This window comes from Gavia stellata, chromosome 24 (genome assembly GCF_030936135.1).
Source record: "Gavia stellata isolate bGavSte3 chromosome 24, bGavSte3.hap2, whole genome shotgun sequence".
Lineage (NCBI taxonomy): Eukaryota > Metazoa > Chordata > Aves > Gaviiformes > Gaviidae > Gavia > Gavia stellata.
This window is the reverse complement of record NC_082617.1, coordinates 1583388-1652599: the sequence shown is the minus strand read 5'-3', so window position 1 is coordinate 1652599 and position 69212 is coordinate 1583388. Positions and strand designations below refer to the sequence as shown.

Sequence of the window (69212 nt, the reverse complement as noted above, 5' to 3'; positions counted from 1 at the left end):
TGGGGGGTAATTGGGCTCTGGTCTCATGATACCAACCACAGACTTGTTAATGTGTAAAATAAGAACAGGCAATGCTCTTCCGGAGAGGCATCAGCAGGGACTGAGAGCAGGTACAGACTCCTTGGAGCATGGGTAGGCAGATGTGGAGAGGAGCATGGGAAGCATGAGAAGGGGCAGCTCAGGAGAGATCTTCTGGCTGTACACAGCTGCCTCACACAGGGTGTAGAAAAGGCAGGACCAGGCTCTTTTCAGAGGTGCAAAGTGATGGGAACAAGAGGCAACGGGCACAAGCTGGAACATGCGAGTTCAACCAGATGCAGGGGAAAAGTATTTCCCAATAAGAACGCTAAAATATTGGAATAGGACACAGAAATGCTGTGGAGTTGCCACCCTTGGAGATACTCAGAACTTGATGGGACAGGCTCTGAGCAACCTGGTCTAGTTGGTCATGCTTTAAGGAGGGGGTTGTCACAGGGACCCTATAGCTCCCCCTGAACCTCAGCTACTCTGGTGACTGCATGGACCTGAGAAAAGTGAACCAGAGGTCTTTCTCAGGCCATTTTCTCGGAAGGTCAGAGGGGAAGAGGGTCTTCATGGAGCTGCACCTTGCCGGGAGAAGCAGCCTTGGTGAGCCAGAAGGGTTTGCTCATGCTGCATAGCCAGGAAGGTCCCAGGTGGTGTCCCTGGCTGGGGCTGGAGCTAGAGACAGAGCTAGAGCTGGGGTGGAGAGGGCTTTGCATGCCCCAAATCATGATCCTGCTGGCCAGCGGAGAGACATGCTGAGTGCCTGAAATTGGTCTGCCTCCGTGGGAGAGGGAATGAGACAAAGCAGAGCGAGTATTGGTATTGAGCTCAGGCTGGGACTGCAGACGGACAACAAGACCAGGGTTAAACAGCAGGATGGTCTTTCCCTGCTGAGGAGGTGGGAGATGCCTGTCCCATGGCTCTGGGGGGACCACTGGGTGAACTCTGCTGCTTGGCATGCCGGCCAAGAGGGTTTGGAGGAGGCTGCAGCCTGCAATTTTGCTATTCCCAGGAGTCGTCCTCCAGCACGCGAGTCGATCACCCTTGCTACCCAAAAGACTACAATGAGACCGTCTTGCTGTCTTCCTTCCGCACCAGCCCCTGCACGAACCAGAGTGACCCACACCTGATCCTTGACGACAGGAACGTGACCCTGGAGGGCAGGGGCAATGCCAGTGGGTGCCTGGCTGCTGTCAAGAAGCTGTTCAACTTCTCGGCATGCGGCCAGAGACAGGACTGCACCTTCGACAACATCTACCAGCCCCCGGTCAGAGGGCAGTTCATTGTAAGGCAAATCCCCTCCTCCCACCTCTGTGGCAGAGCATGTCACTGGGTGCTGTGGTGTCCCATGGCACTGTCACCTCCCCGCAGCAGAAGGGGGGCAAGAAGCTCCCAAATTACCACTGTCCCTGGGCACACCAGGGATTGCTGCTGTCTGGTTTTTCAGCCGGCTCTCCAAATGGGACCATGTTAATAAAACAGGTGCTTAGTCAAGAAACAAGTTTTCAGTTAAAAAAACCAGCTTAGCCAAGCAGCCTTCAGGCAAGGCTCTGCCTGCGCTCGATGTGCTGCTGTATCAAGCACGTGCCTACGTCCCCAGCCCATCTTCTCTGTTGGGACATGAACAATGATGCCCCGGGAGTATACAAGGGTGGGACAAACCCGGTGAAGGACAAAGCCCACCTCCTGCTTCAAGGGAGACCGCGGCAGCTGCCTGGGGGGTTTCCCCACTGTAGCTCAACGGCATTTCTGCCTCTTGCCTTTCAGGCCTTCTCTGCCTTTTACTATAACTTCAAGTTTCTCAACCTGACCGAGGGGCAGTCGCTGGCCACTGTCAGGGAGACCATCGAGCATTTCTGCACGAGAAGCTGGGAAGACGTACGTACGTTCCCCACGATGGGAGGCTGTGGGGAAGCTTCACAAGCAAAGGGGTCCTGGGGTGGGGGAAGAGGAGCGGGAACCAGGACTGTCCTGCACCCACCCTTGGGGGCCCTCCTTGCAACACTGGGAAAGGGGCAGCCAGGGCAGGTGAAGGCAGCAAAATCTCCCCTCCAGCAAAGGAGCTGGGGATGGAGGTGAGTCTGTAGCACTGGAGGATGGTGAGAGGAGAGCCAGCTGCTGGCACCACTCTGGAGACGAGTCAAATGGGGATGGATAAGGCCAAGACATGTGCTAGGACCACCATGGGGCAGAGAGCAGGAACCCCTTGCATGAGGAGACTGAGATGGGAGAATCTGGGGCAGGCGGAGCTCCGATATGTCTCTCTGTTGCCATGTGGAGCATAAATCCTCCGCAAAGGAGTTGCTGTGTGTGGACAGGTCCAAAACACCTGCCTTGTCCAGAAGTCCTTTTCTGGATGCTGGTGACTGCAGAGCCACTGCCCCTCATGCAGCAGTCAACAGGGCATTGTCCCTGCACGGAAATTGCCTGCAAATAACTTCCTTCCTCCCCAAATATGTACCCACCCCAGCTGTCTTCTAGCTACCCTGAAGAGAATCCTGAGGAACTGCCTAAATACTGCGCCAGCACCATCTACATCCTCACGCTCCTCCTCGATGCCTACAAGTTCAACGAGGCCAGCTGGAACAACATCTCCTTCCAGATGAAGGTAGGCAGCAAACCCAGCCTGCGGGCAGGAGTAGAGGCCACACTGGGGAAAAGAGCCAGCTTCCCGTGTTGGGGTGCTGTGAGATCCACGGTCCAGAAAGCCCAGCCTGCCCCACATCCCAGTGTGGCACTGGGTGTGGGGCCAGCTGCTGCACACAGTTTGGGCCATGCAGGAGTAGGTGGCTCTGCGTCGTCAGTGTGGCTTTCCTGCAGGGCTAACTCATTGTCTGCTCTCTCCTCGGGCAGGTGGGGAACGCCGATGTTGGCTGGACACTGGGGTACATGCTGAACCTCACCAACATGATCCCGGAGGAGGCTCCAGTATGGGTGAAGGGGCACGTTCCTTCCCTCTGGGCTGCAGCCGTTGCCTTCATCGTCCTCACCCTTGTCTTGGGGCTTGCTGCCCTGCTCCTGCTCTTGTGGGTTTAGGAGCCCGACTGCATTTTGGAGCACGGCAGGAGCACGTCGGGGCTGGAGGGCTGTCTGCACTGCGGTGCCCCGCATGTCTGCTAGTAGGACTGGCAGCCTGAGGCTGGTTCAGTGACGCTGAGCACGTTAACCTCTGCAGCACTGAAGAACCGAGGCCTGGCCTCCCACAGGACTCCCCCAACATGCAGATAGGCACCACGTGAGGTTTCCAGAGGAGCTCCGCTCCTGTGGAGACCTGCTGGGATCAGCCTACACACCACAGGAACCCCAGCCATGCCTATCTGCCTCCTTACACCGCTCTGCCTGTTACAGATACGGCCTCCATCCCACCGGCTGGCACATGGGGCCGTGGAGAGCCAGCCCAGCCGTGGAAGAGCTCCCCGAGTGCCAGACTGTTGGTGCACGGCTGCAGGCACTTGGTGACAGGGTGCTTCATGCGATGCTGGGTCTGACCACAGACACCAACAGCCAGGCAGGTCCCTGTGGGGTCTGTCAGTGTGAGGGCATGCAAGGCTCTGCGGTACACCAGCTGGCTCTCCTGAGCGTGTATCGTTTGGGCTTATCTGATGGTCTTGGAGACAGAAGGCAAATTGAGCATCCAAAGTCAGAAGCATGGTCCATGACTCCCCAGAAAGTCCATCTCGTCTCGTCTCGTCTCGTCTCGTCTCATCTCATCTCATCTCATCTCATCTCATCTCATCTCATCTCATCTCATCTCATCTCATCTCATCTCATCTTCCTTTTCTTCTGCAATAAAGGGATCAATGCTCCTGAGTGTCTGGAGAAAACATTGTCCCACCAGCAGAAGGCATGGACACCATGGGTGTCAGGCTGAGACTCCAGCAAGCTGCGAGTCCTGCCCAGACCCTGCGCACGCGGCTGAGCTGGGTCCTGCCCACGGCTGCGCCCTTGCCTTTGCCTTTGGTTCTGCTCTTTGTTATCTGCCCCGTGGGTGACTCGTCTTGTTATTTGCCTCCCTGCAGCAAGGAGCTGACCTTTGGTGTCTGCAGAAAGGCAGCTGTCTCGCAGCTCTCGTCATCCAAATAAACATTGTAAAAGGCAGCAAATGGGGAAATGCCTTTTACTTTGCTCCTAAACAGTTACGTTTTTATTATTTCCATCCCCCAGGTAAGGGCTGGTGATGACAACGGGGACTCAGGGGAGCATCAACATAGCTCAGTGCTACGGAAGATGCCCCTGGAGACCTTGCAGTGTCTGACAGACCTCGGAGAGCAGCCAGCAGGGCATGAGGACAGGCGTTTTCCTTCTGAGAGCTGGGGTGTCTCACCTCAGCCATCCACTGGCTGCCAGCAGGCCTCCCCAAAAATGTAATGGGGGCCCTGGGAGCTGCCCCTGACATGTCCTGGCAACATTCCCAAATTGCTCTGTGCGCTGGAAAGGGAGGGTGAGATGTCTGCCAGGCACAGACAAGGGGTGCAGCTGGACTGGAGAAGAACCTCGTGCAGGAGAGCAGGGGGTTGCTGCCATCCCCACCTCACAGGGCTTCCCAGTCCTGGGCAGAGCCCAAGTCCCATCTACTGGGCCAGCTTCCCCCCATAGCCCCAGTGCCACTGACCCGCTGGCTGGCATAGACTAGACTAGACTGTTTCAGTTGGAAGGGACCTACGATGATCATCTAGTCCAACTGCCTGACCACTTCAGGGCTAACTAAAAGTTAAAGCATGTTATTAAGGGCATTGTCCAAATGTCTCTTAAACACTGACAGGCGTGGGGCATCGACCACCTCTCTAGGAAGCCTGTTCAGTGTTTGACCACCCTCTTGGTGGCCACAGGCCATGCAGGCTCTTGTCCCGGGATGGGGCAGGACACATCTGCCCCACATGGGGTATCTGCTGCAGGCTGTAACCAGCCCCATGATGATCCTGTTGCTGCCAGACACCCCTTCTCTCTTCCCTCACCCACCACCTCCAGCCACCCCACATCACTGCGGTCCCCACACACTCAGTGCTGAGACCCTTGCCCACATGGCTGTGCCCTCCCTCCTAGAGCATCTCCAACCAGCAGCAAGGGGAAAGGAAAACCAGACAGCACACAGCTACAGGTAGGATTTTTTAAAGCCTGTGCTGGTTCCAGCTCACCAGGCCAGGACACAGGTGCCCCACGTTACAAGTTCATAGCTCCTGGACATGTTGGGGCAATTCCCTGGTCTGCAGCTCCTCGCACAAGCATGGCAGAAGGATCAAGTGGCTTCAGGAGCCTCTGGAGCCAGTGCTGCTAGAGACTCTCATAACCGGAGGAGTTTTTCTGGCAGCATATGACTGTGAGCAGACAGAAGAAGAGGATGAGCATGATGGCCAATAAAACTGTGGCTGCTGTCCAGTGGCTTCTCTGGAGCCCTACAACTCTCTGGGGAGTCTCCGAGGGAATCATGTTGGTGAGATTGAGCATGTAGCCCAGAGTCCAGCCCACGTCTATGTTAGCAACCTGTACAGACAGAGAAGGAAGAGGGATGTGAAAGGCTGCAAAGTACCAGGCAAGCCAGAGAGCTAGAGAAGACCTTTGCTGTTGCATCCCCAGGTCCTGCTCCACAGCCACCGTATCTGTGCACACCTTGGGCTGCAGATACCCCCTTAGTGAGACAAGCTCGGGGAGAGCATAAATGGCCCATGCCAGATGTCCCAGAAGGTGCCTGTGAGCATAACTCAAGAGCCGCTTAATCAGTCCTTCTCACTGCCCTGGGCACGGGCAGTGGACCGTGCTGCCCCGATATCCCCTGATCCCCCACTCAGGCAGGGCAGGGGCAGGGGCAAAGTAGGCACAAGCCATTTTATGGCACAAAGTGTGGAAGCTGGGGGCTGCCGGGCACTTTCCTACCTGATGGACAAAATGGATGTTAAGCCACGTCGTATGGTTGAATTTGTAGCCTTGCAGGAGAAGGGTGAGGGCATAGGAGCTGGCTGCGCAGGCATCACGGAGGTGAGTCCTGTTCATGGTGGGGAACTCCTTCTGCACCTGCAGAGGTGGAAGAGTGGGGGGGCTGCCAGCACGGAGCAGTGCTGGGTGTACCCACACTGCGGGGAAGAGCCCCACAGTACAGCTGGGAGCAAAGACGGGAGTGCCTGGGCTTAGGGAGCCACGAGGACCCGGGAGGCTGCAGGTGGCTCTCCCATCTCTCTCCCTGTCCAGAGATCTTTGTGCTTCTCCCGCCTGCACAGCAGAGGATGGGCTGGAGGTGAGTCCTCAGGCTGCCCAGCGGCCAGACAAAACGTGGGCAGGGGCTGGCATCTCCTAAGCAGGATCTTACCTTTTCCCAGCTGCTGGTGCAGAATTGCCTGATGGTGGCATTGACTGAGCTCAGGGGCTGCCCTCCAGTCAGGTTCAGAAAGTGAAGGGTGTGATAAAGCCCCGAAAAGGCCTGTGGGTGTGTAAGACCAAGGGCGGCAGGTTAGTAAAGCACCCATACCCTTGCCACCCCGCTCCACCCTGTCCCTCCCTCTGGCTGCTCTGCAGGGGTCCCTAAGGCCCTCTCTGATCAGCACCACAGGGTGATGCCTGCAGACCCACTTGGAGTGAGCCCTGGGACTGTGACAGGAGAGGTCAGAGTCTGCCTGGCACACTGGTGAGCGCCCTGCATGTCTCCGTGCATCGGGCACATCCCAGCCTTCAGGGCATCCGTTGTCCCTGGCACCATTCAGACTTTTCTCCTACAGCAGCTTTTCTGGGGTCTTGGCCAGCCTCTGGTGCCCCAAAACCCCACACCCCCACCACAGCCGCGGGGACAGAGGCTCCTTACAAAGAACTGTCCCTGCACGGGCGGCTGATAAACCCCATTGAACCCGCATGTCCTGTTGGCCCCACAGCTGAAGTTGAAGAGTTTCTGGATGGCAGTGCTGCACGCCGTCGGATCCCCCGTCCCCATCACTGTGAGGACCGGTGTGGGGCTGGGGGTGCTCGGTGCACGGACACAGGGACTGTCGTAGAGGTCTGTCGTGGTGACGTTCTCCTGGTATCCCTTGGGATAGCAGGGGTGCGATATCTGCTGGGAAGATGGGCTGCCCTGGAGAGAGAAGGAGCCATTAGCATCACCCTGGCATTGAGGATGAAGATGAAAAGGAGAGAAAGAGCCCACAGACACAGCGCCTGTTCCCACACCGAGATGCAGAATGCTAGCATGCTGGCCCCACCACCCATGGGGATTTTGTCCATGGGGTGCAGGCACAGAATCGTGGGGACAAGCACAGCACAACCACGCTGTGGTCATGGATCATCTACAGTGACAGCCACATGCCCAAGGCCTTGGGGGTTTGCACCCTGTGCTGAGCGTGGACCCATTTTGTCCCCATTCTTCCTTTGTAGGGTCACCAGACTCAGGGGAGAACCAAGGCTGAGAAGCATTTAAGCGAAGACAAAATGGACACCAATTCCTCTCTGCAACATGCTCTGGATGTGGTGTTTTGCCCCTTCCAACCAGCACAAACCGGCATTGAGTCCCCCCCCAGCCAAGCTATGAACATGAGGGTCACCCTGTGCAGCGACGACACCTCCCTTCACTCTCGCATGCCCAGCGCCTGCTGCTGGAGACCAGCCTGTGCAGATTTCTTCCCACAAAACCAACTTACTTGTTACCAGACTGGTGCTAAAAAACCCTGCTGGGTCTCCCCCAACGCCCTCAGCACCCAGCAGGTTCCCTCCTCCAGGGCTGGGTCTTTCCAGCACCCTGTGACTGAGGCTGGAATAGGATGGAGATCTGGTGGGCAAGATGGCGCTGGGACAGGGGCCCCGGGCACCCACCATCCCGGCAGCGCCTGCAGTCAGGCATCCTGCTTTGGGGTGTCCAACTCCATCTCGGCTCAATCCTGCCCTGCTGTTGGGATACCCCTGGGATGGCTCCTGCCATGGTGGCCCTGTTGTATCCACCATCCTCACTGGGGTTTGCACAAAGGCACCGAGCCCAGCACCCATCACACCCCGCAGGTGCTGCCTGCCCAGCTCGGTGAAATCAGGGCTCAGGCGGTGCTGGAGGAGCACAAGGCTGGAGGTAGTTATTACCAGGTATAAGGATGCCATCAGCATCTTCAGGGCTTGCTTTTGCCCGTAGCAGAGGTAGCTGTGGGTGTAAATGGAGTAGTTGGTTCCGTACAGCCTGAGGAGGGCTCTTGTGCTGCTGTCCTCTATGGTGGTCCCAGGGAGGAACGTGATCTGGGTTGAAGCCCCGCCAAGGTCCAGAGCTCCGACCACATCTTCTGCCGGCGGGTGGGTCCACTTGCCTGTGAAGGAGAACTGCCCGGCACCAGGAGTTATCCACAGGGACCCAGAACAGGGTGACCACACGGGTATCAGCTTCCCAACCCAGAGTGCAGCACCGCGGGGAGGGAGGACCCCCTCCGCCCTGTCCCCCAGCCCACACCTTGACAAGGGTCTCCAGCAGGTAGTTGATGGTGATCCAGCCGAAGGAGCCCTCCTCGTTCCCCGTGAGGATCTGAGCTCCGCGGAAGTCCACAGGGTACTTGCCAATGGCCTTGGTGACCTCAGCGAAGACCTGCTCGGCCTTGGTGCTGTTCTGCTCCCTGCCCAGGGAAGGAGATCAATACCGTGTGGTGGAGGAGGCAATGGCTGGGGAGCTTTCAGCGCAGGGCTGACAGCAAGAGGCTGCTGTCTTCTGCCAAGGAGCGGGGCTGCTCGGAGACAGGGCGCATCCCCACCCATCGCTGCCCTGCCTGCGGGCTGGCTCCTGCGAGCTGCCAGATCCCTCAACTGGTGTGCTGGGAGTCTCCCTAAAAATGCTGCCTGTGGGCTCTGCTTGAGCGTGCAGAAAGGTTAATGCAACTCTGGCAAAGGAGGTTGATCCACCTCCGGGACCGCTGCCAGGCTGGTGCTGGAGTGGGGTGCGGGGTTCCCCGTGGGCATGGTGAGGGGCTCTTGTGGGTGCCCCGGCAGACTGCAGACAGGGATGCTCTGCCCATCACCATGGCATGACCAGGCAGCAGCTCCCCATGCCCCCAGCCCCCCATCCCGGCTCCCTGCACCGGCTACGATGCAGAAACACGTGGTAGGGAAGGGGCCGGAGGTGCGCAGCTGGGGGTGTCCCGGTACCTCAGCAGCCGCATGCCCGCTGTGGCCCCCAGGTAGGTGGGGGTCTCCCGCTGCTGCTCTGCTGGGATGATCTTCATGGCCTTGTCCAGGCAGGGCTTCAGGCTGGCTCCAGCCCCAGCGGGGTCGTCTGCGTAGCTGGAGATGCCGGGTCCTGCAAGAGGGCACCCCGTGATGGAGCGAGCTCAGTGCCACCCAGGAGGGACAGGAAAGCAGGGGACATGTCCTCTTCTTCCTCAGGCCCAGGGAGCCCTCCAGACCTCCTTGGCAATGCCCAGATATCCCAGTCACAGCCCAAAACCCTGCTGTGTTTGGTGCCGTACAAACAGATACCAAATAGACAACTGCTGACCCAAAGAGCAGTTAGGAACCACATACAAAAAAACAGCAGAAACACAGTAATGTTTAGGGACATCCGCAGAGGTTTTAGGAGACCCTGTGGGAACATGAAGCCACCCGTTATGAGAGAAGCTGTGAAGAGATCTTGTGGGAAGAAGAGCCAAGGAAGTGGTTGCACAGGAGAAGGAGCAAACTTTGCATGTCCAGTATCCCAGGCTGCGAGACGATGCTCAACCACTGGCTGCAAGAGTAGATTGGCTCCAGGAACCGTGCTAACTGGGAGCCAAATTCCTTACCCCCCCTCTGGATCCCCCGATTACTGTAGGGCTCCCTAAGGTGCAAACTATCTCCCCTAACATTTTGGTTCTTCCACCAGGCCATCTCCCTTTGGCCCAGCACAGGCTGAAATACTCAGATCACCGACGATGCTGTGCATCTGGGACAGTGATCCAGGAGGCTCGGAGAGGGGGACAGACACGTCCCAGCACACACTCACCAGACACGGTGCAGGCCTCCACCTGGGAGACGATGCCGGTGCCGTTCTCCTTGTCTGAGGGCCACCGGTAGATGTAGAGAGCTGTGTGCGTGGAGCCGGCATCAAACACCAGGCCGTACTGGGGGAGGCAGAGGGGACACAGGGTCACAGCATGCTCGGGGCTGCAAGGAGCCAGGACTGTGGTGGCCGATCTGCCCAGTGCTATCTTGATTAAGTTAAGCCCAGAAAAGCTCAGCTGGTTATGGGAAGACTTGCAAGTGGAGAGGAAGGCAGGGCTGATGGAAGGATGAGAGGTGGGAAGGGGCTGGTGGTCATTCCTGGGCTCCCCCAGGTCCCACTGGGCACCTACTTTGTTCCTCGTAGGAAGGGCAGCATCCTTCGCCGGGGTCAGGACCAGGAGGAAGACAGCCACCCCCAGCACTCCCAAGACGACCGCTGAGCTCCAGCCCACTGCCCTGAGCAGGCACGTCTGCATTCCCGTGGCGGGCTGTGGGGAAGGATGGTCTTTGCAAAGGCAGCTCCAACCCACCTGCCCCTGCCTCGTCTCTTCAGCTCTTCCTGGGATCCCCTTCTCCCAGCAGCTCGGGAAGTGCACATCCCCGAAATAAACCCCTGGGACACGGAGCTGCTGGGCGTGGAGACCATGAACCTGCCCCTTGGCCAGCAGCAGAGCAACACCCCGGGACGAGCGGGGCTGAACCTGGGTGCTTGCCCATGGCCAGCTCTTGTCCTGGGAAAGGGCAGGGGCGAAGGCTCCCTCCTGCCCGGCCCTCGGTGGCCGCGGTCCCGGTTAGCCCCCGCTATTACCTGTACCGGGAACACCACTCCTTCCTCGGGCGTAGGTGCATCGAGCTGGGCAGAGCCCACTGCTCCCTCTGCCTGTCCCCCCCTGAGCACGGCCTCAGGGCAGCCCTGCCCGCCCTGCCTGTGCAGCCCTGCCTGTCCCCAGCCCAGCGGAGCGATGCAAAGCGAAAGTGAGGCCTGTGCTGACCTCGGATGTCCGGGTTCCTTCCCCGGCCAGCCCGGGGCGGGAGCTCGGCGCTGCCTGCGGTGCAGCGGGGGGAGTGGGGCCGCTCAGTGGCAGCCACTGCCTGCATCGGGGCAGCACCCAGCCCACCTGCACCTCTGCCTGCACCGTTGCAGGAGGATGGGTCCCTGGCCATGGGGACGGGTCCCTGGCCATGGGGATAGGTCCCTGAGCTTGGGCACAGATGGGTCCCTGGCCGTAGGGACAGGTCCCTGGATGAGGGGATGTGGCCATGGGGTCAGACAGGACTCTGGTCATGAGGATGGGTCCCTGGCTGTGGGGACAGGTGGGCTCCAGGCTGTGGGGACGGGTCCCTGGCTGTGGGGACAGATAGGACCCTGGACATGGGGACAGGTGGATCCCTGGCTGTGAGGATGGGTCCCTGGCTGGGGGATCAGGTCCCTGACCAGGGGGACAGGTCCCTGGCCATGGAGATAGATGGCTCCCTGGCTGTGGGGACAAGTTCCTGGCCATGGAGATGGGTCCCCAGCCATGAGGAGGGGACCAGGTCCCTCCACCTGCCAGATCCCTCCTGTTTCTGTCCTGGCCCCTCTGTCAGCCTGGCTCTGCCTGCAATGGGGCGGCGTGGGGCACGGCAGAGCCGGGTGACAGCAGGGGTGCGGGGTGGGAGGCTTGGCCCACCTCGGCCCACCTCACAGTGTGTTTATACAGCAGGTCTGGGGCAGGGATGTCTGTGGGACTCCCAGACCTCAGCCGCTGCCTTCATCCCAGGGCCAGCCCGCTCGCAGGTTCCCCGAGGGGCAGAGGTTCAGGCCGGGCTTGTTGTGAGCTTCGTGGGGAGCTGCCCCCCTGCTGAACCCCCGCCGGGCAGCTCAGGCACCCACAGCACCCCACGGGTGGAGGTCTCCCAGGCAGACCCGCTCCTCCAGCAGCGAAGGGGTTAACACCGGCCGCTATTTCCACCCCGGCTCTCCAGCCTCAGCCCTGCTGCCTCCTGGACAAGCCTCTCCTGGGCAGGTTGCTGGTCTGGGGCCAAGGGGAGGGCCGTACCGGGGAGTCGGGGCAGCCTTTGTCCCAGGAGCGGGGCTCCGCGCTCCAGGTACGCGCTGACACCGGGACGAGTGCCGGGAGCAGCAGCCGGGAGCAGCCCGGGTGAGCGCGGGCAGGGTGGGGGGCCGGGGTGCCCCCGTGGAGCTGTGCTCGGAGGGGCGGCGTGGGGGGCTCCGGCCCGGGGGGGCCCTGGGCAGCAGCAGGGCCGGGGACTGGGGGTAAACACGCTGCGTGGGCTGGAGGGAGTGGGCTGGGGCGGCCGCTCGCTGCACGGGGCACCCATGGGGGACAGAGGGGCGAAGAGGGGACGTGGACATGGATGGGACATGGATGGGGTGTGGAGGGCCCTGCTGAGCCCAGCGCTGGTGGGAGAGATGGGAGGCAGGGGACTGCTCTGCCTGGCACAGATGCTCCCGGCATAAACTCTCACCCTCTTATAATCTTAAGAGCCCTTTTGACTTTCGAATACCAGTCGTGCATGGTGGGGAAGCCAGCTTCCCATTTTCCTGAGAAACAGGCAGCTTAGATCCAGCAATGCCTCTGAGCATTTCCTCCTGAACATTGAGCCCTCCGCACAAGGGACACTGCACGATGAGGGGTGTCCCGCGGGTGTCTGTAGAGCACTTCGGGGTTCCCAGGCGTACACAAACGCAGCGACAGCCCAAGCGCAGTGCACACACCGTGCAGCAATGTGCCTCTTCTTTAGCTCTGGAGGCATCACCACCACCTTCCCGTCTCTGCTGCTCGACTGAACCTGCCACATACGGTAGCGGGTGTCAGTGCCAGACAGCCCCAAGGTGTCGCTGAAAGGCTGGGCAGATCGATCGGCTTCTCACACACCTCTCACCTTGTTTTCCACCTGCTGGGCTCCCTCCCGGTGCCTTGCTCTCCTCCCTGGGCCTTGCTGGCTCTGTGCTGCCTTCAGATGTTGCCTCCAGCCCAGTCAAAATGGAAATTAGTCCCTACCAGAGCAGGTGGAGTTAATTTTCCACCCACTGCCATATGCAGGACAGTGCAATTTATCACCATTTCATATCTTCCCATCGCATGGTGCCTGGGACAGAATTTTCCAAGATGTGGGCTGGGCTGGGGACCTTCTCCACAGCTGTGTTACCTGGAGCAGGGGAACCGCATCCCAACGACACAGTTGTATCTGGGCAAACTCTAGCAGGGCTGATAGGACTGGAGATGTGATGGTACAGGAATTTGTAGACTGCTTCCATATGATCTCCTCTGGCCATAGCCACCATGCAGGGGTGGCTCCTGGCTGTAGCATAAGGTCTGATAAGGGTTTCCTGTAGTCCCATGTCCCATGGCGTGGGCCAGAAGAGAACAGCCGCTATCCGTCATTATACATCTCATGTCACGCGGGAGATTGGTTACCCTTGTTCGTCACCAGAGGTGCTGACTCCAAAACAGGAATCAGCATCTCCTCTGACCTTGCCAAAGGTCTTTCGTCTCCTCTTCAAGCCACTGACCTGGCCTGGCGAAAGGGCAAGGGAATCTCTGTGTGTTTATGCACTCCCAGGAGAATTACGTAGCCAAGTGACAGCCCCCAGGTGCCACCCCAAAGCACTGGTTGGGTTAAACTGCTTCTCTAGGCTGTGTCCAGGGCTCTTGGGGCATCCACCGCTCAGCTGGAGTCTGGCTTGCAGCCTAATGCCATGAACGGAGGTCAGCCTGGCTCCCCGCAGGCACGCTGCCAGTGCGGCCTGTGGCACAGAGCAGGGTGGTGCAGGAGGAGGAGGGAGAGCTGTGTGTGGAGAAAACCACATCTGGACCGGCCGTGGGGTGCTGAGCACATGGACATGTGTGCTGAGGCTGTCTCAGGGAACCAGACCCTTTGGCTTTGCTTCTCCACTGCAATTTCTTACTGATGCCTCAGGGCTGATTCTGCCAGGAGCTGAGCTCCGGCTGAACGAGCAGGAGGTGCAGGACTTACTCTGTTCCCCGCAGGCCTTGCCTGCCCATGCAACGCTATCGCTGTTGGCATGCCAGCTTGGCTACAGGTCTGTGTGTACCCAGATCAGTGGGAGCTTTCTGCCTGTGCCCTTCTGCCTGCCCTTGGGACTGCAGGAGAGGCTTGGAGATCTCCTGCAGGCAAGGACACCATCCCTGCATGTCTGCTTACCTGCTGTGGCATCACCAAGAGCTGAGGAGACCTGGGCCAGGCAGGAAACACGTGGCTGGAGATGCTGTTCCCTTGCCTGGAGCAGAGGGGACCCTCTCAAGGGCAGTTTGGGACTCTTGGGCAACAGATGTGACCTGGTGGTTCCAAGTCTCCTGGGATGGGTTTTGCAAGGGTGCAGGGTACGATGGCAGCATGTGGGTGCCAGAGGGATGCAGCTCTGCATCCATCCCTGGAGGGGATGGCCACACTGGGAATCTGCCAGGGCATGGTCCTGCTCCCAGTCTGGGACTCCTGTTAGCCACTGCCATGCTTGCCCCAGTGATGCTGCTGGGAAGGGAGATGCTGACCTGCCACCCAGCCAGTAGTTTGAGCAAGGCAGAGGGATGGGGTCCAGGCTGTGTGCAGACAGGGGCCTGAAGGGCTGCGCTTGAGAAGGTGGGGCTGAAAAAGCCAATCTGAAAATCCCCCAGGGAGGGAGTGCTCAGAAGGCGAGGGCGTCCCAGCCCTGAGACTGCTAGGAGCCTCCCCTAAGAGTAGCCATGCACTGGAGAATGGTTTCAAGACCTTGTTAGGGAAGGGTAAAGTCAAGTCCCATCTGGACAGGTCCCATATCCATTAGTGAGATTTGCATTTCAACACTGGCCTTGCAAATGCAGAGATGTGAGTTGCGGGTTGGGGCTGTTCTTGCAGGTTGGAGGAGGAATGGACTACAAAGCCAAGGCTGTTGCAGGTCTCCTGGCAGCAACCTGTGTCTTCAGCATCATTGCCCTCATTCTGAGCGTCGTGAACGTGAAGAACGTGTTTCTGCCTCCCAGCATCAAGGTAGGGTCCTTGGGAGAAGCACAGCTGTCTGCTCTCGCTTGGGTGCTGGCTGTTCTTGGTATAGGATTTACCCCAGGTTTCAGGGAGGCTGTGCTGTTTGTCACCGAGATGGGGACAAACTCCCGCACAGCCTGGCATGCCAGGTGGGTCTGGCAGAGTTTGGTCGCTGTGACTGGCCCTACAGCACATACAGCCTTTTCATTGCAGAGCGTTGCCAGCTCAAAGGGCTCGTGATGGAGCCCGTTCCCGACGCAGCTGGTGACTGCAATGCCACAGGGCTTTCCCTGCTCTGGTGACACTCTTTGTTTGGCCACTCGAGGTTCCCCTGCCCACCAGGAGCTCTGCTGGCTCTCCTGGAGCTCCGCTCGCTCTGTGGCGGGCGAAGCTGGTCTGCACCCTCTGACACGCCGTATCCCCTCTGCCTCCCCCAGTACGGCCTGGTGTTTGATGCCGGCTCCACGCACACAGCTCTCTACATCTACCGGTGGCCTGCGGACAAGGAGAATGGCACCGGCATCGTCTCCCAGGTGGAGGCTTGCACCGTGTCTGGTGAGTGTTGTGCCGGGATGTGTCCGTCCCTCTCCCCTGTCCCTGCTCAGCTGGGGGACACGGGCTGGCCGGCCCCAGTGCTTGCCAAGGTGGCTGTCCCGCAGCATCAAGGCGAGTTGGCTGGTTCTTGCCAGGCGTGGTAAACGGTGAATGCCCCAAAGGGCATTTATTTATTGGGCATTTATAAATACCAAAGGGGCATTTATTCCTATTGCAAAGGTGCTGTCAGGTTTTGGCACAAGGACTGGTCTCTCTGGAGGAAAGCACCAGGCTAGCGAGGGGACGTAGGGTCAGCTAAATGGGACATGGAGCTGGGCTGGGACCGGCAAAGGCCACCAGGTCAGGGCAGAGGTGCCTGGGCAGGGGGTGAGAGGGCTCAGAGCTCGCCTCGACCTCGAATCCAGGCTCTGTGGCGGTGGCATGGCAGTTACTGGTTAACTGCAAAGGTCTGGCAGAGGGCAAAGTGTACGGGAGAGTGTGTGTGGGCTAACGGCAATAATGGTGTGCAAAGCTAGGGGGAAGGTAAATAGTGATAGTTCCACCCCAGAGCCTGTCCGTACCCACCGCAGACCACGCTGGGTGCTCAGATCCAGCGCCAGCCTCTAAAAATAGGAACTCAAACAAGCTGTGCCGAGGGCACCTTTGCGTGTGCGTATCGACTCCGCGCACCCTCCCAGTGGGACAAAGGAGAGCCTGCCCCTTCCCCCGGGGAACTAAGGAACTGCTCTGTTTGTCGACCGAGTCCTGCAGGACTGGCTGGCCACGTTCGGGCAGTTCAGCCTCCCTGGGATTAAGCATGTGCTCAGCATCACAAGACGCACACCGCAGCCCTCCCCCTCTGTCCAGAGCCGTGGCCATGGTGTGCGTACTGCCTCCAGGCAGGCCAGCTCTGAGCACTGCCCTTCCAGGGACGCCCTTGGCAAGGGCACCACTAGTCTCCGTACGCAGGGAAAAACCCCTGGGGGCTTTCTGGGTGGACATGGGCGCCCCTGTCCTGTCCCTCCTGGGTGGCACTGAGCTCGCTCCATCACGGGGTGCCCTCTTGCAGGACCCGGCATCTCCAGCTACGCAGACGACCCCGCTGGGGCTGGAGCCAGCCTGAAGCCCTGCCTGGACAAGGCCATGAAGATCATCCCAGCAGAGCAGCAGCGGGAGACCCCCACCTACCTGGGGGCCACAGCGGGCATGCGGCTGCTGAGGTACCGGGACACCCCCAGCTGCGCACCTCCGGCCCCTTCCCTACCACGTGTTTCTGCATCGTAGCCGGTGCAGGGAGCCGGGATGGGGGGCTGGGGGCATGGGGAGCTGCTGCCTGGTCATGCCATGGTGATGGGCAGAGCATCCCTGTCTGCAGTCTGCCGGGGCACCCACAAGAGCCCCTCACCATGCCCACGGGGAACCCCGCAGCCCACTCCAGCACCAGCCTGGCAGCGGCCCCAGAGGTGGATCAACCTCCTTTGCCAGAGTTGCATTAACTTTCCCGCACGCTCAAGCAGAGCCCACAGGCAGCATTTTTAGGGAGACTCCCAGCACACCAGTTGGGGGATCTGGCAGCTCACAGGAGCCAGCCCACAGGCAGGGCAGCGATGGGTGGGGATGCGCCCTGTCTCCGAGCAGCCCCACTCCTTGGCAGAAGACAGCAGCCTCTTGCTGTCAGCCCTGCGCTGAAAGCTCCCCAGCCATTGCCTCCTCCACCACACGGTATTGATCTCCTTCCCTGGGCAGGGAGCAGAACAGCACCAAGGCCGAGCAGGTCTTCGCCGAGGTCACCAAGGCCATTGGCAAGTACCCTGTGGACTTCCGCGGAGCTCAGATCCTCACGGGGAACGAGGAGGGCTCCTTCGGCTGGATCACCATCAATTACCTGCTGGAGACCCTTGTCAAGGTGTGGGCTGGGGGACAGGGCGGAGGAGGGGTAAGCAGTGTATATATCCCTGTCTGAGCTACACCCAGGTTTCTCTATTCCCAGAGGAGAGAAAAATGTAGTTTTAGGGCACTAGTAACCCAAATAAATGTAGTCTGTGGCTGTGAACTGCAGATTCAATTCCGCTGATGTGATTAACAGAATCAAGGGTCTTTGCGTCCAGCTCAGCCTGGCCCTGTGCTCTCCACTTACGTGTGAGTTGATTTTGGTATCACAGGAATGCAGCAATATCAGACCCCAGATGAACGTGTTACTCTCAGAGTCTCTGGATCCCAGCTGATGTGCAGCAGCCAAGGAGCCAGTCCTCAGTGCTACATGGAGGTCTATGGGGGTCAAGGAGGACATAGGCAGGAAGGGGTTAAACAGGGAGACAGGACGTGGAAGGTCCCCTGGGGGCTTCTGAGGCCACAAAACCTTGAGGGAAGGGAAAGGAACTGTTATTCCCTCCAGTTCAGACTAACACTTGCCATCTTATGGGGCCAGTTTTCCTTTGCAGAGAAATGGGAACATCCGCAGGACGCAGAGGTGCTGGGAGCTCTGGACCTTGGAGGTGCCTCGACACAGATAACCTTTCAGCCTGGAGTCACCATTGAGGACAAGAACACCTCCGTCTTCTTCAGGCTGTACGGCACCAACTACTCGCTCTACACCCACAGCTACCTCTGCTATGGGCAGACTCAGGCCTTGAAGATGCTGCTGGCAGCTCTCCACCAGGTACCGCAGCCACTGGTCACCAGGATCTGCTCAACTATTTCCCATTGCCATGAAAAATGTACTTCCAAAAATTTTGGGTATGGCTGTTGAAAAAGCCTTAGGGAATAGGGAATTTTCACAAATCCAAAAACCTGGGAGAGGCTTAGATTTTGTCTACTAAACCAAAAAATTCTCTCATTTGGGTGGAAGGTGGTGGTGGCTCCCTGCCAGGGCTCCCTTCTCCCCAGATGTTGACATGGAATGGCATTTTTCATCATTTCCCAAGCCCAGCTGTATCCTTAGGTTCTTCCCTGTCCCCATTCACTCACCCTTCCTCAATTTCTGCCCAGAGAGAGGATTGCCAACATCCCTTCCTGCACACTGCTCCACCACTAACCAGTGTCCTCCGTCTCACCTCGGACAGAGCACACAGCCCAGCGCTGTGGGAGACGGAGGTGCTCGGAGAGCGTGCAGGCGGGATGCATCTTTGGTCGTTTCTGGGCTAGGGCCTGCAAGGTGCAGTGGGGACAGAGCAAATGCCGGGAGCAACAAGCTCTCCGTGCAGGCAGAGAGCACGCGCTGCCCTGGGGAGCAGGTTGCCATCCCCGCGGGGAGGCACCGGCTGGCAGCAGCATCGCCACCCCAGCACAGCTCAGTGGTGGGGCCGACAGCAGGACCGGCAAAAGCCATGGGCAGGTTAGTCATGGATGGATCCTGCTTCTCCTCAAATCTTCCTAGGGTCTAGATCCTGGTTTTTGGGAATGTCTAAACACAGGATGGGCTGTGGGGTAGGGTGTCGCTGGCATCCCAGGCCAAGCCCTGCTAATGGCTACTCCTCTCTCCAGGGCAGCCCGTCTTCCCAGCAGATATCGCACCCCTGCTACCCCAAAGGATACCAGGAGAACGTCACCACGACAGACCTCTACGACAGTCCCTGTGTCCGTGCACCGAGCACCCCCAGCCCCGCACCGGTCCTCACAGTGATGGGGACAGGGGATCCGACGGCGTGCAGCACCGCCATCCAGAAACTCTTCAACTTCAGCTGTGGGGCCAACAGGACGTGCGGGTTCAATGGGGTTTATCAGCCGCCCGTGCGGGGACAGTTCTTCGTAAGGAGCCTCTGTCCCCGCGGCTGTGGTGGGGGAGGGCGGAGGGTGGGAGTCTCCTCTGCCACTGGTTGTGGGGAGGGAGGGGACCCTAGAGCCGGTCCCATCTGCAAACTTTTTCTCCTATGCTGGGAGGTTGCTTCTGCCTCCTGCGATGTCCCAGCCCTCCCTGAGGGACACGGAAAGATCCTGTCCCAAGGAGCAAGTCTGAGCTAGCTCAGAGTGCAAGCAGCAGCCCCCAGGTTTGTCCACCAGCTCCAAGACTTTCTGGTAGACCATCAAGTGGGTGCTGGATGCAGAACCCTGGGAATTACATGGGACTCTGGTCCCAGGCAAGAGGGGTCCCTGGGTCTTTTTTTTGAGTGAGGATGGAGATGTAGCCTTTACCATCTCCCCTTAACCCCCAGGCCTTCGCTGGGTTCTACTACACCTTTCGCTTCCTGAACCTGACCAGCCAGCAGTCTCTAAGCGACGTCAACTCCACAGTCCAGACTTTCTGCAAGAAGAACTGGGCAGAGGTGAGGGCCCTGTGAAGGGCAGCAAGGAGCCCTGTGCTTGTCCCATCCCAAATCTCTGCCCAGGAAGCACACATCCTGCTGTTCCCTGGGCCAGGGAGGGTTTCTGAGCATCTGTTTCATTCCCTGTTGCACCATATCCCCCGGTGGCCCCACAGCTGGTGGAGACCTTCCCGCAGCAGAAGGGGTACCTACACACATACTGCTCCGTGGCGATTTACATCTTGACGCTGCTGCTCGATGGCTACAAGTTCAATGAGCACACGTGGAGCAGCATCCACTTCAGCCGGCAGGTAAACTCCCTGCAGGGCAGAGGGAGCGGGCATCCTTGATGCTTGATCCAAAGATGCAGCCGCATCCTTGCCCTGACCCGAAGTCACGTTCAGGAGCAGCATCCCTGGAATCCCCTGCACCAGAAATGTGTCCCCATCTCGTGGCTGCTACCCAGCGATCCCAGCACATCTTCACTCTTACCTGCCCCCAAACCTCTGATGCCAGCTTGTTTCTCACTCACTCTGGTGTGAATTAAGCTAACTGTTAAGGGGGTCAGGGAAGTGCAGAGCAGGATTTGGCCACTCTGGTCTCTGATGTCGGGCAGAATTGACTTGAGCATCAGAGAGGTGATGGTGACCCCATGATCCATTTGAACCAGAATATGACCAAATTTAAAGGATCATGGGGGAGGAGGAAAGCTCAGATACAAAATCATGTGCAGGCCACAGAGGCACATCTGGACCAGAGCAGTCACCCACGATCAGCTGCCCTTCAGCCCTTGGGAAGGGGGGAGAGGAAAGCTCTCTGTGTAACTGGTGCTGGTAAAGATCAGGTTCACCACAGCCAGGACCACATGTGAAATCACAGCTGGGGCAGCTCAGGGGAGAGATGCCCATCAGTCCCTTACACCAAAGCTACCAGTGCCTGGGAGAGGCACTTTCAGATGATCTCTGCTCTCTCACCTCAGGCAGCAAACACGGACATCGGCTGGACACTGGGCTTCATGCTGAACTTCACCAACATGATCCCCACGGAGGCTCTGGAACACGTCAAGGGGCACCAGCCCAGTCTGTGGGCAGCTGCCGTCTCCTTCATTGTGCTGGCCATAGTGGCAGGCCTGGTGGCCACTTTCCTCCAGTGTTTCTGGAAAACCAAGTAGCTCCCAGCCTCCTGACTAGAGGCATCCTGCCCACTAAACCAGGCAGGGAAGTGGTGCAAAAGAAGGTGGAAGGGCGAGAGGAAGGAGGGCATTAGACCCATCTCCATTGCTCAGGAGATCTAAATGGGTCATCTCTGTAAAGATGTTGAAGTTGACAAAGGTGTCTTGAGCTCCCCAAGTACCTCCAAGAGGAAAAAACTCCTTTAATCTGGCTGACAAAAGCTGACTGAGACTGGGTGGCTAGATGAAGCCTGATAAATTCAAACTAGAAATAAAATCAGTTTTGTTTTTCAAATATGAAAGTCACTAACCAGCCTAGCACAGTTTCCTTGGCACTTCCAGTCCTGCTGGGCTGCTCTCCCGACAGCCATGGGAAGCAGTCAGTGATGGTGAGCAGTGGTAGGCACCTAAATGCTGAGGGGTGACCTTATCTGTATCTTGCCCTGTGCAAGATATGCAAGATTTCTGTAGTATGTGACAGAATATCTTCCCACAGACACTACCAGCTGTCTTTAAAAATATTTACTGGCATATCTCAGCAGAAAAATACAAGTGGAAGTTGATTTAAGAGCTGCCAGCTCTGGCTCAGGCTTTATTTTATATTCAAGTTACATAGCCCAGCTTTGTCAGACACCAAACCCAGCAGGTTCCAGCTCCAGGCACTTGAGTGTTTTATTTAGATCAGCAGAGCCCAGCACAGCTCAGCTGCAAGAACTGGACAGTCATTTCAGTCCTTCCAGCTCAAGCCACCAGCCCAGCACTGCACTTCCCAGCCAGCCCTCTCCCCAGCCCCTCCAAGGCTCTGCCAAAGCCCAGGGCTGGTCTGAGCAGGGGTGTTTCCACAACTACCTCTCCTCTGTGCTGCAAGACCCCTGTCCACACAGCAAGAAGCAGTAACATCCAGGCAGGACTTAAGAGCTTAAGAAAACAACCAAAGGCATCTGGGATGAAAAATGCTCAGAGCCCTTTGGCGCTGGCACATCCATGGGGTATTTGCTGTGGAAGATGATACATGGTGGTCCTAACCCAAGGTGTTATCCTGTATATCCCACTGCAAACTGGTTACAAAAGCCTTCCAAAAAAGCAGTGTCTCTCTGGTGGAGGTAAAGATATGTGGCCCAAGGGCGTGGGGAACTGGGCTCTGCCTCCTGCTCACAGAAGGCTATCCTTGGCTTCCTCAGAGTGAGGCTCAGCCTTCCCAGCCTGAACTTGAGCAACAAGGGAGCGCAGGTGAAGACCTCCATGCAGAGGAACCTCTTCCCACCCAGCCATCCAAGCCCCTGAGATCTGAGTTGCCACATGGATATTTCCCATAGCCAAACACCAGATCCCTCCCCCTTCTCTTTGCCCTGCCCAGGCACATCTTTGGCAGTGTAAGCACAGAGGTAAAAATGCCATGTCTGGAAATACGCTGTAGAAAATGCTGTTGGACTGCTGGAACTGACCCCATGGGATCTGTGGGTGGGGGACATCTCCTGTCCAGGTTCAGCAGAGCTCCTGGCTGTAGCCCGAAAGAGCTGGGACTGGTGTCTCCCACCCCCAGGAGACAGTGCAGTCGGGCAGGAAAAGGCTCCTGTTTGCTATACGAAGGCAGCACCACAACTCGTCTGGGTTGCAAAGCACTTGGGGAAGATGCCAGTCTTGCCATTGCAGCGTCCTTCGAGCCAGTCCTCATTCACTGGGAAAAGATAAAGGAGCAGGATGAGCCCTGGCCCGTATGAGTGGGGTTAGCGACAGTTTTCATGGCTGGAATTTAACTCTGGGCAAAACCCACTGCAAGCCTGTACCTCCTTAGAGTATGAGCCTGAGACAACATTACAGAAGCCATCTATTCCCCAGTCGCTCCCAGCAGCAGACTCCAAAAGCCTGCCCCAGCACAGCCTGCAGACAGGACTAGAGACCTACCTTCAGAGAGAATATCCAGCATGTCTCCCTTGCTGAACTCCAGGTCGCCCGGTCCCTGCGCAAGGTAAGAGTGCTGAGCCAGCATCCGGTAGAGGATGGGTCTGCCTGAGTGGGAGTCCGAGTCCTACAGGAGAAAGTCAGCATGGAGGTTGCAAGGCAAAGCAGAGATTTGAGTCCAGCACAGCAGAGAAGCTTGTCACAGCCCACGTACCTGGCAGCAGAGCGTCAGCCTGCCATCTGTCAGTTGCTGCCACATCTTCCCTAGATTCTCTTCTCCTGAAACTGCACCCAGTTCTTTGCCATCCGAATTCCTGTAGCTGCAAGGGTTCATTAACACGGCTCAGATCATCTCACTTAAAGCCAAACTTTGAGGCAAGCCTAGCCCTCTAACATCTTCAGACTTCAAAGTCCCCTTCATAAGCCAGCTCTGCGCTTGTCACCTTGCACAATGACACGGGGCCACGCTGCATGCTCAGCGGACAGAAACAGCACTGTTAGGGAGTGACACTGTCACCTCCTCACACACCTACTTGAGGGGAAGACCCTAAACTGTCCTGACTATGCTGACTGTGTGCCCCCAGGGATGTCACAGTCAGGGAGACCTCACCCCAGGACGAACTCCCAAACTGCTTTGCATTGATACTAGTGTATCTCAAAGGCTGAGCTGAGTGGGAGAAAAATCCAATATACAGCAGCTGCATCTGCACAGAGTTTTTCCTTCTGTTCCCCCATTTCTTGACCATGGTACAGTTTCCTGGGAAAGACCCTTTGGGCCTCCAAAGCCCACGGAGCACACACTGTTCTCAAAACCAAAAGCCATGGTAAGGTTAGCCCTGCAAGGAAGGCTGCGTGCTCACATCTTTGCTGAATCCTCTGCTAGAGTGCTTTGACCCCAATTAAATGTTCCCAGGAGACCAGAGGCAGGTCTGTATCCTCAGGGGAATGGCTGCTGCCACCCTGTCACACACACTCATGCATCAAGAGTGCCGGAGGGCCCGGCTGTGCCGCTGCGTACCTCAGTTTCCCTCGCTCTGCCTGCTGGCTGAACTGCTCCCTCAGCAGTGCCCGCAGGTCCGGCAGAGATGGCACCTCGCCTGCCCTCACCACCACGGTGCACTCACAACACGCTCTCAGCACAACTGGTCTGTCCGTGCTGGATGAAGCTTCTCCGCAGGTCGGTGGGATCTGCTGAGAGGTGTGGCACTGTGGACAGTTTGGTTATTCAGGACTTTCATATCAAGAGAGGTGACACAGACACAGTCCCTTGTCTCAGTGGTACCACATAATGGTAGTGCAGCATCAAAATGCAGATCTGAATTTCAGAGGGGGAACTACAAATTCAAAGCCTGGGATCAAATGTTCCTCCCATGAGCCTGGTTCTGGGTCCAATTACACAGGTACCTCCCAAAACCAAAGATACATGAGCAGGGCCCCAATTCCTCCAGCCAGCTGGAGAGGTGCAGCCAAGTCCCCATGTTCTGCTGCCTTCTGTCTGAAGTACAGCTGACAAAAAGTTACTCCAAAAGCCCTCTTGCTCATAAAGACAAAGGGAGCAGAGCGGATCTGCAGCTGGCACTGCCAGAGAGGTGCTGTCCCCAAGTGGACAAGGAGCGATTCCAGCTCCATCACACACAGTGGCTGGTAATGACATGGAGGTGCATCAGAGGACATCATCCCAGAAGAATGCAAATATGAATGAATTGTGGTACTTAGATTGACAGGGACAGAAAATGCCACATGGGAGGAGAGGCAAAGGAACAGCAGGTAGTTCAAGGACAGCATGCTCTTGCAAAATAGGCTGTAAAGTGCGTGCCTGAGAATGTTGCTGTGTCTGGGGCTCTTGGCTACTTGGATAGTGCAAAAGGGCACTGCCTGGTAAGCCTCAACTTTGGGCTGCCTCACACAATTGTATGGTCACAAACTCTGGAGTGGTGGAGGAAAGACCACATAAAAGCCTCTCTTTCGAATGGGAAAATGGGCAGAGAAAGAGTTTTTTCCAGTGATTTTGGGGCAGCTCAGGAATTTTGGAGGATTTAGCCAGGAATCTTGCACTTGTCACAGCCTTGATCTCTTGAGGCTGTGCCAGCTTCGGCTTGTAGAACGCCTTACCTTGAAGTCCATTTGGGCACCAGCATCATTTGCAGAGGCATTTTCTTCCCCAGGAAATTCTGCAGAACAAAACAAGAGCAGAGGAACAGCGCCTGCAGTCATCAGAGGCCCCCAGCAGCTCTTCTACAACCTGCTAACATGCAGGCAGCCATGGCTGCAGTGGGCAACCAACCTCCCCACGCACCCCTGAAGCACAGAGGTTTGGGCACAGCTTCACATAACACCCACTGAGGTCCCTGGCCTGGGGGACTACCTGGCTTCTGCTTCACATGGAGTCGGCTGGGAGGCACCTGGGCAGGAGGGAGCGGAATCCCACTGCTGATCTTCTGCAACGGAACAACGTCAGAAAGGAGTGAGCAGAAGACACCAGAGACTGGGCAAGGCTGGCGTGCATGACAGAGGCTGCAGCCAGTTATAAATTTCTGGGTATAACCCCAGAGAGAGCCCCAGGGAGACCAGTTCATTAACTGGCTGGATGCGGCGGAGCACGCAGGCTCTCAATGGCCTCTAGCTCTCGTGGATAGCAGGGGTGATGAGAGGTTTGGTGGGACACTTCCTTGGCCTCCTGCCCCTTGCTGGGTTAGTGCTGAAGCAGAGGGAGGTTGCTCATGCACTGAGGGCTCTCCCCGCTATCTGCCAGCTCACCTGGGAACTTGGGCTGGTTCACAGTGAGACATCCACGGAGCAAATGCCCAAGTGTGTGCTATGGCCAGGGATTCATTCAGAGAGGAAAAAAAAAAAATTATAGCAACACTAGTACAACCATGTGCTTCAAAAATCTCTCACAGAAAATAGGGGTCTGAGTTGCATCTTTCCACACTGGGTTCAGATGGAAAATTATTTGGATCATGTGTGGATATGCCTGTGGTGGAGACGGGAGATGAAGGAAGTTTTCCTAAGTCAAAGGTGAGGGTTTAGGGCTTAGGCACATGGCCTCAAGGCAGAAAACGGTGCCTATTTAAGATATTATTTTCCCATTGCAGGAGATTAACGTGCTCTTGCTGTGCTGGTGAACTAGAACATGTGAGCACTTCTCACCCAGTTCTGTGCTACATCTAATGGCTGCAGACATCACAGGAGTAGGCTGGACAAACACATGCCTCAAGCCTTCAAACTCATCATTGTGTTCCAGTGGCTCAACAAGTTACAGTGGGTCAGGAGAGCTGTGGCAGCTGCTCATCTTTGTGTGCTCCATCAGCTCACAGCAATTAAGAGACGACAACACCACCTAGATCAGCCTGTGATGCAAGCCACTGTGGCTTGGATATGTGTCCAAGCCCCCAGATTTTGCTGTAAAGAGATCCAATATACAGAAAAAAGATAAGCATTTTTCCTGCTCTTAACTCTTCTGTTGTTCCAGTTCAACAGCACTTGGTTTTCACTCAAGGTGTCTGAGCTGAAACACTCTATGTTTCTCCTACACAGTTGTTCTATCCTGTGATAATCTTACAAACAAATGTCCCAAATGTTTTCATGGTTGCTTCCTCATCCCTGGTTGCAAGATTGTCAGCTCACCCATTTATCCATCTTTGAGGCAGGCTCCAGGAGAGAGCTCGGTATGCGCAGCTTCTGCGGGACACAAAGCAGAGCAGCATTAGACAGGAGCTGCTGTTGTGGCAGACGCAGACCCACCCCACCCAGTCCCATCTTCTGTTAGCCCCACTCTGCACTGCTTCTGCCCTTGCAAAACACCACTGCCTGCTCACCCTACTGCAACACGAATGTGCCCATGGAGGGCTGAGGGTCAGGTATGGTAGCCCACGTGGTTTGTGCTCAGAAATTGCTGAACAAAATCCAAGGGTCCTTTTGCATCTTTTTCTGCTGAAAGCAGTGGTGCTAATTGAGTGGCTGCGATGTAACAGACCAAACACCCACCAAGCCCAACACCCTGCTCCTAAAAAGGATGCTTAGGAAGAGAACAGCAAGGATGTCGAGGGATACCAGTCCAGCAGCATTTCCGTGTCTTCTGACAATCACTGCTATAGAACTATTAATTTCAACTGATCATTGTGAGTAATTATGCTCCCCCTCCCCTCCCCAGTGTCTATTATTTTACTTTTTTTTATTTTGAATTTCATCTGACACTTCACTGAGAGGTCAATTAGCACACTCAAATACTTCTATAATTGTTCACTGTTAGCTCCAGATGCTTCAGGCTATGCTGAATGGTTTGATTGTCTGTCATGGAACATGGTCACCTTAAGAAGCACTGTATCACTATCACTATCACTATCCCTATTACTATATCACTTAGGAACATGTTAAATGCTTAGGTCACAGCAGATTCTCTGTGGGGACATCCTTTCTTTAAAAGAAAGAAAAACCTGTTCATTTATGCCCACCCTTTATTTCTACATTTTAATTTGTTATCAGTCCTCAGAGCACTGCGTCTCTTGCTCATACAGCTCACTGTTTTTTCAGTGGTCTTGTGAAGAATCTGTCGACTTTTTTTTTGAAATATAGGCAGATAATACATTCACTGACTCAACCTAATCCAGGTATGCACTGTCTCTTTCAAAGAACTTAAGTAGACATGTGAGAAATGGCTTCTGTCAACAAAAGATTTTCCATGTTGTCATATTTATCTGTTTCTACTCAATCTGTTTACACTATAGTTCCCTAGTCTGCAGAAAGATGCCAGATTTGCTGGGCTTTAATTCCTTAGGTCTTCTCTAGAGCCCTTTATGAAGCCTGCCTGCACAGATGAAACCCTCCCAAAGCCTTCCCAAAGTTAATTTAACAGAGGCACTACACACCAGGTAAGGACCGACCTGTCTCCTCGGCTCCGTTAGAGCTCTCAGGTGAGAAATACTACTCTAAATGGTGGTCCTTGGTGAGGTCTGTTATACACGACTCCACAATGGGATCCTGTACAGTGGAGAGCACAAGTGCCCAAAAAGATGCCCTTGTGGAGCTACAGAGGTGAATGGCAGAAGCTGGTGGGAGCCAAGCATCAGAGAAATCTATGGGCAGCAACTGGTCTGTGGAAATGAGCTCCTGAACTCATCCTCTGCTCTGCAGTGCTACAGGTTGGTCCCCAAGGAATGTGCTCAGAGGGTTGCAGCAAGCTCCTGTTCACAGGCAGGGCTGTGGTCTCTGCTGGGGGGGACAGGCTGGAAAGCCCACCCATTTTCCTTACCTGTCCATCGTGTATGGCTGTAGCCCAGCCATCTGCTCCTCTTGTCAGCACAAAGACCAAACTGCTGGCTTTCACTGCCAACTTCTCCGAGTCCTCAGGGTAATAATGGGACAAAACTCGATAGTAGCCTGACTCAGTGTCTCTGGAAAGAAAGAATGAGAGCACCTTCACTAACCCTGGAGTTCTGGTGCTGGATAGCTTTGATCCAGAACACTGCACGGATCCAAATCAACACATGCCAAAAGTTTCAGGTGTTGGGAAACTATGATTTCCATTGCTACTCTTTGGTCCAACTGGGAATGCAAGGAGCTTGGAAAATACTGATTTCCCAAATGCAACTGCCCCATTTTCATTATACTAATAAACAGCCTCCATATCAAAACAATTATTAAACTCAGCCCTGAAGTACTGTTGGTACAATATCACCAAAACAAATTACTTTCATGTCTTTTGAATCAGGGCTGATTTTGGCTCAACAGAGCATGGCTGGGAGCGAGTATTTGGAGGTCTTGTCCTGGGAACTAGGATGGGACAGATGACCATCCTCTGCCATGGACCTGGGCAGGTCCCACAACCTCTGTCTGCTTCCATTCCCCAGCCATGGCATGATCCATGTCTGTCTCCCAAGACTATTGAATCAGCTCCTGCAAACTGCCCTGAGATTCTTGGGTGAGACGTGCTACTGAACTGCAGTGTCCTTTGCAGCCACACAAGCCTTTGCATGTTTGTCATTCACTCCACCCTTAGTGAGAAGTGGGTGTGGATCCTACAGAGTCTTCAGACAAAGACATCAGAGAACAAAACATGACCTTCTGAACAGAAATAGTGAGAGAAGAGTTAGACCAGGGTAGAACGGAACACTTACCGCAGAGCATCAGCACTGGGTTCATAAAAGCCCTGCTTCTGTGGGAGGAACAACAGCATCTATTTATAACAATACCTTATATAGCAACAGTGCCACCTTATTTACTGTCCCTCTGAATACCACACTGTGGTATTTTGTCTTTTCTTTTGACCACATTTGTCACACCACAGCACCCAGATAGAAGTCTGCTGTTACACACCTCACCAGGATGTACCTTCTATCTCTCCCCCTCCCTCTTTATCCCATCAGGAGGTGAATAACAAAATCTTTTCCCCTACGCTTGGTTCTAAGAAACTCATATTGCAGTAGAAGGCAGCCATGCTTACGCTGACAAATTTACTAAAGTGCCGGGCAAATGCGCGTTGAGCATAGCAAAGTCTCCACTGCTGTTTTGACATGGCAAAGAGACGAAAATGCATCTTCAAAGTGCTGGAGACTCACATCACTGAGTCCCTTCCAGCCAATGCTGAAGCCCATCACCTGGCTTTGAAAGGCTCTGTGGATCTACTCTGATATTGCACTGTTTTTTTTCAATAATATGTCCTTACCCTGGTGGTGTTAGGATCTGAGGCCCTACCTGGAGCTCCATGACAGCTCCATTCCTCCTTTCACAGCTATGTCCTGCTCACCTGAGGCCTGAGAGGCTCGAAGCCAATGTACTCATCATTGGGAATGATGGACGAGATCACCTGTCAGAGGACAAAGTAATGACTGAATCCAGGCTGGATGAAGAGACTCTCAAACTTCATGCAAGGTTATATACTCAGACCCATTTCCTTCTGACATCCTAAAGTCAGACATAAAGTAGAGTCATACACATAGTGGAAAAACCAGAGCTGGATTCCCAAAACAGCTTCAACTACTGTTGTCCCTGTGTTTCTAGTCTTTCCAAGGTTTCTTTAAAAGTACGTGAATGAATTATTCTCCCTTCCCTTTATTCATGTCAGAGCTCTCTGGCCTGTGGCACTTCTGCTGACTGCACTGGTCACAGAAGGGATGAGGAAAATTCTCTGCTGACCTGCATTAAAGGACGTGACAAAGCATTTGTCTCCCAAGTGCCTGCCTGTCCCCCTGGGAATGCAGCAGTGAATAGGAGCAAGCTGGAGGAACGTGCTCCTCTTGAAGATGTCATTGTCAGCAAAAGGACAACCACGGGGTTCCCTAAGTACCTGCTCAGCTTTTTCAGAGTCTAAAAGAACGAAGATTGGGAAGGTGTTTTTAGCACCAAAGTGCAGTTTTGATAGAAGAGGTGGCAATTCTTACAAATTCCGGTTTCTGTGTCCCGGATGCCTTGACTGGCTGCAAGCCCTGACAATCCTGCTCTGGGGTCTCCACCAGTGGAGCGGCCAACCGTAATGCTCTCTGGAAACATCAGAAGGTGGGACTTTAAACTGCTTGCTGTTAATCTTATCGATCACATGCCTGTTACCTTGGGTTTACCCAGGAAATCTTTTGAATCCAGCTGTTCAACTTCCTTCTTTCGTGGTCTGAAAAATTCCCCGAGAGGAACCTGCATAGGCTCTAAAAACAGATGGTTCTAGGGCAGGGAAAGCAGATCAGGGAAAAGCCATGAATTAATATTAAATTAAATATAACAGCAGTGAAAAAGCAAGTATAGCTTCCCTATGTGTGCAAGATCAAGAAGACATTAGGGCAAAAATTATGGCTGTGAACTTGAAAAAGGTCACTCAGGTTTACCAAGTACATGCAAACTAAAAGCTCAGCAGCTACTGTCCAGTGTTGAGTCAAAGACTAACTCTGTTAGCATGGGAAGGGAGGGTAGTGGAGTAAGGTTTATTAAACAAATCTCTAAGCATTTTTTCTATTTGACTTCAAACGTTTTTTTCTCCTCTGTTCAACCACTGAATAGCATGCTAATAGCAAATATAACTAATACACTAAAGTAAAGCACAAACGTGATGCTAGAAGAGATGATCAGATTTTAAAAAAAGTGATCAGCCCTTAGAAAGGAAACAAATAAGAAGTATGGAAGGTAGCAAAATAATGCACCCTCCAGGTAGACTAAATCAGAGATCTGCAAGTTGTTCCTGGTCATAAAAGAGTCTAACAAGAAACTATTATTTAGAACCAACCCTGGAAACACTTTTACGCTCTACTTAAGCTCTAAATGTGATTGTCATTAATATCTGAGCTGCCACCAATTGTTACTGAGGCCAAAGGGACTCAGAAAAGTCAGCCAGTGTCATGAAAACGGAGACCCTCCAAATCTGCACTTGTAGGGGTTCTGTACTTAAACTCTGCATAAGGCAACTTGTTTTACAGTACAAGTACAGATAGAACTAAGCTCCTGAACAGCAGGGACTAGGAAGTAAACTCCCCAACCTCAGAGGTTATCCCATAATTCTCCACCATGGTGTTTCGTGCTATGAAGCAGCCAGGAGTGATGGCGTTACTTGATTAGCTGAAGCACTAGTTTGGAAGATCATCGCATGCAAATGGCTTAGACTCTGTTACCAGGTCACCAAGCAGGTGGGTAGGCAGGAAAACCCAAACATACAACAATTAGCACATTCTTATGTGTATTTCTTAACTTAAGGCCAATGCACATACCGAGGAACTCATAGAGGTGGTCTTACCTGCACCCGCTCAAGGGCCAGGTCCAAGATTGCTGTTCTTCCTTCAGGTCTCCATACAACAGCCTTATCCAGGGTGACTCTGGCCTCCTGCCACTGCTGCAGCCGGCACTGCGCCGCTGCAGTGCTGTACAGCACCTGGAGCAGGCAAGGAGGGAGCAGAACTCAGAGGGCTGAGACTGAGCAGATGCCCAACAAGACTTACTGAACTCAGCCAAGAAACAGGGACCAGACCCTGAAACACCACAGATACAGCAGCAGCACCAATCTACTCCCCATGGGCCAGAGGAAAGGCACTCTGAGTGGCACAGCTGAAAAAACTTCATAATCAGAGCAGAAAGAGATAAAAGCTGTACCTCCAGGCTAGTTCCTGGGTGTGCTACAGCTGCTAGTTCTGCTCAAGGCAAGGAGAGGCATGGGAAACACCAGATGAAGACTCTAGTACCACACGTTTTAATCTTATTCTTCCTGTGTCTGAAAGACCAGTAAGGATTTTCTTGGCAAGTTGCATAGGTTTCTTTCTCTAAGCAACTAGGTAATATTTTTTGCTGTGCAGAGTAATTCTGACTCCCTTTCACTGCAAAATAACTTGACTGAAACTATTTCACATCGTAGAGGGCTGTGAATGTGCAAACTGTCAGCTGTAGCTTGTTACCCTTTAGCAACATGTAAGTACATTCAGTGGTAAAGCAGCAAAGTGTGGGAGTATTACAGAGTGGGTGTTAGAAAGCCTTGATCTATATGCTGAATTAGGAGTGGGAGATCTCTTCTTGTCACTGGCCAACAGTCAGCGTATGGAAAAGCTGCTGGCCTATAAGGCAGCAGTGTGGCCTAGCAGACTCACTGTCAGATACGTTGCTGTCTTATATGATAGGGTTATCGGATTGTAAATTGCTTTGTGGTATCTGGATGCAAGCAGTGCTTGGGAATGAGGTGCAGCTACCGGGATGCTTTTCCTTCACTCTTTAATCATGACAGTAGAAGGCTACTGTTTGGGGGATGGTGGGGAATTGCCATCCAGAACATCTGCAGGAACTGCAGAGATGCTCCCTCTTGGAGAGGCAAAGCAGCTCAGAAGTGCTATAGCCTTGCAAGGGCAAATATTTCTGGATTTTTCAAACCGTACAGCACATCTTCTCCCCTTGAGAAAATCAGATGCAGTACGGGAGAGGCCATGCATGGGGAAAGCTGATGGCACAGCTCTGCAGGAGGATTATACTCATGTATTTTGAAAAATGAACTGCAGGTAGATGTAAGAGCAAGATACAGTCACATTAGGATGCAGATCCTGAGTCTCGAGTGCCAGCACAGTGAGCGCATGTGTCCTGGCAATGCCTAAAGCATGTGGAGCGAGGACCTATGTGTTCCCACCAGAAAGGGTACCAACCTCCTCCCAATGCCCTCAGGGCTCTCCTGCAGCCCTGCGCCTTTCAAAGGGAACCTATTGTTTGTAAGTTTGTGTGAGCTCAGAGAAGGCAGTGCTGTGGCACTGAAATTGTTAAAAACAGTGAGGTTTGGGTAATACCACAGATGCCAAGGATTGCTTCTTCCTGCCAGGTATAAGGTGTATGAAAATTGAGCGAGACTGAAGGATGGGTTTCTGGGCATGCTTGACTTGAGTTACGCAATGACTCCTCATTCTTGCGGAAGTAAAGAATTAAATACTCTTTCCTGTATCTGCTTCTCAGTCTGTGTGTGTGGACTCAGGACAGAAGACAAAATGAACCCTCACAGTAAAGTACAGTTTCTAGGAGCCTTTTACATTCCGAGTATTACAAATACAAACAATCAATTCAGTCTTAGATCTTTTTTGAACAGGATGTGGCAGGTTGACTCCATGTAACAGTGTAAGAGCTGCAGAGTGAAGTGTTACAGAAGCAAAACACAGCTTGCAGCCCAGTGTGTAAGGTAAAACACAGAGGTTAATGGTAAGACCAGTTGCTACAGTTGGAAAGACAGGCTTTCATGCACGTAAGTTTCTCAGTCTTCATTATGGACCAATTTTGTTTCCATCTGTCTATACTTCAACCTATTTCAGCTTTTAGAGCTGAGGAGTTCACAAAACTTACATACGTATTTACATGCATGTAAGCATAAATATTACATGTATAGATAAGCTAAAAAACCCCAATATACAAATGCCTGTGCATCTGTTCTGAACAGTTTTACTTCTCAAACTGTGTAATTTGCTAAACTCTTCAAAGATGGCATTGTTTTATGACTTTTATGATGAAGTTTCTTTAAAAAAAAAAGTGCAAGCAGAAATTTTTTACTGTCTTGAAAAGCTCTTGGGTTACTAATGTCTACTGCAGACGACCTGATGGAATACCCACCAACAGAGGGGAAGGACTGCTGAGACAGGTTGACTCTTACCTCCCATGCATAGAGTATGTGCCTCAGCCCCAGCTGCTTGTAATCGATGAAGGGATTTTTTCTGAGATGCCTGAAGGCCATGTGATAGTCAGAGAGAGCTTCTTCATACCTACAATGTAGAGGTAACAGAAGAAACTGAGACTAAAAAGGCTGAAGACTCTAATTAAAGAAGTTCAAAAATCAAGCTAGCAAAAGCATGTATTCTTCTCTGTAGCCTGGATGAGGAGAGCTGCACCAGAGACGTGTGTCATCTTGTGACCACAGAAAATTCCCTGTCTTCTATTGTTAGTAGCTAGAACACAATGAACATGGTGTGTCTGGGACTATCTGCACATTTTTACTGATTGGGATGAACAGTAGGTTTTGATTCCTGAAATAGTTGCAATTCCCAGGAGGAGAAAATGTAAAGAACAAAGATTAACAAACGCTGCGAGCTCCTTGCCCAGCTTGCTGCTGGCAGTTTTGTCCCAGCAGACGTCTCGGGAGAAGCAAGGGCTGGGAAACCCCGGCTGATGGTGAACAGTGAGCGTACATGCGTGACCAGAGCACTGCAAGCAGAAATTTAGAGACACTCTAAGGATAAGGGAATTTACTATTAACTAAAAAATTATTATGAATTTTTTTAATGCCTGAATTTACACTAGCTATGCAACTGAAATCAAAACAGGTTCCCACTGAGGCTGCAGGTGGTGAAATGATGGGCCCAAGAAGCGCTGTGCGGCGGTCACCCGACCAAGGGCCAGTGAGCATGGCCAAGAGAAGGTGCCCAGGTGGACGTGGGTGGGTGGGAGCAGCATCTGATGAGGGAAGGAGCCATGGGGTGCTGGTGGCTGTCACCTCCTCGGGCAGGGGGGCAGGTTTGCCAGCTGTGCTGCCCCTGACCTGCTGCACAGCATGTGCAGTCGGGGCAGGCTTGCTCCGCTTCTGCTGGCTGCGGCACAGCGCTGGGAGCAGAGCGGAGCAGCTCCAGCATGCCAGCCGGGGCTCCACCATCCTTGACTGCAGCTCCGCTGGCACAGCTGCAGAGCACGTAGCTGCTTGACAGGCTGTCTGTGAGTGCAGAACCGCTCACTTTAATTTCCTCCCAGAAACAAAGATAGTAATTTTGTAGAAATTAAGGTCCAGAAAATATGGGGAGAATAACAGCTTCGGAGGTAAGAAAGGACCTGTAAAATCCTCCACCCACCTCTGTGAGCAGGATATCACTGTGATTTAACACTGGAAACAATGAGTAATCAATCCTATGACACTAGTGGAGCAATCCCAACATAAAATCAGTGAGACTGAGATCAGGCCCACAAAATCCACTGTCAGCAGAGAGTGAGAGTCAGACACTGTGGGCAGACTGCATTTTTAGGAAGGCCAGACTCACATGTACCATGTGAAGATACACCAAGCAGCGCAATTGTACTTTTCTGATTCCCAAAGAAAATCTGAATGGCACCATAACCTCCTGGCAGTTCCACATACAGGAACAGCTTCTTTCTCTGTGTGTACGGGACAGTAATGTCATATATTAGCCACCCCTAGGGCCCCGGAGTTGTGCAGCTCGCATCTTATCATTCTTATCAGAGACAAGACTTGCTGACCTGTGACACGGTTTACAAGGCCAAACTGGACCTTATTAACTGTTTAAGATTGGTGGAAGAAGTGAATTTTAGAATCAGAATCATTTAGGTTTAGGAATAAAGTATGACTAAAAGGAGAAAACCGAAGACTGAAATGGACGCGCGCCTCACTCACATTTCCAGCTTCAGATGGACAAACCCTCTCTGAAAGAAGCCAACGGCTAGGGAGTTGTCCTTCGCAACCGTTTTGTCAAATGCCTAAGGAGAAAAACAGAGACACTTCCCAAGGATCGGTTAGGATCTCTCCTGTTGATGCATGGATGTATGCACCCAGCCAGCCACATCCAGGCTGCGCTTGGGCTGGGCGCAGAAGCTGACCCTGGGCTCCTGACCAGCTCCTCTGAACTGACAAGCGCAGGGCTGTGATCCAGGCTGAGGGACAGGAGACAGCTCCAAGTCATCTTTCAGGTCTTGGCTCTGTATGAACTGAGCTTCAGGTTTTTATCCTTCCTTGGGAAAACGGACTGGACATAACAAATGAGATACGTTTGCCATCCAGCATCTGATAATGAGAAAACCGCGTTGCCTGGAGCAGAGTTTGCCCTGACAGTGGGAGCAGCGGGACCAGACTAAACAGGGAAAGCTGTCTGAAGCAGCCTACGGTGATGAGTGTGTGAAGGGGTGCAAGGGAGAAAGCTGAAGGGCTTCACACTGCACTTACAAGCCATTATTTCTGGTCCAGTTTCTCAGCTAAATACAGGCAAGTATTAGCAAAGCTGGTAGCAGCTCGTGGCTGATGGTTCACACCGTGCTGGGAAAACTGTCTTAATGTCTTTCTGAGAAAGTTAGGAGGTGTGCTCCTTCACTTATTGTTGTAAAGAGATGGTAGGTAGATAACGAATCAAGCCTGAAACCCTGGACTTTCCTGGTACCGCCTAGACAGGGATAGCATTGCAGGGCTGAAAATATGTTGCAGGAGGTCAGGGAGTGACCGCGCCTCTCGGTGAGGTGGCGGCTGGCTTCTCCCGTGGCTCCGACAGCACACCTTGCCTTAACAGTCTGCTTTACTGTGCTATAAAAGAGAAAAAATAAACAACCAACCGTAGACCTACATGGAAGCATAGCCGAGCTTCTTCCCAGTCGATGCCCGTTCATCAGGGCTACAAAAAGGCTGTCGGGCACCATTGTGCTGTGCTCACTGTTGTCCCTTATAGCAATTACCCTGCCCGGGGCTCCATGGCTCTGCCCTGGCCCCTCCAGCACTGCCTGGGCTTTTCTTACTGCTAATTAATAAACAGCTTAAATGCATCTCCCCACCGGGCAGCTGACAGACAGACAGATGCACAGACATGCTAGGTGCTGAAATAAAAAGGCTTTTCCTCAGGGCGCTCGCCTGCCTGCACCAGCGCGGGTGACTGCTCTCCTTTTCCAAAGGGCAGAGGTTTTCCAGCGCAGCGGTTTCTTTTCGGCAGTCTCGCCCGCTCGTGCAGGGCTGTCGGGGGACACAGGCGGCTGCGGTGCTCCCCGTTCTGTATCCCTCACCGCTCGCGCTAGTGTTAGCCGGACGGGCAGGGTAGGAAAGGCTGGATTTGAGTTAGAGTTTAGATTTTAGTTAGAGTTTCAGCATTATTCCCTCAAAAATCGAACCGGGAAAGCCGTGCCGCCCAATCCCCTGTGGGTTGCTCAGCCGGGGGAGCGAGTCCGCCGCCGTCCCCCGGCCCCACTGCGGCCCCACCGCCGCCCGCGGCCCCGCTCACCCCCAGGGCCGCCTCAGGCCTGCCCGCCAGCAGCTGCACGCAGCCCACGTTGAACCAGATCCTGGACGGCGGCTCCGGGATACCGGCGAAGATGTCCAGGGCGGCCTCCCAGTCCCCGCCGTCGGCCGCCAGCACGCCCTGGTGCCAGCGCCTCACCAGCTCCCGGTACGCCATGGCCCGCGGCTGCCCGCCCTGCGCCTGGCTGCGGGCCCGGGCCTCACCTGCCGGGCGCGGCCCCTGGGCGGGGAGCGGGTGGACGAGGAAGTCCGCTCCCCTCCTTCCCCGGCCGCCCTCGGGGCTGCCAGGCGGGGAAGCTGCCCGCGGCCCACTGTCGCGTTAAAGGACAAGGCGATTTGGCAGAAAATAACCCGCCGTGCGTTCCAGCTTGTCCTCAGATATCAGAGGGGCTGGGGGCGGCTGGGCTTAGGTTCTGAGTGATGCCCAATTTTTCTGTGTTACAAGTCCGGTCGCGTTCAATGGATTGAACTCTCACGATTACGGATACACTCGTAACACCGTCAGGATGTTACAAGTCCGGTCGCGTTCAATGGATTGAACTCTCACAGTTACGGATACACTCGTAACACCGTCAGGATGTTACAAGTCCGGTCGCGTTCAATGTATTGAACTCTCACGATTACGGATGCACTCGTAACACCGTCAGGATGTTACAAGTCCGGTCGCATTCAATGTATTGAACTCTCACGATTACGGATGCACTCGTAACACCGTCAGGATGTTACAAGCCCGGTCGCGTTCAATGTATTGAACTCTCACGATTACGGATACACTCGTAACGCTGCACACTTTCAGTCTAGTCGCGTTCCATGAACTAGCACAGCCACACTTAAGGGATTTGGTGGCGTTCAATGAGAACTCTCACGGCTAGATTAGTGAATAGTGCAGTTTATTGAAGCAACAGATACACAAGTTCTTTTGGATTGCCCGTGATAAAATTACTGCTTGCAAAGCATGTGCAAATACCAAGAATGTGAGTAATATAGCCTGGCTACAAATGCGTTAAGTTATAAAGCGACTCTATAGAGATTTCTAAGTTTCCCGTGGAAGCACTCGGTATACCCAAGTGTTCGAATCTTCCCCAAAGGCGTCCCTGTGGGGGGGAAGAGAGGCTTAGCCCGTCGACTGATCCCAGGTGTCAAAGGTGGTCTGCGATGGTATCTTCCCTGGCATCCTTCCTCTCTTAAGCCATTTTATATTATTTGTCCTTACAGGTGGAGCTTGAGTGACTCTAGTCATACATACCTCTATTGTAATTGGTGTAAAAGTTTCTCGTTTACTTTTAAAGGTATAGACTAAGAAAAATTCAGAGCGCAAGCTCAGTGAGGGGTGGTCGCACCTTGGAGGTGGGTAGTTTTGGGATGGAGGTGTGTTTTCTGGTATTATAATGAGATTATAATGAGCAAAGTTCACCCAAAGGATAGTATTTTGTCAAAAAATGACAGACTGCTGGCTCAGGGTGGTAAATATGCAGCTCAGGGTAGTAAATATGCAGCGGCCCGCACTGCTGCGTTTGCGGGGTTTTTCGTGAAAAAGAGAGCGTCTCGCGGCGCTATGGCAGCGCGCGTTAACTACAGTAAGTACGGTAGGCATAGGGACGCCGCCGCGCTCTGGTAAATACGGTAAACCCCTCCTGCTCCGGGGGCTGAGGCGCCGCCGGGCCGGCCCCGCCCCTCGGGGCTCGCCGCGTTGCCACGGGCGACACCGCCCCCTGCAGGCGCCGTGCATCGGTTCGAGCGGAAAAGAGCGCCGATGGGGGCGCGGGGCTGGGCGCGGAAGGTTCCGGGGCCGGTCGGGTTTGCCGCACGGAGCGGAAGAGCGGGAGCGCCGGGGACTATTTTGAGCGACGGACTCTGGAGTTCCCGTGGTCGCTTCCGGGTTGGTGCCAGGTGAGTGGCAGGAGCCGGCGGCCGCACCGGGGCAGCTCCGGGCCGGGCAGCGGCTCCGCGGGGACCCAGAGCCGCGGCGCCGCTGGGCCCGGTTCCCCGCGCCGCCCCGGGGGGGAGGGAAGCGCGGCCCGGCCTTGTGCGGAGCAGCCCGGCGTGGCGCAGCCGACTTCGAGTTTCGGAAGCCCGAAAGGAGCGGCGAGCGGGGCGGCGGCGGGGGGGGGGAGGGGGGCGCTCCGGGTGTACGCACTTCGCAGCCGAAATAAAGCCATGAAGCGTCTCTCGGCCTTCCTGGGTGGCGCCTCCCGACGGAGCTGCGCGCGGGGCGCCCGTACGGTAGTGGGGGGTGCGCACCTGCCGGTGTTTGCGGCAGCTCCCGCGGGCGGGAGGGGCTCTGGGGGGTCGCTGCGGGCCAGCCCCTCGCTGCCGGCGTTTGAGACGGCCGCCCCGGGGGCCGGCTTCCGGCTTCGGCCGGCCGTGCTGCCGCCGCCCCCCTTCCTGCCGACGGCGCCACAGCCCCCCCCGGCCCAGGGGGCCCCGCCTGAGGTAAGGGGGGGGGGGCGGCCGGGCCGCTTCCCGCCCCTGAGGGGCCGCCCGCGGAGCGCGGCAGCGGCCGGGGGTGTGTGGCGGCTGGCCCGCGGCCGCGGTGCCTGGGGGCCGCCGAGGGGAAAGGTGGGGCAGGGGGTGCAAGCTGCAGGGTCGTCATCGCAAATAACTACGTGCTCTGCGGTCTTTGGGTAGCTGCCATGCGTAGTCTCCTGGCTTACAGGTAATCGGGGTGAGTTAACAACGAGTTACCCATGGGAGGCAAAGGAGGCTCTGGCAGTCCTGCCATAGGCAGCGGTGGGTGGTGTGTTTTCAAAGAACTTAGTGTTAAAGAAGTTGGTTGAGCTCCCCGTCACCAATCTTAAATGTTTTGGAAAATGGGGAAGAAAATTCAGCAAGGCCAAGTGCCGGGTCCTGCACTTGGGTCACAACAACCCCGTGCAATGCTACAGGCTTGGGGACGAGTGGCTGGAAAGCTGCCCCACAGAAAAGGACCTGGGGGTGCTGGTCGACAGCCGGCTGAATATGAGCCAGCAGTGTGCCCAGGTGGCCAAGAAGGCCAACGGCATCCTGGCCTGTATCAGAAATGGTGTGGGCAGCAGGAGTAGGGAGGGGATCGTGCCCCTGTACTCGGCACTGGTGAGGCCGCACCTCGAATGCTGTGTTCAGCTTTGGGCCCCTCACTCCAAGAAGGACATTGAGGTGCTGGAGCGTGTCCAGAGAAGGGCGACGGAGCTGGTGAGGGGTCTGGAGCACAAGTCTGACGAGGAGCGGCTGAGGGAGCTGGGGGTGTTCAGTCTGGAGAAGAGGAGGCTGAGGGGAGACCTCATCGCTCTCTCCAGTTACAGTAGCTCCCAAGTAAGATATGAAAATACTGGAGAGTTCAGAGGAGGCCACAAAAATGCTCTGGGTCTGGAAAACAAGCCACGTAATGGACTTAATGAACTCAGTTTATTCAGGCACATCCAAGAGAAGAGGGTTAAGTGACTCAGCCACTCTGTGGAAATCCATGCCTATGGGAAAGCTATCTGATAGCTGAATATTTTCAGTCTTTCCAACAAAGAAATAATGAGAACCAGTAACTGAAAGTCAAAGCTACACAAATTCTTTTAAATATGACACAATTTCCTAGCAGTGATGGAGGTTAATTACAGGAATAGTTTACGGGAGAGGTTAAAGGCTTGCCATTATTTGGAGGTCTTAAGCTGAAACGATAACAATTTTGAAGATGGGCTTAAACCTGAAATCTTGGGCCACTTGGTGGTGCAAGAATGCCCGTGTGGTTTGGGTGAAAGCAGTGAGATTATCATTGAGTCACTTCTGGGACTCTGCGCTGCTTAGTTTGCTTGGCTGCAGAAAGAGCAGGATTTTTTTTTTTTAATGTTGCTTGAAGGGCTATAGTTCTAAATTAAGATAGGTTTAAGCAATGTTATGCTTTTGGATGAACCTCTGCTTTTGAGGGGGAATTCCCGCATGCTCTTCTTACAGAGGAAAGTTAGATTGAAGTAGTGTGTTTCTTCCTCCGCTGTTCTTTGAATCATCAGAGTTTGGCTGCAGAGAGCAGACACTGAGTTGGGCAAACAGATGTGCTATACTAGTTCAGAGAATCCCCTCCCTCATTTACTATGTCTTTCCCATATGTGTGTGGTCTGATCCAGTTTTGGGGTCAGGAAGGGATTTCCAGCAAAGTCTGATTTGTTAAGGTGTCATATGAGTTTTTCACCCTCAGCAAGAGCATAGTTTTCAGCTGGGACTTTCTGCTGGCATTGTTTTTATCTCATCAGGTGCTTGTAAAGGGATTTTGGGATCTGTTTGTCGCAATGTATTGATTCAATAGGATGAGAGTGCTTACAAGGTGTAGGAGGTTTTATAGAAGGGTATTGGATGATAGGGTCAACTAGAGGATCTGTTGGTTCACTCTGAAATTATGACTTTTTAATTAAAATGAATAAAAAAATCTTCCTGTGCTCCCATGAATAGTGCAACTCTGCCTCTTATGTAGCACTGTGCATTTTGGTGTGCTCTTGCCTCCCCAGTTCTATATGGAAACAGGCATCTGCCCGTGCCTGTGTGTCAGCTTTTTGGCACAAGTGTCGCTAATAACCATGACTTCTGGTTCCATGTTTTTTCTCATTGTATGTGCAAGCAATAGAGCAGGAATAATCAAGTTTTAGCATGTGGAATAGAACCAGCAAAGTGCACACTCTGGAATGTAAATGATCCATCAGAAAACCTGTGTTTGGAGTTTTTAAGGCAATAGTGCTGTCTGTTAGAAATCATATTGCTCACCTTCACAAAGTTTTGTTGGTGCTTACAGTTTAGCAGTTGCAGCAGACTTCTCTCAGCTGTCTTTGTTGGGGGAGTTGAACATGCTGCTGGTATGAACCTGCACCAGACAAATGTGCGGTGCACGGAGCACACGCAGAAGTTCCGAAGGACTAAACTGCAAGATTTCAAATTGTTCCTTTTCCAGTGACACGAAGTAGTTGTTGGTCCTCACTGTAAGCCATGGCAAACAGGAACTGGCAAAGCTGAAACAAGTGTAATTTCTGTTGTTCTCCAGAGGCAGCTTGGGGAAAGGCGAGAGGCAGAAGCGGGTGGTCTCTGTAGACACACTTAGTGTTGCGAGTTCTCTGTCCAACTCTGCAAGGAAGCTGTGTTGCCTTACAGCTTGGATCTTAACGCAGAGGTAGATGCGTCCGTTCACAGTTGTAAGAGGAGCAGGTCTATGCATTTATACTCTTTGACAACCAAAGCAGTTGCTCCTGTGAATAAATAATTTTACCCAAACTGCCATTAAGTAACTTGCTGATGTGTGAAGTGATGTAGCCTGAGAGGAGCGGGGATGGGGGGCACAGGCTGCCTCCGGGCTAACTAAGAAACAGTTTGATAGAGACATTCTATTGGAATTAAGAGTGTTCTTTTGAACCAAGTTTTAATAATTTGATTCAAAAGCTAATTACTGAGCTTGTGTAGTCTGCCAGTGCCTTTAAAATAAAAATGCCTTTTTTTTCTTTGTAGCTCTCTGAGGATGCTCGATGCTATGAGAGTCTTCTCAAGCGGCTCTCCTTTGTAATCATGTACATTGGAGGAAGGAATGGCTGTAGAGGAATTGAGTAGTGTATGAGAGGAATGGAATTACATTGACAGAAATAGGAGATATGCTATCTTGCTGTAGGAAGATATAGGAGAAACATTTTGCTGTTTCACATTTTCATCTTTTAATTGAATTAATGTGTAATGTAGCGTAGGAGAAACTATGGTAGATGTCCATGACAAAAGTCTGAAAAGTTCTTGTGGGACAAATGAAAGAGGGAAGCGTGTATGCGTGGGATAAGGGAGGGCTGAAGAGAAACTCCAGTTAGATTTCTATCAAAAGAGGAGTCTGGAAAGCTGTTTTACCAGAGGATAAGTGTCTTGTTTCTTTTGTGAATCCATGTGAAATTTTGGTGTTGCAATGTGACCAAATGGCATTAACTGGGACCTGGAAGGTGAGTGTCTTGTCCAGCTGTTTGAGATCAGGAGTAGGCTGTCCTTTCCCAGCTGTGTTAGCTGCCTGCTGGATGATTTGAAGCAGATAATGCTTTACGGTCTATAGATAAAAACCAAGCGAGAAAACCCTGCTTACGTAATTAACAACTTCTTTTGTCTTAACTTTGCCACTTGCTTGGGATGACGCTCTGGGCATAGTCCTTTGTGTTGGCTCTAAGTAGAAACAGACCTGTTTGAGGGTTGAGGCAATTGCTATTGTTAAGGAAATTTCTTGTATAAGAAAAAAAAAAATCATGTGTTATTAATTCTTATAGAATCATCCTCTTTGCAGTGTCTTCTGCAAGAAATAGGTGGGCCAATGAAACTAAAGAAAGTGGTTTGGAATCTGATCAGACCAGAAGCAGCTAAAAATCCTTCAGCTGCTGTCCCATCACCTACGAAACATGAGAGTCCTGTTCCTTCTCTGACTAATGTATTCCAGTAGCACAAAGTTGTGTGTTACCTGCACTTAAAAGTTGCAAAGATGTGAACGTGGAAGGAGAAGGAAATTGCTAATGAAGAAAAAGTAGATACAAATAACAGAAGAATTCAGCAAAGGAAAGAAATTTCTAAGTTATGTTGTAGAAGCATTTAAACAGTAATAGCACTAGAACCAATTTTGAAAATAACGTGTAAGGTGTGGTTAATGCTGGCGTCCTGATACAGAGCTGGGGCTGCTGTTCCTACAGGCCTTACCTGCCACTGCTAGTGGTGGTAGCTACCAAAATAAAAAATGGTGTCAAACCCTCTTTTTTATGTCATAGTACAGAAGCCACATTCTCTGCTCAGTGCTTCAGTATTAACCACTACTGAGTCTGTTCGTGAAAGCATAGCTGCAGATTTATATCAGTGCAGGAGAAATCTGGCTCCTGTGATTTTTACTAAGTGCATGTTGCTAAGCTTAATGTTACAGTGGGTTTTGTTATATGTTACCAAGCTAGAGCAGAAGACCCTCTAGCTCTAAATGTATTTCATGCATTTAAATAAATTCCCCTTTATTACGTCTCCAGCTCTGCCAAGAATATGGTCACACTTTACGTTAAGTTTAAATGCGTCTGTCAAGGCTACTGTCATTTTAGACTGTTCTTTTCTAATTAAAATAATGCTGTGTTTTCCTATTTTATGGCTAGCTATACCCATACAATGCAATTTATTCTTGGCTGTTGCTCATCTAGCCTTCAAAAAGCAGAATACTTTACAATACAAGGGGTTACCCTTATAGCGATGCACGTAACTGTGCGGTTCAGTTGCTAATTTCAGAGCATTTTTGCTCTTAAATTTTTCTGCATTTCTTGTTTTGTGCTGAAACTTTCTGCTATATGGTTCAACAGGCACTTTATGATCATTTTTTATTTTCACGCAAATTCATTGAGCCTTGTTTAGGTTACAGGTTCATGAAAGAAAAGTCTCGTTTTCAAAACATCCAGGACACTTCGGTCTATCCGCTGCTGATCTTTTTAATGTCAAACTCTGCCTGAACCTCCTCAAGGAATAAGCTGTTATGTTAGGAAAAAAGTTGCCTGGAACACAGCAGTGCTGTGAGGAATGTTTGAAAATACGAGAGAGCACACAGGAGGAGCTTTGCAGTGCTTGGGAAATGCTTGCTGTATAAAACTGCTCCATGTGGGTTTTCTTAGATTATACAATTGCCTGTAAGATTATACAATTGCCTGTAAATTTCTGGAAAATATTCCTTGGGGACTGAAGTCTCCCACTGTTACAAACTAAAGGGGAAGAGGTTTGGCTTTTTGAGAAGGGGAGTGCAATTTTGCTTTACAGAATAAATAGCTGCTGTTTCAGACTGTGCAAGGCAGGTTTTTAGTAGCTGTTGAAAGCGTTATTGTTTGGGTTTTGGTTTGTAAGCTGTGGTTGCCACTGGGTCATTCGGATGGATGGGAGCAGAGGTTTCCTGATGATGTTCTGTTTGTTAGAGCGGATAACCTGCGTGGATTAGGATGATGGTTCTCTGAACGTTCTGTAACATCGGTACGGTGTTCTTGTTAGTCTTTTGTGACCCTTAGCCACATGAGCTTAACGTTACAGTAAAGACGTGTAGCGAGAAGTAAAAATGTTGGCAGGTAAGTAAGGCTCCGTTCAAGAAAACGTTCGATGCCTCCAGATCTGTCTTTCCAAGATAGCACTTAATGAGGTGCTGAAGTTAGGCGTGCTTCAGTGGAGCTTAGGTGTTGGGTTGGTAAGTGTACCCAAAGCCCGGCGTGTTAACAGGCCTGTTGCTTCCTTGCAGCTCTGTGGTGGCAGCGGGATTCCCCCGACGAGGCTCGGCAGGCAGCACCTTCACCGTCCTCTTCCAGGGGTGAGTTGGCTGTGTCTCTGCCCTGAGTCTGTCCAAAGGCCTTTGACAGCGTAGGGACAAACTCCACGCCTGGCAGGGTGGAGGCAGCACGGCTTAAGGAGTCCCTGCCCCTTCCTAGTCTCTGTCTGTCTGGGCTTAGAAAAGGATCATTTTCAACTGTGATGACTTTGTCGGTCTCCTTCACCTTATGCTCATAGCTTGGGTGTTTGGGGGGACAACTGAGTGGGGTGCCTCGACGCAGGGCGAGGTGGGAGGGAGAACGCACCAATGGCATAGGCTGCTATGACCGTTCTGATCCCACACTGAGAAGCTGTGCCCTCATTGCTTATTTATAGATAGATCCTTAAGTGCAACAGTCCTATTCTGACGATTTGACATCAAGATTATTAAAATTAATTTCTGTTCTGAGGATCAGTATCAGCTTTTCTGTGTGGAGTTTGTTTCTGAAGTAATACAAACATCTTTTGCTTGCAGGATGTTTTATTAGTTTATGTAGGTAGGTGAAAGGGAACTTGACAATAAACCAAGTACCAGTTGTACAAACTTGTAGCAAATAATGTTTCATCGCTGTAGTTTGTGTGACCACTCTTGGATGAAGACATCCTTTCAAATAAGCAATATTTTATGGTACAGCAGTGAATTAGGGAATAGATTTATGAGGATTCCATTTTGATTTGTGAATTTCATTCATGATATTCCCTTATTTTTGTAAAGATTGATTTAACTACATCCTATGTTGAAAAGTTACCCAGCAGTTCCTTACAGATAAAGTAGATTGTGTAGAACTCAGTTAATCTTAAAAAGTTGTTCTGGTTTAACTGCCCTGGGACCCTGTCTGATTCAGTATCCTTTTTTCTCTCAGAATGGGAGAACTGTGATTTTTTTTTAATTTTTTTTTTTCCCTTTAGTACTGCTGCCTACTGAGATATTTGCCAGTGAGGGCTTGCATAATACAAGGAAATATAAAATGTCTGTGCAGGGGCAGTCACCAGTTAGTGTATATAATCTGTTTTCCACTGTTGTTCAAATGGAAACAAAGCTTGGGGTTTAATGAGAAATTTCTGGAAAGTCTCATTTTGGGTTTTTCTAGTCTCCCTTGTATGTGTTCTGAAACATAGCTGCAGCCTCGTTAGAGGGCACTCTTGAATAACCTGTCAGACAGCGTTCACCAAATACTCTGCAGAGAGAAGTCCCAACGCAAAAGTAATTTGCTGCCCCAGCGTAGAAAGGATGAAGCTCGAGAGGGATGACCCTATAGACTTCGCTATCTTATGATGCGAGGCAAGATTGACTATGTTGTGGGCTGATTTAAGGCTTGTGCTGTATATGGAACACAGCAACAATCTAGTAGATAATTCACTATAGTTTTCCAACTGTGGATTAATTAATTTAAATAACTTGCTTTTCTCATGGCCTTTACTCCATAAACTGCCTTGATCCTAGATGTATGTCCAGTTTAGAACTTTTTTTGTATTGTTGCTATCATCTTAAAAAAACCCATCCTTTAGAAACAATGCGTTGCTTCAGAAACTCATGGGTTTTAATTCCAGCCCTTACATTGGTTCATTCTGTGCTTTTGACGCATAGCTCATTGTGTCTTCTTTCACTTTCCTTCTCTAATAAAGAGGATAATGATTTTTACCTTGGGAGAATTAATCAATGTATATAAATGTCCTTTGAATTCTGAAGTGTTTTAGAATTTTTTAAAAATATAATTAAAATATTGAACAAAGCAGGAGTCAGGGAAGTCAAATTTAAGACCATGATTATTGCTCAACTGCTTTGGTGCTTCTTCTGTTAGGGCAAGATTATAGAGCCAGATCATTTGCATTACTTTTGACTTTTCTTGATGGTTTTAGCTTTTTGTCCAGGGAGAAGCATTCTTTATATGCAGGAGTCAGATTGTCTGTAAACATAAACATAATCTTAACTTTGTCCAAAACATACCTTGTTTTGCTTTTAAAAAAGCATACCAAACCGGTGTAACTCGAACTGTTTTTCTGAGCAATTAGCACTGAATCATACCCACACTGGATAGGCTTGGCAAAACTGAAGTGCACGTTTTCTATGCCAGAACCATGCCTGCATAGCATCAACCTCAGCTTTAATATATTGCTTTACTTAGCCTCTAAATTCCCGCTTCTGTGTTAGCATTACTGCTGGTAGCTGAGTTCTACATAGCCACTCATCGGTGGTGCTCGTGTGCCTCTCAAAGGTGAGAGAAGAGGCACTGCATGGGGATGTGCTTTGAATAAGGTCACAGAATAGGGCAGTAACCACTATGAACAGAAACCAGTTGTCTGGCTGACTGACCATCTCCTTACTGGGAAGTATTCCTTTCAGCTGGGACTGGCACGTCTTTCTTACCAGGGGTTTAGCTTTACTCAGAGGTGACGGCTTTATCATCTGTGGATTAAAGATGGTAGGCGGTGACAACCTGAGAGTTTATCAGATTCTGTGCTGTAGCCAGAAGATAGTGCTTTGCTTCGTTTCCTAAAGAACTATGTAGTGCTTCCATGAACTCTAATGGCCACGAGACTCCGCTTCTCCAAAATTAAAGCAAACTAATAAGAAAAAGTACTTGCCAGGCCATGCTTTTCCTTTCTTAGTTTTTAATCTCCTCTTGCACTTTCCGTTTCTTTCCCAATAGTATGGCTCCTCGTTAGCTTTTTGGCAAAGAGTGGTTGCCTGGAGTAAGGAAGGAAAGCTGAGATGTTCCTTCTCAGGAGTCCTTCATGTCTGTCCCAGCTAGAGGGTACATGAGGAGGCAGCAGAAGCTGAGCTGAGCCATGGTACCACACATGGGCAGCTGCAGATGTATGGAAAGAAGCCCTGTGGAGTGACTCCTGCAGACTGTAAGGCAGTTGATTGGAAAAAGGTGAGCAGCTCTTACGGTAAGGTCTTGGCTAGGTAGCCTTGCAAAACAGCCGTTGGGCCAAATGCAGTCACAACAACTTGTATGCTTCCCATCTGCCACCACCTCTCGTGGGGGGGTGGCAATAGCAGCTTCTCTGGGGCAAAGGCAGTGGGTCAGGGAGAGTGAGCAGCCCAGACCTGGCCCCCGGGGCTGTTGTGTGGTCCCCTGGATTGTTTCGGTGAGTTGGGAATAGGGCAGGCTGGATGGTCAGGCTGTCAGGGATGGCATCCGAGTGATGCATCAGCTGTAGTTTCTGAGGAAACTTTTAGTTGCCTGACTGGCAGATGGAATTTAAGGTGAAATGGAATAAATAAGGACCCCCAGGAGAAAACAAAACCAGTTACCGAGCCTAAAGCATTCTTATCTGTGGGGCTGGGGATTGTATTTTTAATGGTTTTGAAGAGCTCAGCTTTTGTGATTTCTGTAAATGATAGTAGTAATGACATTTGGAATGACGGAGGCTTCAGCCAAAATCTTTGGCCCCTCAGCATTATACTCCATCCCATATATAGGTGCCCTCTTGTGTTTTACCACACATACAGTTTGGGTGTTCTAAAAAATAATAGTGATCTAGCAGCCAGTGACATCTCCAGAACGTGCTGAAGAGGAGCTCCAGCGTGCTTGTATGAAATACTTTCTTCCAGTGTTGAATAGCATCTCCTACAAATATTTTCTCACAGAACATTTCTGTGGAACTGAAAGTTTATTTTTGTGATGATTTATGTTTTGGTCTTTGTCATTCTTTGAAGACTAGCTGGAGTTGGGTGGTGACATCTTTGCATGGGTTAGCCAATGCCATCTTCATGGCATGATGTATTAAATGTAATTAGTCGATGCTAGTGTCATCTTTGCTTTAGCTCTGAAATCAGTTCCAGGTACCATCTGATTTTTATTAAAAAAGATGGCTGCGTTCTTGGTCCCATCTATAGTTACAATCAGTGTCATACTTAAAATGTTCTGCCAAGTCCTCCTTATTTTTCACTGTGCATCAGCAACGGCTTGTTTTTTTGGGATCTGGAGACCAAATGCGTGTTTCTGGGCAGTATTTTGAGGATGGCGTTGTGACTGTAGTTTCTTGAGCACCTCCCTGCTGTTAGCCTACCTCCAGACTGACGTTCTGCTATGGCAGGTTATGGTGTTGGTCTCAGAAGACATTGGGGGACAAACTGCTGTCTGATATGGATAGGCAGCAACAACTGGAGAGTGTTTCCTGCCTAAATAAGAGTGAAAAAGCCACTACTAATAGAATTTAAGGGAAGAAGTAGAACACGTGTTTATAAAAACACAGGAGAGAAGCATAATGGGGGGAAAGCATAAATTTAGGCCAGTCTTCTGCCTGATGTAATAATGTAAATGGAGCAAGCAACTTTTCTTTCTTTCTTTTTTTTTCCCTTTTGTTTTTTTCTTCAGTAGGAGCAGTTTAGCTAAGAGCCCAGTGATGCTGGCTGGCTGACTTGTCATAGTTTTAAGCGCCAAAAAGTAAATATTTTTAAGTAAAGCAAATGTAAAACTTTGGGGATATACTTAAAACACAAAAGAAAGCAAAAAAGAATAAAACTGAAGAAACCTTTTTGTGTACAGTGTCCAGAGCAATTTTAAAATGCTCTTGTTCCATGCCTAAATAAATGGTTGTTTCAGCCAAAGGGAAATCTTTCCTATTGATTTATTACACCAATTTAGATATAAGCCCTCTGTGCAGGATTGTCAGTTTAATAGAACAGCTTTCTTTCTCCTTTCAGATTTAATCCACATGTTGTTGTATCAACAGAGCCTTTGTCTCTGCTCAGTTATGAGTTATCCTTTTTAATAAAAAAAAGTGAAAACACATGTTTTTTAACAGCCCTATTACAAAAAAGCGTAGGATGACATAGGGAGAGGTGACCATCACATAGTGACTCTGATTTGTAGGTAACTTCAAAGTGGTGTTGCAAATGAAAGAGTGACAAGTGGACCTTTCACCTCTCCCTGTCGCAATGACTGTGGAAAGCCCAACGGTGACAGGAGGAGGCAGCATTATCTTTAGCCAGGATTTCCTAGGGTTTTTTTTCCCAGCTTGTGCAGCGATGCTAAACATGCTCTTTTTAGTTAACTCTAATTTCCTCCCTTTTTTTAAAAGGGGGACTTATCCAGAGGTGTATGTAATTCACATTTCCTTCCTTCCTGCCTCCCTCCCCTGCAGAAAAGGATTTCTTTCTTGGACCCCTCCTGTTTTCCAAATGGAGAGGAATTGCTTTCAGGAAACTCATGAATTTGGTATTATTTCTATACTTGGTTTTGTGAGAAAACATTGATTTGACTATCAGTGCTTACTTGATACCTACATGAGGGTTCAGAAGTGCATGTTAGAGCTGCTCCGTAAGGCAGTTCACTACATCGTTTGATTATAACCTCTATTTGGACCTTATCACACAACTAACTCCTGTAGAGCATCGTGAATTAGCTCTAAGAGCTGGCAGCTTGGTGGGCTGAATGTAGCCAAAGGCAGAACAGTTGCAATATCTATGTCTTTGGTGCTAGCCTGGTTTCTTCCAGCTTGTGTTAGACTTCTGATGGTCATCACAGTCTCTCTTAATTCTCTTTCAGATGTCAGCACAGCAGATCCCACCTTGAGTGTCATTAGAATTATTTGCAGTGGTGTGATTTTAAAAGAAGCTAATAATAACAACGTGTGTTCAACCAGAAGGAATTTGTCTGGCATTTAAAAGATGTGGCATGATCCTATTCTACTTCGCAATGTTACAGAAGAGAGTAAGAAAAGATCCACCTTAGAGGCTTTAGTAGTCAGTGATGGGAAAGAGAGGGTTGTATCCTTGCTGCCTGAAGCAGATAGCAGGCCTGGCAGTGATATTGTAGCTCTGAGGAAGGAGTGGTCTTGCTGTATCAGGCAGATCCCCTGGTCCACCCAGCTCTTGGAAAAAAAAGAACACAAAATCCTTGGCAGCATGTGTGCAGACGCTAGGAACTGGCAGCATCTTTTTGCAGAAGTTAAGCTGGTCTGGCTTTGTCAGCAGACAGGTAAGCCAGGCGATGGTTAGCAGCTTGTGCTAAAAGAAGCAGACTGTTCATGTTTAAGGCAGCTTAGATCTATCAAATTCTCTGGATATTAACTCTGCAAGTGTTTCTTGCACAAGAAGAAAAAAAATCCACCCCTTTGAACACGGCTGTGGAATGCAGACTTTCCGGGGGGTTGTTTGTTTTCCTGCAGACTGGCCTTTTGTCACCGCCTGCGTTTTTCTTATGAGGGCTGAGCGTACCTTTCCAATGTAAGATAAAACATGGATCTTGGGAGAATTATACTTTCCAAGCTCCCTCAGACAGTCTCCTGTCCTCAAGTCTGCATTCTACCAAGTTAAGTTCTCCAAATCTTGGTACTAATGGATATATAGATTAGGTTTGTTTCCTTTTCAGTTTATCACTGTTCTTAATGGCAGCTAGCTGTTACTACTTCTCAAAACAGCTGACAACTTGAATCTTTCCAGAGCAGTGGTAAATGAAAGGGGTATTTGACTAGCAAGAACAATTTCTTTATATGTGGATTTTGCAGGGCATTGTACTATGTTGTGCTTTCATCTAAAATATCTTTGGGCAACCTCATCCAACTTTGAAGTTGGCCAACCTTTGAGCAGACGATTGGACTGGAAACCTCCAGAGGTCCCTCCCCAAACTAAGTTACTCTGTGATTCTGTTTCCTGGTAGAGTTCTGGCAAAGATGCTGCTTTTAGCTTCGTTTATATCTCCCTTCATGCTCAACAGCTTTCATCATGTTCCCATCATAAGCAGTTCTTTAAACTGAAGTGATGTGTAAACATCAGGAACAGTTTCTAAACTGTAACATGAGTTTCCTTCCCTCATAGTTTAGACTGTGTTTTATGCTGCCATATTCAGATGATATGAAAAATCAATTTTCTTTTATTGCTATTTATTAAGAGATAATAACTTTTTTTAGTCCTCAAACATAAATATCTTACTGTGGGGCAATACAAAGGATAATTTTCTAAAAGCTAATGGGTTTTGTTCTTAGGTCAGCTTTGTTCCTTTGCACTCTTTGTTGGGAAGCTGCAGAAGAAGGAAAGACAAAGAGAAAAAAGCCTTGTTGTTATTTGCAATTTGTAAGGCTATATCGTTACCACATTTTGAGTGAGGTGCATTTTTGAGTTAAAAACTGAAGTTAAGAAAAAGATTCTATTTTGATGGATATTGGTACCTATTATTCAAACACTTTAGCTCATACTTTATGCTGTACAGTGTTTTGCTTAAAATTTAAGCAGTTGCTTAAGCACTTTGAATAGTAATGAACTTAATGATGCGTCTTAGTAATTCAGAAACTGTATGTTTGACAAGGGAATGCTGACAGTTTGTTGGCTTGCTTGGATTTACGATTTTATTCTGAGGGCAGAACAGGATGGTGGGGCAATTAGATGGAGTTACATATACCAAATGTATAATTTATCACATATGTACTCAAAACTGAAGTTGACTAATCTTCTAGTTCATGCTTGCTGTATGTTCAGACTTTAACCTCTCTCTTTAGATTGCCAACGTGGTGCCAATTAGTGGGACTGATGTGGACACTAAGGAATATAACTCACTTCACATGGGTTACCAAACAGCTAGCAGATGTTAAGCTAATGGTTCTTGGCTGCTACCAGCCTGACTTGGATTTCAACCCAAAGGTGAAAGAATTTATTTCTCTCCCATTACCATTTCCCTTGGGCCGTATTGTCCCGAGCATCAAGAATTCCTTCAACTTACTCTGGAAGATGATGTAAACATTTCCCCTACCCCTTAAACCTGTTCTCACAGCGTTGTGTATGTTTCTTTATGTTAATTTGCCACCTTTGGTATTTGTTGTTCTACTGGTAGGCTTTATGATAAATGGTAAACGAAAATGTAAACTCTTTAAACATACAACTGAAATTCTTAACAGAAGTAGTCTGTGCTGAGTGTGTGGTGTGGTTCGTGTACTGTACCTACGTCTCAGAGCTGTGACAAAAAGTCTAACCTAGGGTTACTGTTACTACTTTGAGTAATAAAGGCCACAGAAAGCAGTGGGTCTGTCTTGCCTGGGATCCTGCCTTTCTTTATTCTCATTGCTGGATTTTGTACTCTCAAGCCCTGTAAAAAGTGTAACCGCAAGGCCCACGGTTTTTCTTCTAGGGATGAGTCAGTGCTGAATAGCTGGCAGATTCTGCGGCTTCTTTGGTGTGATTTAGAGCAGTAGGTAGTAGTTGTTACTCAAGATGATTTAAAATATGGTATGAAATATAGTGTAATTGGAAAACATTCATTACTTCATTTTCTGTGCTCTTTCAAGTGATAGGTATGGTAAGGAGGTCTTTATCTATAGAACCTTGGCAGCTTCAGGATCAGAGGTAGGGTAATGGAGGGCTCAGCTGAATGAACAGTAACACTTAAATACTTACTGATGCCTAAATCCTGTTTTATAACTCGCTGTATACTCATCTGACAGGTTTAACCAGTGTGTGTGATATTAGGGCTGATGCTTTTTGTTCTCTCTCTGGTAACTTTGTCTTTCCTTCTTTGAGGATTTAGTCTTTGACCGAGAAATGTTGTCTCTAACTTTCTGTGCAGCATTCAGTTTTTCAGCAATTTCCTTACCTTGCTCATTTAATACTTTGGTAAAAGGCAGTAGTATTAGCATAACAGATGTCTGAAAAACAAAAAACATACTTAATGAGAAGTTTTCAGTCATAGTTTATTTTCTTACTGACATGCTATTTTGGGGTGTCAAACTTGATCAGCATCAACATGAACACCAACAGGAAGAGTTGGGTGAGGGTTAAATAACTGTCATAGTTATTTTTCAGTGAGCAATGAAAATAAACTGATTGCAAGATCCTGCCATTTGTTGCTTTTCCTCGAGGTTCTGAAGCAAATGTTTAATTCAGTGATGTATTTGATGCTGAACTTCCAAAGAGAGCAATTATTTTTAATTTCTTGAGATGAGCAGAACTGTTTCTGTCCTGTGGATTTGTCTTTCTTAATGTTTATGTATTTACTAAGGACAGCACAACAGAAGTAATGCAAACAGTTATCCTATGCTTAGTATTTAGCTATTATTCATCATATAGTTACCTTTCTTGAAAAGTAATTAATAACTTTCACAGTTTCTGTAGAATGAACAGGGAAAATTCAACATAATAAACTGAGAAATAAGCTGAACTATCTGTTTCTCAGGAGTGGCAGGTTATGAAGTGTCAGGTTTTGGGTGATAGGAAACAAAATCCAGCACCAGTTTGCAAGTACATTTGCTCTTCTTTTTCTCAGCATCTGAGTTTTTCAGACCAGTAGATGCAGCCTTTCTTGAGTGATTTCACGGGCTTTCTTCCCCTCTAGACCTCCATGTAGCTCTGTGTGATAAAATACTCTTTCATTTTTTTTCTTCCTTTTAAGAGACTTAAGAGGCGCTGATGATCAGGTCCATTTTCATCTGTATTTTAGTCTGTAGGTTCAGGGACACATTGAAATTATAAGAAATACAGGAAAAATTCAAAGTAAATTATGTAAATTAAAGTCATGTTCATAGAAGTTTCTCAAATATACACAAGTTAACCCCGAAATCAAAACACCAGATTTCCCTCCTTCTCCTGGGGTTGCTGGCTTAATTAGTGTAGGTTTTGTCTCTTGTCTGTAGTGCCTAGTGAAAAATACACTTGGTTTTTTTTTCCTATCATACATATCTGTAGCCTTTTTTTGCTGGCCAATAATAGCATAAAAACTTTAGAAGTCCAGAAGAAACTAAAATGCTTGATGCGAGAGTTTATTAGATAATTGTTCAAGCAATACTTCCCAGCTCTTCTTGAGCATAGCTGTTTTGTTTTATCACTGAAAGTTATACCCATCATGTTCACTTTGTCGTTGGAAATTTTTGTCATGACAGACAGTTTTTCCCCTTAGCTTAGCATTGACATAACATGAGAAATGAAGAAAATTGGACCAAATGTGTATGTATTTCTAGACATACTGTGAAATCTTAAGAAATAAGATGGCTGACCTAGGGAGTTTGGTTTTTACGTGAGACTGTTCAATAGTGCTATAAGAAAGTCAATGGAAGGGGAACATCAATTGGAACAGCCTAGTACCAAGTTAGAGGTTACATAAAAATGACAGAGTGGTTCAAAGCCATGGGGGAATAATGTGGTGTCTTAAACCTAAATGTCAAATCAGGAAAATAACTGTGTTAATAACAGAATCCTTAAGATTAGAAATTCTTGGAACTTGTATATAGGAAAAGTATAGAATAATACAGAGTATGTAGCTTTAAAGTAGGAAACACAGTGGGAGAAAACTGGCACCCTGGTCCTCTTAGGCATTAAGAATGACACCTTTGGGAAACAGCTGGTCAGGGAATCCAGAGAGAGGAAGATACTTTTGACTTTCTCCCAGGAATTGTGCAGAACTTGGTACAAAATTTTACTGCCAGTGGCCCTCTGTAAGTGTGAACACAAGTGTACTTACAGATCCCTGCAGAAGTAATGCAAGCCAAAAATTTCAGTGAAGTGATACTTGATTTCAAAAGGGAAAGTACATCAGAATGAGGAAGCATGTTAAATAGAAACTGAAAGGAGTAGTGAAAAGGGTGAAATGTTTGTAGGTAGTGTGGCGCTTATTTAAAGGCACTATACTGCAGAATGAATGCCTCGGCCTTATCAAAAGCTGGTTGACAGAGAGAAAAGTTATGATGTGAAACAGCAGGGAAGAAAGCCTGCAGAGTCAGAGGCATCCTTCCAAAAGCTGAAGTCATGACCAAGTGAGGAAGACAGAAAAGAACAAACATTTTGAAATGCCAAAAACTTAGAGGAACAGCTTTCGGAAAGTATAAAAAGTAACAGTTCTTTTCCAAATATATTGGGAATAAGAAGCTTGTCTAAAAGTTTGCAAAAACCCTTGCAGACTAGGGTGCGGAAGAATCCCTTGCAGAAGGTGGAGCAGAAAGAAACAAATGAGTTGCAGAGGCATCTATGCTCCTCATGGTTTCTTTACCAGAACCCATCTCAAACCCAACTATTAATGAAAGAATTTAAGAACACAGTGAGCAATAACTGATTGCAGGGACCAGGATGTTAAACCCTGGGAGGGATTCAAGGGAGAAACTGTTGAATTATTAACACTTGTGTGCAATCTTTCGATTAAAACCTCTTCAGCCCTATTAGAGAATAGATAGGACTGATACGATCCCAACTTGCAAAAGAGTTCCAGGGAGCCTGGGGAACAGCAGACAGAAATCTGGCTTTGTATTGTGCAGTGTTGTCAAAAGAATAATATAGATTAGAATTTTTGGCACATGATTTCATATGAACATGGAGGAGTCAACATGTCTTTTGTAAAAGGAAGTTGCACTTGACAAATCTTGAAGGACTTGAAAGGCTCAGCAGACATCTGGATTAGGGTGTTCCAGTGTGTATGGTATCCTCAGGTTTTCAAATAGCTTCTGACATGGTCCTTTACCACAGCTTCTTAAGGCAAGTGACCTTTCTGGGGATAAGAGAGAATGGTCTTTAGTAAACCAGTGACTGGTTAAAAGATGAGAAAATGTGTAGCTGTAATTGTTGTTACAGTGGAGGGTTGTTACCATGAGAGTGACACAGGAGTCAACATGAGACCTGTGCTGTTCAACACTCTCACAGATGATCTGAGGAAGGCAATGGGTAGAGAATTAACAAAGTCTGAGTGATTTAGAAGTATTTTGGCATGGTCAACTCTAAAGCTGCAAAGGCACCTAGCTTATGGCACTGCGTGATTGGAAAATAAACTAGCAGGTTAAACTCGGTGTCAGTAAATGTAGAGTAACATGAGAAGATGGAATTACTCTGTTTAGAGCTATGGCTAAACCGAGGTACTGCCTGCCCCAATAACAGCTTGCAAATGAAGAATGTCTGGGCCTGAAGAAAAGATGCCTGAGTGGGACAGAAGATAAGCAATCATTCCCCATTTCTCTTTCATTCCCTAGCAAGAAGTAGGTACATCGAATGGAAGTAGGAAGTTCAAAATAAACAAAAAGAAATATTTCTTTGCATGATAAATACAATGTGGCAGCTGTTGCAACAAGGCTCCTGTGCTGAGAGTCTGCATGAAAGTGGCTGGATATATTCGTGGAAGAAAGATCTATAAAGTCTATTTCATACCAATACAGAAGACCCAGCATGTGGAAATCTTAAGCTACAAGTTGTTGTAGGCTTGGGGAATGTATTGGGGAATATAGCTGCCTAGTTCTTTTCCTTAGGCATTGGCTGCTGACCAGTGCGGAAGGCACGATGCTGGCTAGATGAAGATGCAATCTCGCTTGGTAAGGGTTGTCTTTAGTGCCTCATTCTCTTTACCTGTATTTTGCTATTTCTGTACTTGTCTGTTCCAGCTACTCCCTCCTGTCTCTCGGATGCTCCTCCTACAAAATAAAGGAAGTTTATTTTGTATGAAAACACACTTTTTTGTCTGTCTTTTTGTTGTGGTGGTTTTTTTTTTGTAGTACATTGAGTTTTCATGTGTGTAACTTATGTTTATTGTGTTTGTCTACAGACTTCTTGGACAGAAAATGGAGCTGCTGCTTAAGCATTTCCATGTGTGTTCAGCTATATTGTACAGCTGTATTCTTCACCTAATGTAACTTATAAAAATAAACATCTTTGAAGTGTTATTTTTATGTGTTGGTAAAGAGTTAATGGAACTAGAAAATGTTCCAGACCAGTGTTTGTCCCTACTGTGGATGGTAAGAAGGCTGTGTCATGTCCAGCTATTTTTTAAACAACCTACAGCTTCATCTCTATGAATTTGATGGCTAATTAGTTGATCCCTCCAGGAGACTTAGTTGAATACAATTCTCCTGACATTTGAACACAGCAAAATACTTGAACGTTAGCAAGTTTTCCATTTATAAGTGAGTTGTTTGTTAAAAGTGGAGAGAACAATCCAAACTCTGCCAAGTACATGCTAGGCATATGCAGCCCTGCTGGCCTCAGACATAATGTGTTGTCAATTTTGGTTTTATTTAGGGCAGATTTGCAAAGCAGGTGTGTTGATAGAGACATAAGGGAGTGTGTGATGTGTCCCATCTGTGTAAACTCAATTTTCTATATGCTGTCTTGCACAGATGGTATGCTTTTGTATGGTTTTTTTTATTTCACACTTTAAGAAGCCAGGTTTGAGGAGATATGCTATTCTAGTCACTTCTAAACTGGAGATAGCGTGTTGAGGAAGGGGTAGGTGTCAGGAAAGAGTGGTCACCTCTGTCTTCTGAATCAGCCCATGTCTCCCCACATTTTCCTGTTCAGTGGGTAAAACTCTGTCTCTGCTCTTGATCTGTGGAGTTGAATCATTTATCACTACAGGAGGAAGTTAATAGGAGTCCTGACATGGGGAATGTTATCTCCTTGCCTTCTGCGTGGAAAAAATGCTTATACGGGAATGAAAATTGTGGCAGTTGGTCTGATGTGGTCTGCTTTCTAGTTCCCAGCTTTTCCATCACCAGCAGAAGTGAATGAAACAGGAACAGTGGGGTGACGTTTGAAGAGCCCAGTATTGAGGCAAAGGCTGTAGCCTTTGTATACAAGAAGAAATTAGTTCTGGACTCCTGCAGGGTGTGGGAGGAAACTTGTGGTGCTCTAGGAGCCTGTTGATCGTTCCTGGCTAAAATTGGCCAATGTGTCCTTAATGTGGCTGTGAGAAGTACAGAAAGCAGAATGGAGGCAAGGCTTTCTCATGTTGAGGCGTGGGGATGCTCTAGAAGTACATCATGGTCTGTGATGATGCATGGTCACCCTTTGGTAGTGTGTCAAGATCACATGTGACTTTGTCTAAGTTGAATTCAGAGAGATGAAACCAGAAGACAGTCATCAAAATGAGAACTTGGATGAGAATTCAAGTCTGATTTGGAGCTTATTATTTTTGAGGGAAGCTGCACAGAGCGTTCCATACAATCAGATATGCTTAAGGGAATCTGGGTGACTTTGAAGAGTATCCTCAGGGGAAGTATTAATAAAAGCACCGTTTATTGGTAATGGGATGAGAACATTGGCTGAAGAGGCAATGCTGTTGTGCCAGGGCTGCAGGAGGTAAGCTCAGGTTCTGCAAAAGCGTTGCTGGTACAGATGCCGCCTTGTGCGAAAGAGGGAGGGAGTTGGGTAACGTGTGATTTGCCATCCCTTGGCTGGGGCTGACTTACAGCTGAAAACTGAGAACCTGTTAGTCAATAACCGATGAGAGCAGGGTGGCAGGAGGAGCGAGGATTTAGGTTCACTGCCCTGGCCTGTGTTCAGTCTTTATGAAAATGATAAGAGTGCAGCTATGTTCTGTGATCGCTGCTGTGTTACCTTCCCGACATCGTTCCATGGTCGGTATCTAATCGTGCATTTAGGGATTTTGGCATGTGCTTTAGAACTTGGATGAAGGAAATCTCCTTTGCAGTAGTTAGTCTCTTGTGACAGCAATAGCTAAGGTTGTAAAAGAGATTCTGGGGTTTTTCTTGTGTTTACGAATTGGATAATTTTTTTTTTCCCCCTGTAACTTCTCAGACTTCCCTTTGCTCAAAGGTATAAATCTTCTTTTAAAAATACCATCACAGAAATCCTTCTATCTTATCTACAGTGTTTAACACATAACCTACATCTCTTAGATAGCCAAGAAAATAGCAGAAACTGAAAACTACGCTTGGAAAGCACCGTGGAAGAAATTATTGCTTCTGGTGAGCTTAAAAAGTTTTGACCTTTAGCAAATATAGGGATTTTAAGACTGAAATGGTGATTAGTGCAATCGTTTGCCTTCTTGTATAGCATAGTCTACCGCTGTTTGCATTTTAACTTATTTAAAAAGGTATCTAGTCTTTGTATATAGACTTCCTTTACTGTTTTAGGATTATTTTTGAAAGGCAGAATTCTTGCAGAAACACAGTATCCCTTTGAAAATGTCTCCTGTGACCTCTTTTTCCATTGGTGTGTCTAATAAGGATTCTAAATTAGTATCAGAAGTCCCTATTAAATGACTTTCTTTTTTGTTTTCCTCCAGACTTCTTCAATTTGTCAAGAGCAGTTTGCTTTTTCTTCCTGTCTTCCCGTATGCTGACAGTCACTCCTGGTTTGGTGTATTTTGCAAATTTAATAATCATCTCTTGGTTTTCAAATCGGTCTTTTTTGACTCAAGTTGTAGCTGTGAGTGATAAGCAATTTCAGCAATCCCCACTCGGTTTCCTTGCCAGCTTGTGGCACTGTTCCCGCCTGCTTCTTTTTCTGCCCGGTTCCAGTGCTTGTTCATAGCCTTATTTGCAGTTTTCCAGAATTGCAATTGGAAGGCAAGCTCATTAGGCTCAGAGCATGCTACATTTAGGGCTCTTAAATTTAAATTTGACCTTCTAGCCATTCTTTATTGAGCATTTGTGAATGAGGGTTTTTCTGTGGCTCTCAACTTGGCCTGATTTGGGGAGATTTTAATGAGAATGGCAAAAACGCATCCGGCTATGGAAAACATACGTGTTTCAGAAATGGAGGAAATGCTTATCAAGGAATTTTCTCAAGTTATTCAGTCTGCAATTTCCATCAAGGAAATATCCGCTTAGATAAAGTTTTGTAAAATTACAAGCAATTTCAAATCAGCAGTGCGTTACAGTCCTGTTGTTGGGGTTCTGTAAGTCTGGTTTATAATGATCTATGACTTTTCTAGAATTGAAAATTCCTTGAAATCAACTAGTTGTGTGCCTAGACTACATTCACAGGGGTTTTTTGTGGTTTTTTGGTTTCTGTTTTTTTGAAAGTCTCTTTTGGGTCCTATTTTAACTGACACCCCTCTCCTGGGTGTTCCAGTCCGGGAGAACCACAGTGCTTATGGGCTACTCCAGTGAGTTCAGCGGTGTTCTGAAACCCACTTCTCTTTCCATTGTCCAGAGTGAGACCAGACGCTATATTTTTGGCTGAAGTGAGGTTAGAAGACTCCCAACCTCTGTATCTCTGTGAGGGACTGAATGTAGACATCTGCTGTAGCTCTGTACCCTGCAGAGCTAGTAACCCCAGGATTTGTATAGTCAGTGGGAAGACGTTTCTAAGGCATGGGTCAGATTATCCTAAAATGAATGATGTCCTGGAAGTGCCTCTTTCTTTTGACAACAGGACTAGCTGTAGGAGACATGGGAAACATGGATGTCTTAAGAGTGGTGAGACAGAACTTGCAACCACTATCTCATAGAAATATGAGAGAACCAGAGGAGAAAACAGTAACACACCCTGCCAGAATAGGAGCCTGGCTAAAATCAAACAGATCTATTCAAATGTTGCTATTGAGTAATCAATGTGAAATTGCTTTCAGGAGCAAAATTCTTGAGAGCGCTTTACCCTTTTCTTGTTTGTTTTTGTATTGGTTTCCATTTCCTATATCATTGTTACAGCACTTGTCAATGAGCTGTTGAGGTTTAACTGTGGACAAGCCAAACTCTGTCTGCCATATGTATAAAGATATTTGCCAGAGCCCCCCCAGGCAGAATGGTGTGCAAAACAAAATATGCTCATTTTTCTTCTGCCGTCTCCCATCTGTGCTCACACCAAACCCCTCAGGGATACAGTTGTATAATCCTGTACAGCAGGAGCTAGACAGGATCCCTGGTGACTTTGCTGCCCTGAGGAAGGAGTGGAAGACTGTGGAGTACAACAGGAGGCTGAAAATGTGGCGATTACAATCTGTTTCAGCTGACTAAGCATGCATTATCTTTTAGCCAAAATCTTGCTGAAACTGTGCAGTAAATACGTATACTGGATCTGTTTAAATAAGCCCAGTGTGTTTTCTGAACTGAAGGAAACATCCTTCCCTGGTCACCAGTGAACATGTCAGTGTGACTTTCAAGAACTGAACGTACCCGTCTTGTGAGAATGATGGCTGATGTTCTCTGTGTTAGCGAAGCTGAGATCTGAAAAGTGCTTTCTTGAGGGTTTTGGACCCATCCTAGCCAAAGGTAACAGAATAAGGAGGTGTACACTGGTGCTCATAAAGCTTAATTTATACTTACTGATCCTCTTGTTGCCAAAAAGAAGCTGGCAGGTATCCAAGTGCCATCGAACCATTTGTAGAAGGAAACTACATGTCATTCTTGTGGAAGATAGGTATCTTCTATTTTCTATTACCCCTTCTTGATTCTTCATGTTACCAGGAAATGTTCATGTCGTTCATAAGCATTCATAAAATGCAGTCGTAAATTATGGAGGATTCATAAATATTTAAAGGCATTTGAAGAATAAAAAAATGGGAGCAGTGCAGAGTTCCTCTTTCCTTGGGCTCTGAATAAGAAAATTGTTGCATGTTTTCCTAAGTCTTCCCCACTCCATTCTGCCTTCTGGAGATGCATCCAGCTATACCAGTGCAACAACACTAAACCTCCTAAATAGTTCCATTACTTAATTTAACAGTTATGATATAGAGTAAATGTAGAATAGAAATAAGGTGCCTTTTTCAAATATTCACTTCTATTGAACAGAGAGAAAGGAAAACATGATGCTTTAGTGAACTTTTACTTTATAATGCAGAATAAAATCTAGATTTGAGCCTGACCTAATAGTGCCCTTGAGCTTGTGCTTAGTTTCAAGTATTTCTTAATTTCAAACTTTAAAAGTAAATTTTACAGGCAGATAAGATGTGCCTTGCTGGGAGCTTAAGGAGAGTATTAGGAACAACAGGGCATGGAAACAGTTTAAAGTGTTTGTTTGACTTTCCTTTTTCGCTCAGTGACAGTTGCACAGGCAATACTTGAAAGCTACTGTGTCTGTTTAATACGGTCCAGTTTTCCCAGTCTGCTAAAATGGAGACCAGAATCCTCCTTTCTTAACTCCGTGTTGCTGAAGATTAAGTACGTTCTTGGAATAAGGGCTGTCTGTAGTTTCTTATTCACACAGGCTTGGAAATGTTTATGCCTTGCTACTCAGTATTGCTGGGTGCAGCACGCGGATGTTAACGCAGCTTTGCTGCTGTTAGCTGCGGGGTGCATCGGAAGCCAACCTGCTTATCGCATGGTCCACCCCACTGCCGAATTCCCTGGAGAGCCCTTCACCAAATAGCTGTGGGAGGTTAAAAGGATATAGTCCTTTCCAGACACATGCTCTCATTGTTCTTATAATTGGAAAGGATTTAAATGACAATCCATGCTGGTGGCATACTCACAGCTCTCCTATTCATTTGATATTTATTACCTCCTTTAGAAACAGCAGCATTAAATTTAGAGGAATGTACACCATTATGTTTCTCTGTACTCGAGGCTGAGGGCTCCTTTTCCATCGTTTTGGCCAACAGGTTAAAAATAATGATGAAAAGGTATACAGGGGCTCAGTGGATTTATTTCACTGAAGCCTTATTCTCTTTTCTGCCTTTGAGCAGATGATCTAGAGAAGTTTATTGGTAGATGTTACAATAAATCCTTTATCTTATTGATAACAGAATTTATCCCATTGTCTCACTAATTACTGCTGAAATTAATCTAAAGGAGAGCGAGGTCTGAAATCTCTTACAGCCTCCACCAGAACTCAGCATTCATCACTCCGAGTTCTTTGGAGGTACCGATAAAAGTAGTGAGCCACGTGCCCGGGATACTGGAAGTGCATGTGCTTACCAGTGCTTTTGAGAACGATCCATGTTCAGATTCTGCTTAATGAGAGAAGTGGATTAATTTGGTGTATTTGTGTCCAGATATATTTCTGGAAGCGTAAGAACAACGTAAATTGCTGTAGTTTTTCAGCTGGTGTAATGACCATAAGAAAATAAAGGAAACTTCCCCAAAGTCATGTATTCATAAACGCTAGTCTTTCAGCATTCCTGAAAGCTCTATTGATCAAAACTTTGTTTCTCTGAAAAATGGATCAAATTTAGAAGCCTGTCCATTCTCAACATTTAACTCTGTATTTTTTTTTCTTTATTCTCAGCTGCTTTTCAGCTATTGTGACAAATCAGTGGGATAGTGTTGAGTTTTGATACTGAGGATCTCATCTGCTGCACACTTTATATAGTTGATTATTAGTGAAATAAAGAACAGGAGTAGGGGGAGAGATTGTGAACAATCTCTTCTAATACCAGAGTTGTGGAGCTTCAAAATACCAGTGAAAAGGTTTAGATCAAACATAAGGAGATACTTTTTCATGCAACGTAGATGAGTTACGGAAAGCTTTGATGCAGGGTGGTACGAGTGCTAAAGCTCTTGTGAATTCAAGAAGCAACTGAACAAATTAGCGGAAAAAAATTCCATCAAAGACTTTTACAAGCACAACCTCCATCTCTGCCTGAGATCGCCTGTGGAGCAGATTTCCAGAAGCTGGAAGAGTGTCAGGGAAGTATCACTGCACACCTGGTCCTTTTTACTAATATTTCCTCGGCATCTGCTGTTGTCCACCTTTGGAGACAGGACGTTGGCTAGATGATCCTTCGGTCCGATTGTGCTCCAGTGTTTGGAAGGCAGCAAATGCACTTCTGTCCCATGGATCGTCTTCAAGGTCCATCTATGCAGTAACCCAGCCAGGAGGTAGCAGAAAGGATAGGTAACTTTTGGGAGCATTAAAAAAAAATGAGATGACAAAAAAATAAAGGTGTAACAAAACACAGATCAAAGAGAGCCGTAAGCATTATCTCTAGGCAAGAAGATGGTCCTACTAACCAAAGGGTTAAATATTCAGTAAAATATTGTTGCAGGCTTATGTGAGCCATTGGCCTAAAGAAGAGGGCCTCATAGTATACGGTACCAGTGTAAAGCTATCCTAGAATGCTGATGGCTACTTGGAGTAATGAGATGAGCTTTGTATCTTTGAGTCCTGTTTTAACATGATAGCCATGCATCAGTCCTCTGGCCTGATGGGCAACTTAATTGTCTCTATCATTTTCTTTGGTGCTTCACTGAGGTGCCAACAAATTCAACATGTAAAGGTGCCCCATGGGGGAACAATTCATTCTTACAAGAGGGGAAGGATATTTTAATCGGATAGTGTGTGTTTACAGTGGGCTAGTCCCTTGATTAAACAGTTTATCCATTTGCTAAGCTCCTGTTTATTTGGATGTTGTGGCCAACCCCTATTAGTCAACCGGTAAAAGGGAAGCTCTGGCTTTTGGTTTTTCCCACAGCTGCATCTGAAACAGCTGCTCTGATTTGGAAGTGCAAATGGTAGGTACACAGAGACCTGATCGGATGCTGATAGGTGCCGAAATAGCTTCAGTCTTGTTACAGTTGTGGGAACCCTCCACACAGGAAAGCTGCTGGCACTTCTTCTGCGCTTCAGTGAACTAGAAAGGATGAGGCAGACACAAAAAAGCAGTTTGGCCAACCAGCCATTTTCAGTGTTTCCATTGCTGCCTTCTGTCCTTGGAAAAGAGTTGTTTCTCCCCCATATGTGTCTTCAAATGTTCTGTTCCTCTGGCTTTTTTTTCTTTTAATGAAGTTCAGACCTCTTGTTTTCCCCAAAAGCTTTATTCTGTGTCTCAGTTTTCTGCTCCTCAATATCCCTGGTGAATTCTGCCTTACAAAATCTGTGGACGTAAATTGACCCATCGTTAATACAAAAATAAAATAACAATGAAGAGACACTCCCAGATCCCTTTCAGTCTTTGGTGTGGTCTGTCTTAAGACCGTACCCATGCTGGTGAGGGACTTGGGCTTGTATGGGGCAGTACTTAATGGTAACACCACAGATCCAGTGGTGAGGTCATGGTCTTCTCTTCACAGAAATCGGATCTGGAAATTGTCTTGCTAACACGTTTAATCCATTTCCTTGCCATTGTCTGATTCTTTCCTGCAGTACATTTGTTGGTGGTATGCCCAGTCTCTCATAAAATACCCACGCAAAAGCGCTTCCACTGTTTCCCTGAGGAATAATTCCTTATATTGATTCTCACTCATCAAGATTTTTTTTTCCCAGATGCTCAGCCTACCTTTTGCTCTTGCTTAATTTCCTTGCTGCCATGCCTGCCTGTTGGTATAGTCCTTGGTGTTGCGTGTAAATTCTTTTACTCTCGAGGCTTGCACCTTTCAGATCAGGTCTCCTGCTGCCTTGACTGTGTTTGGATACTCCCTCCACCTTGTCTCCTAATCCTGTGCTCAAGGGTTCCCCAATCCTGATAGTGTTGGTTCAAGTACCTTGTGCAGCAACCAGTATTTTCCTGGTAAGATGCCAAGATTTCACAAGTTGCATTATCACGTATGAGCGTGAACTCCAACAGCCAGTTGAGATCTGCTTCTTGGAACACTTGTGGATGTGCAGATCAGGGCACACGTTTCCATGAAGCCTGTGTTTGCATTGTCATCCCGTGTTCTGTGAAAACCCCTGGATGCCTTTACACACTGCGGTGTTCTTGCTTATTCTCATCCATTTATTTAAGAATATTTTCTGCAGTCCGTTTAGTTTACTTTTTTCTCAGACTTCTATAATTTTTCATTCATAAGCTTGAGGTTACGCAGGGTTTCTCTGTTTCTATGGACTTCTGCCAAAACATTTGAGTAAGGATAATCTGCACAATTTTTTAACATATTTACCAGTTGTTCAGAGTTGTGTAAGAATGACAGAGCCAAACAGCAGCATCTTTCCAAAGGAATCCAAATAAATATTAACTGCAAGATTTTGTATGATAATGTGCATTTTACCTGAATTTTGCAGTTTTATTAAAAATCAAAGTTAGTCCTTTCAATTAGTCCGGTAAGGTTTATTTTTCGTGAACCTATCTGTGGTTCGCTTACCACTTTAAAAAAATAATCCTAACTTTATTGAAGCCAATCGCAAACCATGCAGAAGTAAGCTGTTGATACTATTTCTGTTTTTGTCAACATCCAACTTCTAATGTAAATCTCTTGTTAATAACAGGACTGTTTTCCTTTGTGAAAGTAAGTGTTGTGTCACAAACTCAGTATTAAAGTGTTTCAGGATTAAAAAAAAGTATTACTTTTGAAACTCGCCTCTGTGCTGCGCTGACATCTAAAAGTAGGTTACTGGGGAAAAAGGGAGGAGGTGGATGTGTAACTCATTTGTACGTCTTCATTAGAGTGTTCTCTGTCCACAGGTGTGGACAGAAACAACTAGCAAATGCTTACTAAGACACAATATCCCGTTGTTGTTTTTAGCATGTGTTAAAATAATACTGCTTTCAGCAAGAGGAATGGTGTTGTCTGAGCCTTGAGACGTGGTCCCATATTTAGCTGCCTACAAAATATTTCTTCCCTTTGCTGACAAGGTTGAATAGTGATGTATTTTTTCCCTTTCAGTTTATTTTATTTTTACTGACATATTTTATTTCTGCTTTATAAGATGATATTTCTTAAGAAGCGATAATCGTTGGCTGAGATTATCTGCATAAGCTGTGTGGCAGATACGAACTGAAATTAGATTTGCTACTCTAGGGAGCTAAAGTCTTCCTGCTGTAAAAGGTCTTGAAAGAACCCTAGGGAAGCAAGATGATTCAGTCCATGTCATCACTGGAGAAGCGTGTGTGATGGGGGAAGCTCATCACCGGAGAGCCCTTGTTCCGCAGTTGCCCTCTGCAAGGGAGGGAAGGCACAGGTAGGTATGATCGCAAGTAAGGTTAACCCCCTTCTCCTGGGAATCACCTTGCCTGGGTTGATCTAGAGGACAGGCGCCTACGGCTTGTTCTCACTAGGTTTGTACTCATATGAGAGCTAATGTGTGTTTGCTCAGTGAAAACACAGATTTTTTTTTGGATGGAAATACAAAGCCTGTGTCATGTAAGTGACTTTGAAGTTCCCAATTTGAAGAGAGTGATGCAACGATCCTCAATATGTCTGTGCCAGACTTTCGAAAGCTCCCAGCAGCCAGCAAGTCCCATTGTTCGCAACGGGAGGTGCTGGCACCGAATGCTTTGGAAGATGGGAGGTGCTGGCACCGAATGCTTTGGAAGATCTGGCTCTGGCAGTGTTCCTCGGTACCCCGCGCCCTCAACGCAGCAGGCGAAGGAAGGTGAATAACAGCGTTCCCATTCTGCAGGTGGGAAATGGGACTTGAGGTTCTTTCCCCAAGTTAATGAACTGAGCCAGCTACAGGTTTCAGTGACACAATCATTCAAATATTACTTAAAAGCAATGCACTAATGAACCACGATGACTGTGATTGTCATTACAGTCAGATTAACTATACTACTGATTGCCATAAGAACTTGACTTGCGTCATCTGCTTTGAGCGGCAGCCGAGTCTGTAAATACAGCAGTTTTAAGTAAACTAGACTATTACTTTCCTTTAGTGATACCTTGTTTGCAGGAGGTGTAGCTGTACAAGGACATCGCCTGTCCCTTGCTTGCAAGCACTGCTATCGTATGTGGGAGTCTCAAACACTGATGGCATGCAACCTTCAGGAAAAGGGAACTTTTCCCTCGTTCGAGGCCACGTGAGGCTCCCACTAGTCTACGTGCAGTAGGAATTAAATTTTGTGAAGGGGAAGTCAGGAGGGTTCCTAACTTTGCTTCTGCTTGGCCCTAAGTGCAGGGAAGGAATGAATAGGATGGAAGCTCTCCAGTCAAGATGCTCCTGAAAATGATTGTTCTTTTCTGACCGTGATTTGGCTCAAGTAGCTGTTGCATCACCACCGCTACGGGTGACATGCCAAACAGAAAAAGGTTTTTTACCTTTCACATACCCTCTCTTTCTTAAAACAGTCATACCAGCTACTGTTAATTCCTACTGGAAGAAGTTGTGTTGAAACTTGGTAAATACCATGAACCCATTTTTAAAACCCTTTACTCGATCGCAAGATAATACTATTTACTGCATAGCCAGGACTATTTCCATATAGTCCTACACATGGAGGACGCGTTTGGTTTATTATATATTTGTTCTGTCAAACAAGTGAAA

General features: G+C 48.9%; 4 protein-coding genes across 4 annotated transcripts in view; 2 read left to right on the top strand and 2 right to left on the bottom strand.

Moving 5' to 3' along the window:
* Positions 1–3060, top strand: part of LOC104258118 (ectonucleoside triphosphate diphosphohydrolase 8) — a 7246-nt gene extending 4186 nt beyond the window's left edge. Inside the window, exons 6-9 of the mRNA XM_059828876.1 lie at positions 1037–1309; positions 1792–1902; positions 2495–2632; positions 2878–3060. Coding sequence (XP_059684859.1) covers positions 1037–1309; positions 1792–1902; positions 2495–2632; positions 2878–3060 — 705 coding nt within the window. The remainder of the gene's footprint in view (positions 1–1036; positions 1310–1791; positions 1903–2494; positions 2633–2877) is intronic.
* Positions 3061–5204: 2144 nt separating this feature from the next.
* Positions 5205–10421, bottom strand: LOC104258117 (ectonucleoside triphosphate diphosphohydrolase 8). Its single transcript, XM_059829025.1, has 9 exons — positions 10296–10421; positions 9947–10064; positions 9115–9265; positions 8429–8588; positions 8071–8301; positions 6815–7078; positions 6326–6436; positions 5896–6033; positions 5205–5505 (listed from the first exon to the last, which is right to left on the bottom strand). The coding sequence occupies exons 1-9, from the start codon at positions 10419–10421 to the stop codon at positions 5296–5298; spliced, it is 1509 nt and encodes a 502-aa protein (XP_059685008.1). The 3' UTR covers positions 5205–5295.
* A 4396-nt stretch (positions 10422–14817) lies between these two features.
* ENTPD8 (ectonucleoside triphosphate diphosphohydrolase 8) lies at positions 14818–20877 on the top strand. Its single transcript, XM_059828884.1, has 9 exons — positions 14818–14937; positions 15369–15486; positions 16535–16685; positions 17212–17371; positions 17894–18124; positions 18949–19212; positions 19617–19727; positions 19883–20017; positions 20686–20877. Exons 1-9 carry the CDS (start codon positions 14818–14820, stop codon positions 20875–20877), a joined length of 1482 nt encoding a protein of 493 aa, XP_059684867.1.
* Positions 20878–22457: 1580 nt separating this feature from the next.
* NOXA1 (NADPH oxidase activator 1) lies at positions 22458–37361 on the bottom strand. Its single transcript, XM_059828950.1, has 15 exons — positions 37188–37361; positions 35606–35688; positions 33863–33971; positions 31493–31627; positions 30325–30432; positions 29525–29584; positions 28896–28933; positions 28031–28172; positions 26407–26460; positions 25145–25217; positions 24892–24950; positions 23798–23967; positions 22994–23099; positions 22783–22906; positions 22458–22555 (listed from the first exon to the last, which is right to left on the bottom strand). The coding sequence occupies exons 1-15, from the start codon at positions 37359–37361 to the stop codon at positions 22458–22460; spliced, it is 1533 nt and encodes a 510-aa protein (XP_059684933.1).
* Between the last annotated feature and the right edge of the window lie 31851 nt (positions 37362–69212).

Coding starts and splice junctions, on each gene's coding strand:
- LOC104258117 (XM_059829025.1), bottom strand. CDS start 10,421: ATGCAGACGTGCCTGCTCAGGGCAGTGGGCTGGAGCTCAGCGGTCGTC. Junction 8,589..9,114: donor GCGGGCATGCGGCTGCTGAG/GTACCGGGACAC, acceptor TTCCCTGGGCAG/GGAGCAGAACAGCACCAAGG. Junction 6,437..6,814: donor CCGTGCAGGGACAGTTCTTT/GTAAGGAGCCTC, acceptor ACACACCCACAG/GCCTTTTCGGGGCTTTATCA.
- ENTPD8 (XM_059828884.1), top strand. CDS start 14,818: ATGGACTACAAAGCCAAGGCTGTTGCAGGTCTCCTGGCAGCAACCTGT. Junction 14,938..15,368: donor TTCTGCCTCCCAGCATCAAG/GTAGGGTCCTTG, acceptor TGCCTCCCCCAG/TACGGCCTGGTGTTTGATGC. Junction 20,018..20,685: donor GCATCCACTTCAGCCGGCAG/GTAAACTCCCTG, acceptor CTCTCACCTCAG/GCAGCAAACACGGACATCGG.
- NOXA1 (XM_059828950.1), bottom strand. CDS start 37,361: ATGGCGTACCGGGAGCTGGTGAGGCGCTGGCACCAGGGCGTGCTGGCG. Junction 33,972..35,605: donor GTCCATCTGAAGCTGGAAAT/GTGAGTGAGGCG, acceptor TCTACATTGTAG/GTATGAAGAAGCTCTCTCTG. Junction 28,173..28,895: donor CCCAGTGCTGATGCTCTGCG/GTAAGTGTTCCG, acceptor CTTTCTTTCCAG/AGACACTGAGTCAGGCTACT.